At 40.5% G+C, this 70,779-nt stretch overlaps 4 protein-coding genes across 7 annotated transcripts in view; 3 read left to right on the forward strand and 1 right to left on the reverse strand.

Moving 5' to 3' along the window:
* Positions 1-275: 275 nt before the first annotated feature.
* Positions 276-7,569, forward strand: LOC311296039 (elongation factor 2b-like). The gene is made up of 13 exons (XM_084417692.1): positions 276-955; positions 3,118-3,332; positions 3,498-3,679; positions 3,842-4,053; positions 4,222-4,400; positions 4,482-4,587; positions 4,782-5,034; positions 5,121-5,316; positions 5,425-5,791; positions 5,872-6,225; positions 6,475-6,657; positions 6,756-6,888; positions 6,975-7,569. Exons 1-13 carry the CDS (start codon positions 953-955, stop codon positions 7,166-7,168), a joined length of 2,577 nt encoding a protein of 858 aa, XP_084273818.1. The 5' UTR covers positions 276-952; the 3' UTR covers positions 7,169-7,569.
* A 565-nt stretch (positions 7,570-8,134) lies between these two features.
* On the reverse strand, positions 8,135-15,445 carry btbd2a (BTB (POZ) domain containing 2a). 4 transcript variants are annotated; one of them, XM_084417693.1, is made up of 9 exons: positions 14,641-15,445; positions 14,337-14,456; positions 13,577-13,733; positions 13,243-13,348; positions 12,949-13,146; positions 10,139-10,331; positions 9,935-10,022; positions 9,581-9,727; positions 8,135-9,165 (listed from the first exon to the last, which is right to left on the reverse strand). In XM_084417693.1, exons 1-9 carry the CDS (start codon positions 15,228-15,230, stop codon positions 9,004-9,006), a joined length of 1,761 nt encoding a protein of 586 aa, XP_084273819.1. In that variant the 5' UTR covers positions 15,231-15,445; the 3' UTR covers positions 8,135-9,003. The 4 variants fall into 4 exon arrangements, with proteins under 4 accessions (XP_084273819.1, XP_084273821.1, XP_084273820.1 ...); XM_084417695.1 differs by having other exon boundaries at positions 14,731-15,401; XM_084417694.1 differs by lacking the exon at positions 14,337-14,456 and having other exon boundaries at positions 14,641-15,339.
* Positions 15,446-16,787: 1,342 nt separating this feature from the next.
* On the forward strand, positions 16,788-24,705 carry hmg20b (high mobility group 20B). The gene is made up of 9 exons (XM_084415919.1): positions 16,788-16,888; positions 17,713-17,810; positions 17,958-18,179; positions 18,278-18,398; positions 18,560-18,615; positions 20,025-20,091; positions 20,168-20,383; positions 20,462-20,594; positions 24,016-24,705. The coding sequence occupies exons 2-9, from the start codon at positions 17,733-17,735 to the stop codon at positions 24,026-24,028; spliced, it is 906 nt and encodes a 301-aa protein (XP_084272045.1). The 5' UTR covers positions 16,788-16,888; positions 17,713-17,732; the 3' UTR covers positions 24,029-24,705.
* An 8,386-nt stretch (positions 24,706-33,091) lies between these two features.
* The window catches only part of unc13a (unc-13 homolog A (C. elegans)), a gene marked incomplete at its 5' end in the record, with an annotated part of 46,682 nt that continues 8,994 nt past the window's right edge, over positions 33,092-70,779 (forward strand). The window contains 39 exons of the mRNA XM_084417004.1: positions 33,092-33,140; positions 33,227-33,326; positions 35,275-35,392; positions 35,847-35,970; positions 36,063-36,133; positions 36,334-36,388; positions 36,882-36,911; positions 37,104-37,299; positions 38,092-38,211; positions 39,740-40,483; positions 40,589-40,682; positions 41,476-41,522; positions 41,784-41,862; positions 43,361-43,435; positions 43,521-43,740; positions 45,268-45,495; positions 45,576-45,717; positions 45,802-45,971; positions 47,937-48,052; positions 48,187-48,350; positions 48,436-48,589; positions 48,689-48,757; positions 48,966-49,055; positions 49,946-50,080; positions 50,485-50,618; positions 50,711-50,796; positions 51,490-51,616; positions 51,724-51,820; positions 52,879-53,022; positions 54,129-54,206; positions 54,319-54,342; positions 54,473-54,550; positions 55,561-55,649; positions 55,735-55,887; positions 55,960-56,083; positions 59,777-59,806; positions 60,612-60,668; positions 61,236-61,316; positions 68,054-68,201. Coding sequence (XP_084273130.1) covers positions 33,092-33,140; positions 33,227-33,326; positions 35,275-35,392; positions 35,847-35,970; positions 36,063-36,133; positions 36,334-36,388; positions 36,882-36,911; positions 37,104-37,299; positions 38,092-38,211; positions 39,740-40,483; positions 40,589-40,682; positions 41,476-41,522; positions 41,784-41,862; positions 43,361-43,435; positions 43,521-43,740; positions 45,268-45,495; positions 45,576-45,717; positions 45,802-45,971; positions 47,937-48,052; positions 48,187-48,350; positions 48,436-48,589; positions 48,689-48,757; positions 48,966-49,055; positions 49,946-50,080; positions 50,485-50,618; positions 50,711-50,796; positions 51,490-51,616; positions 51,724-51,820; positions 52,879-53,022; positions 54,129-54,206; positions 54,319-54,342; positions 54,473-54,550; positions 55,561-55,649; positions 55,735-55,887; positions 55,960-56,083; positions 59,777-59,806; positions 60,612-60,668; positions 61,236-61,316; positions 68,054-68,201 — 4,840 coding nt within the window. The remainder of the gene's footprint in view (positions 33,141-33,226; positions 33,327-35,274; positions 35,393-35,846; positions 35,971-36,062; positions 36,134-36,333; positions 36,389-36,881; positions 36,912-37,103; positions 37,300-38,091; positions 38,212-39,739; positions 40,484-40,588; positions 40,683-41,475; positions 41,523-41,783; positions 41,863-43,360; positions 43,436-43,520; positions 43,741-45,267; positions 45,496-45,575; positions 45,718-45,801; positions 45,972-47,936; positions 48,053-48,186; positions 48,351-48,435; positions 48,590-48,688; positions 48,758-48,965; positions 49,056-49,945; positions 50,081-50,484; positions 50,619-50,710; positions 50,797-51,489; positions 51,617-51,723; positions 51,821-52,878; positions 53,023-54,128; positions 54,207-54,318; positions 54,343-54,472; positions 54,551-55,560; positions 55,650-55,734; positions 55,888-55,959; positions 56,084-59,776; positions 59,807-60,611; positions 60,669-61,235; positions 61,317-68,053; positions 68,202-70,779) is intronic.

Consider the following 70,779-nt stretch of genomic DNA (forward strand, 5'->3'; position numbering starts at 1 on the left):
TTATTTGGAAAATGAAAAAAAAAATGTATTAATGTTGAATATTTATTTAATAGGCTATGTTACGTGGAATTCAAATTAACATAGGCTAGATCAGGCGTGGGCAACTTCGGTCCTGGAGGGCCACTGTCCTACAGAGTTTAGCTTCAACCCTAATCAAACACACCTGAACAAGCTAATCAAGGTCCTCAGGATTACTAGAAAATTACAGGCAGGTGATTTTTTTCAGGGTTGGAGCTAAACTCTGTATAGGACAGTGGCCCTCCAGGACCGAAGTTGCCCACCCCTGGGCTAGATGCTATTTTTATAACGAGAAAAAGATATAGACAAGAGTCACATTTTAATGTTTTACATTTGTATTTTTCGATATGTTACGTGTGTTTTGTTGGGGGAAAAAAGAAGTGTAAAACAGAATGCAAGACTTTGGGGAAATTACAACAGTGAATGTAGTGATGAGGCGCCACCTTCTGTTCGAATGCCCATTTTATTCTGAATAGGCCTAAATATGAAGGAAACAGTTTAAGCAAAACATTTAAATTATCAATTTCCATATATACATATAGTGAATTCTGAGTGTGTAAAATAAGCAACCATTTTTGTAGCACTTTCATGAGAAGCTCCTTTGTTATTTAAGAAATAAATTATATTTCATCGGCATTGTATACCCTGCCGCCAGATTTAACTATCAGCACGGGCCATTAAAACTCCATCTCGATCGACCATTAAAAATAAAAATAACTTTTCTGTCATCTTTGTCAGGGAGCGATTAACAGATTCTACACCTTTAAATTTGAGAAATGCCCCGACGTCATTACGTACACTACGTACGGCGCGCGGTTGATATATATTTATGAACATTGACGTCATCTGTCTCTTCCTGTCTGTGTCTCAACGTGGTTGGCGGTGTAAAATAAACTGGGTTCGCCGTTAAACGAATCCAAAAACATCAGGCAAAATGGTAAGTCGATATATGATAATGTTTCATGTATGCATTTATAACCTTCTAAACTTTAACATTTTGTTACGATTTAAGTGCTTGGAGTCACTGAATTTTACTTAACATTAAGAATGCTGTGCACATGCTGATAAGTGTTTCAGAAGTGGCTCATTTCATTCAACTCCTGCTTAGTTAAGAAAATTATATGGACAGTTACTGATGAAAAGAATTGTTAGATGAATTGATTATTTCTAATTCATTGTTAGCTTGTAGAGAAATTGTGAACCTATATCACTTTTTACCCACTGTGCTGCTTAGCTTTGTTGCTCTGATTTTGTTAGCATTATTGATTCTTACAGGGCTCCAGACTGCGACCAAATGGTCGCATTTTGCGACCAAAATTTGAGAGTGTGCGACTAAATTTTACATCCAGTCGCACATGTGCGACCAGTAAATTTCATCTCGTTCATAGTGGGCGACAACCGACGTCGCGTCTGCGATGCTTTGTTTACGACATCACGACAAGAAGACTAGCATGTTTAATTTTTTAACGGTCCTCCATGAAGGGTTCCGAGTGAATGAGTGTATGTGTGCGCGCGAGTGAATGAGTGTGTGTGTGTGCGCCCGCGCGCGAGTGAGTGAGTGAGTGAGCGAGCGAGCGAGCGAGAGAGAGAGAGTGAGAGAGTGTGTGCGCGAGTGAGTGAGTGAGTGAGTGTGTGCGTGCGTGCGTGCGTTAGTCTATGTGCGTGTATGTGAGTGAGTGCGTGTGTACATGTGCGAGTGAATATGTGTGTGAGACGGCTCGAGATGACTGGTTGTAAAGCAATGTGTAGTCTGACAATGTTTCTTGTCCAGGACATGACAAGATTTTTAGGAGTCGAAATCGTGTAATCTGATACATTGACTATAGTAACAGACAAAAAAATTGCGTATTCTGAACCAGGCATAACTATAACTATGGTATACTGTGGTTATGAAAGTAGCCTACACATCTTTTTACAGCACTTCAAAACTATATCCTATTAAAATGTTTTTTTTTTTAATGTGTCGACCAAAACAGTTTTGTTCATCCTTTAAAGATTGTCTCTATTTATAAAACTGAAAGTTTCAAGAAGTAGGAAAACTCACACTTATTTTTTTTTTAAAAGAAGACTAAATTACCATTGTAAACAGCTGCTGAGGGTGCTTATTGGCTATTTTCACTCCCTAATATCTATTTTGTCACTCATTTTGCTTTTGAAATAATATTAAGACATTATGAAGGATAATAATTAAATTTAACTTTATCTATACACCTCAAATTTATCTCAGTGCTTTGTCATCCCACAGTGCTACCAAATACTTTCTGTAGAACTTAGAGCCGCGGCCCTCAGATGTTAGTCTGGAGCCCTGTGATCTTAAAATAAAATTGCACCATAATTTCTGTACGCTTAATCTATTTATTATCAAAGCATTTGTCTGTAATAGTTATTTAGGGGGAAAATGTGAAGGTGTGCCCCTAAATTTTCTGCTTGCGCTCCTAAAATTTTAAGTCAGGGGCTACAGCGCTCCTAATAAAAAAAGTTAGTCTGGAGCCCTGTTCTTAGGTCTGTTTAAATGGTGTCAGCAAAATAATGCTCATACAATGCAGACATTGTAGTTTTTGTAATACCTGCCCAAAGTGACACGTTGTTCTGCAGTAATACCTTGGAGATTAAGTATTTTTTGATTTTGCAAGTAAAAGTTTTGCACAAGATGATTAGATTTAAAAGAAATATTTAAATGTACTCTTAAGGTGAATAACTATGATATAATATCGGTCTTCTGGAATTTCATTCAAAATATCCCCTCAATGATGCAACACTTTTGAAATCACTTGGGCTATTTGCCAAGTGTTAAAGTCACTTTAAAAACATCATAATAAAGGTGCATCTAAATTCACAATAAACATTTTACTGATAAAACAGCCACTACTGAATAAATGTTTGTATTATTTCACATGCTGTGATGCAACTAAGGAATGAAATATCACATGGCTTTACTGTTACAGTTAATGCCTTCATTAATTTAGGCTGGTAGGTAGGTCAGTATATCGTCCAAAACCATTAATACTTTTGGGACCGAGTGCCCATTTAGGAAAACATCCTTATTTTAAACTAGAAATGTACCTTTATTTAGAATTTTACCCGTTTTCACATCCCTAGGTGAACTTCACAGTAGACCAGATCCGTGGCATCATGGACAAGAAGTCTAACATCCGTAACATGTCTGTGATTGCGCACGTTGATCACGGCAAGTCCACTTTGACTGACTCGCTGGTGTCAAAAGCTGGTATCATCGCCGGAGCCCGTGCTGGTGAAACCCGATTCACGGATACAAGGAAGGACGAGCAGGAGCGTTGCATCACCATCAAGTCCACGTGAGTATTAAACATTTTCATTCTAGTCCATGTGAGTTTTAACATTTCCGTTCGATATCGTTACACCTAAATGTCTAAATGCTGATGTACAAACATTGAGAATGAAATGCTTGTGTGCGTGAACACTGAGAGATTGATTGATTTCATCCCTGTTTTCCCCCACAGTGCCATCTCCTTGTACTATGAGCTCAGTCAAAATGATATGGCCTTCATTAAGCAATGCAAAGATGGCTTAGGCTTCCTTATTAATCTGATCGACTCCCCTGGGCATGTTGACTTCTCTTCAGAGGTTACAGCTGCACTGCGTGTCACAGATGGAGCATTGGTGGTGGTAGATTGCGTGTCTGGTAAGTGCATAAATTGTCATTGTGATGTTAAAATGGTGGTGTTTTGGTAATACTGGACTGTAGGGTTGATGCTATTAGAGGATTAATCATCACTGACATTCTGAAATGTTGCTTGAATCTGTGGAATATTTATTGAAATGTCAAAAATCGCTGTCCTTGCAGGTGTGTGCGTGCAGACAGAGACTGTGCTACGACAAGCTATTGGTGAGAGGATAAAGCCAGTATTGATGATGAACAAGATGGACCGTGCACTGCTGGAGCTGCAGCTGGGCCCTGAAGAGCTTTACCAGACCTTCCAGCGCATTGTTGAGAATGTCAATGTGATTATCTCCACCTATGGCGAGGATGAGCATGGACCCATGGGCAGCATTATGGTGAGTGCCTCATGGGGCCTTTAAAAATGTAAAATAACTTATTCTTGTAATCTCTCTCTCTCTCTCTTTCTCTCTCTCTCTCTCTCTCTCTCTCTCTCTCTCTCTGGGTTGAATTTAAGATTGACTAAATATTTCTAAGTCTTCTAATTTTTAACATCCTGCTCTTAGATTGATCCAGTCATTGGTACTGTTGGCTTTGGATCTGGACTGCATGGATGGGCCTTCACTTTGAAGCAGTTTGCTGAGATGTACGTGATGAAGTTTGCTGCCAAGGGTGAAGCCCAGCTGGGACCAGCTGAGCGTTGCAAGAAGGTGGAGGACATGATGAAGAAGCTTTGGGGAGACAGGTGTGAAAGGATGACCCAACAGAACACAACTGAATGTAATGTAGATTTTCTTTATGTAACACTTGTGGCCATTGCTTGCAGGTACTTTGACCCTGCTACTGGCAAGTTCAGCAAGTCTCCCAACTCACCGGATGGCAAGAAGCTTCCCAGGACTTTTGCTCAACTGATCCTGGACCCGATCTTCAAAGTGAGTAATCTGCACTGAGTAGCAATGTTATATTTGTTATTCAAGCCATTAATGATGATTTTTTTAATTCTTCACTTTGACCTGATTTTCTTGATGAAAAATCTCAGTCTGATATGGCTGTTGTTAACTCGACATTGATTTGTCTGCCATGTGCATATAGAAATTATATGGAGCTCTAAATTTTCCCACTGTAGGTATTTGATGCCGTCATGAACTTCAAGAAGGAGGAAATTGCTAAGCTAATTGAGAAGCTGGACATTAAGTTAGATGCTGAAGACAAGGAGAAGGAGGGCAAGCCCCTGCTAAAGGCTGTGATGCGTCGCTGGCTGCCGGCAGGAGAGGCTTTACTTCAGATGATCACAATCCACCTGCCCTCACCAGTTACTGCACAGAAATACCGCTGTGAGCTGCTATATGAAGGACCTGGAGATGATGAGGCTGCCATGGGTATGTTGTGCTAGGAACTGCTTGCATTTCTTCTAGAATGAACCATTTTCAAGGTTGGTTATAGTCCAAATCTTCGGTTTTCTCAGGCATCAAGAACTGCGATCCCAAAGCACCTCTCATGATGTACATCTCGAAGATGGTTCCGACCACTGACAAAGGTCGTTTCTATGCCTTTGGTCGTGTCTTTTCTGGCTCTGTGTCCAGTGGCCAGAAGGTTCGCATAATGGGGCCAAACTTCACTCCTGGAAAAAAGGAGGATCTTTACATCAAACCCATTCAACGGTTGGTGGTTTTTTTTCTTTTTCTTTTTTTTTAAACGAGCAACTGTTCTGTCACCGAAAAGAACTACTAGTTAAGATTGTAAATGACTTTGCTGTTTTTGTCTTTCAGGACCATTCTGATGATGGGCCGCTATGTCGAGCCTATTGAGGATGTGCCCTGTGGTAACATTGTGGGTCTGGTAGGTGTGGATCAGTTTTTGGTAAAGACCGGAACAATCACAACTTTCGAGCAAGCCCACAACATGCGTGTGATGAAGTTCAGTGTCAGTCCTGTGGTGAGAGTGGCAGTAGAGGCCAAGAACCCTGCTGATCTCCCTAAACTGGTGGAAGGGTTGAAGCGTCTGGCCAAGTCAGATCCCATGGTGCAGTGCATCATTGAGGAGTCTGGTGAGCATATCATTGCAGGAGCTGGTGAGCTTCATTTGGAGATTTGTCTGAAGGACCTTGAAGAGGACCATGCCTGCATTCCCCTCAAGGTACAATTGACTTATTCTGAGCACAATTGGAGCAATATAATATTCATAACAGTCTTTAATAAGCTGCTTTTGCTTTGCAGAAATCAGATCCAGTTGTCTCCTACAGAGAGACTGTCAGTGATGAGTCCAAACAAATGTGCCTTTCTAAGTCCCCAAATAAGCACAATCGTCTCTTCATGAAAGCCCGTCCTCTGTCTGAGGGTCTTCCTGAAGATATTGATAAGGGTGAGGTCACTGCTAGGCAGGAGATGAAGGCCCGTGCCCGTTACCTTGCTGATAAGTACGAGTGGGAAGTCACAGAAGCTCGTAAGATCTGGTGCTTTGGCCCTGATGGAACTGGGCCCAACCTCTTGGTGGACGTGACCAAGGGAGTCCAGTACTTGAATGAGATCAAGGATAGTGTGGTGGCTGGATTTCAATGGGCCACTAAAGAGGTAAGAAAGCTAATTTAAATGCCACACGTTTTTAATCAAGAGTGTCCTCTCCTGTTTCTTGAAGGCCCAAGGCCACCTTCTTGAAGAGTTTTGCTCCTGTACACCTTCCTAGTACTCTGAGTCCTGAAGACCTTGATTAGCTGGTGTTTATTGGGGTTAAATTCTGCAAGAAGATGGCCCTCCTGGAGCAAGACATTCTTGGTTTAGTTGTTTGAGTCATGCAGTTTATAAAAGTGTTCTGCTTTTTAGGGAGTCTTGTGCGAGGAGAACTTGCGTGGGGTTCGTTTTGATGTTCATGATGTGACCCTGCACACTGACGCAATCCACCGTGGTGGTGGCCAGATCATTCCCACAGCTCGCAGAGTGCTTTATGCCTGTCAGCTCACAGCTGAGCCCAGACTTCTTGAGCCTGTGTACCTGGTGGAGATTCAGGTATGCAAGGGGTTCACACGTGAAAGCCTAGTTTTCCTTTTGGTGTTTAACATACTTGTCAAAATTGTACAACCTTACTTCCTTCCATCCATCTACAGTGCCCAGAGTCAGTTGTTGGTGGAATCTATGGTGTACTGAACAGGAAACGTGGGCTTGTATTTGAGGAGTCACAGGTTATGGGAACACCTATGTTTGTGGTCAAAGCCTACCTGCCCGTCAACGAGTCATTTGGTGAGTGAAGCATAAAGACCTCTTTGTTGTCTTCTCTCTTCAACGCATTTAAAGTTACAAAGCCTTAAACGGTCATCTTTACACAGGTTTCACAGCTGACCTTCGCTCCAACACATCCGGCCAGGCTTTCCCACAGTGTGTGTTTGACCATTGGCAGATCCTGCCTGGAGACCCTATGGAAGCTAACACTAAACCTGCCCAGGTTGTGGCTGACACACGAAAACGCAAGGGGCTCAAAGAAGGCATTCCAGCTTTAGACAACTACTTAGACAAATTGTAGATTTGCATTCCTCTTTCTCCCTCATATAGAGGGACCAGACAAGAACACTAGGAGATTGTTTAAATGACCTAAAACATTAAAAATGACCATTGTTTGTAAGATTGCACTATGCATGCATCTTAATTATGGACCAGCAGGCTAACGGTGGCTTTTCTCAGTTCCTAGTGGACTTTCAAGTTGATGTTTTGTGCTAAAACTCAAATGTAATGAATTGGAAAATGTATATTTAAACTATATATTTTACAATTTATGTACTGTGTACATAACATGTATACTAACATGGATATTCTGTACTTGTTATATTGAAAAATATTAGCAATCTACCTCCAAGTTGGTGTATTTCTGGAAATTTGGAAGCCTTTCACTGCATAACTGAAATATAAAGCATATTTGATCAGCAATTCAGTGTCTCTTTAAGTCGTTGTTTTTATATGCTGAAGTGAGAAATCATGCAGGTATAATGTGTAGTCACCTTGTTGTGTGCATTTATAAATTCAGGGTTATTATAAGCTGTCTTTGATTTACATTTAAAAAATAATGCATGCCTTTTAGGATTTCAGTTCTATCCCTTCCAGTGTTTTTTTTTTTGTTTTTTTTTTTTGCCATGTAAAACATGCTGTCTATTTTAAGGTCCATTAGTCAAAGTTGACCGATTGCATGTCAACTTTAACTCCATGGCCTGCCAAGGCAATCACTTTATTAGTACATATTTAATGTCATTGGAACAAGAATAGGCAAATATGACAGGTGCTCTAGTTTCAAAGCAGTCTGACTTGGTGGGCAAAAAGACCTACAGACTTTCAAGAAGAAACCCAAGATTCGACTTTTTACTTTTGCTCAGTAAAGACCAAGTCGTCAAAAGAGCATTCTACCAAGTTTTGCATAAGTAACTGCCACTTAAAATTATTAAATTGTTAGTATTAGCTATTGTGCATTCTGCATAAATTGATCCATTGTGACCCAAACTAGGGGTGCAGACTTTAATTAAACATACAGAAACAAGACAAGGACATTATATTTACAGCGCTTACAAGGTAAGCATTGGTACATTCAAGAAGCTGTTTCCTGTTCATCTTCCTTATATCAACATCTCAAGAAAATATGCAAATTCTGTAACAGAAATGTGTTCAGTATTTCACTGCAGTCAATACTTTAAAGATTTTATACATAGTGGCATTGTGAATGCAAGTGCTCTTGTGGTTTATCGCTATTAACAAGATGGGCAACTATGGTAAAACATAAACATCTACTGTTCACACTGCCATTGAAGAAATCAAGTTTCACCTCTATCAAGGGGTGCAGGCCACTCAAAACGGGTACATAACAGTCAATTTTACACTGATTTAAAGTCTTAATCAAGATGTAGTGTACTTTCCCCAAACTTGCTGTTGCTCCTGGAACTGAAGTGCATCAGTGCGTTTTGAAGGACTGATAATCATTGAACAATCAAGGGTCAAACATGGGATCAAAAGAAACACGTTGTCAACATTCAAATAAACGGACAAATGGAAGAAAGTTGCCTTCTATAGAGTTACTGAACTGTACCTGTAGTAGATCATTGCAATGACTGAGTTCAGCTATTTGTTCATTAATTAGCAATGACATTGGCTGGTCATAACATCGAAGTGGTACTATGAGGTGCTACTTGGGATGAAACAGAAACTGTACCCTAAGTACACTTTGAAGGACTGAATTCTCATGCTTCAAATCTTAAAAACAAAAAGCCTTTAGAAATGAGAGATCAGTATTTGGTCGCCGGTCTACACAGAGACCAGTGAATTGGCCACAAAATGCAATGCAAGAGTCCTCAATCGTGAGATGATTCCGCTTGGTCATTATGTGTAGAAGATGACCTCTGGGATTTGTCCATCCTCTACGGAAGTGCCGTTGTTGTTGCCTGCAGCGTAGCAGAATGTAAAGCAGGTCTTGGTACCAGTAGCGGGGGCTTCGTGTGTGACTTTACGCATCCCTTTGGTCCCATAATGAGAGTCTGGTCCCTGCAAAAGCATGAACCCATCAAAAGTTCATTTCAAATTCATGAAATATGAATGATTAAATTAAGTATATTGTAAATTATTCTTTGTAATTCAGCTTATTCTTTAGTAACAGAGGGGTTTAAGGGATCTAAGGGTGCAGAACTTAAGCAATATATAAAGCACAACTCAGACAGAAATCAAACCAAACACAGCAAATTCGCTTGACAAACTTGAACCCAATGCAAAATATGCTTCGGGACATCATTCATCCACATGCGAACACCCCTTCATGCAGATTCCTCTTGAAATTACTGGATTTCGACATAATGAACCATGATTTGATGTCAGATACATGTAGCATTTACAATAGCATAATTGCACATAAAATACCTAGAAGCTAATAGACAAGCAAACTCTAATTCTGAGACTGTTTCACCTTGAGGGTGGCGCAGGCAATGTAGTTGACGCTAGGCAGAATTTCCACAGGCTCCTTGAACATGACTCGGAAGGTACTGGCTGTTCCATCGCAGCTGAAGCCCGTGTCGTTCTGACCGAGAACTGTGTTGCTGTCTGTATGTATGATCTACATTAGAGGAAAACATGCACCGTTACCACTTGCCTACCGCCACATTTTCACACTTCTGAGTACAAAGCTTTAAGCACAAAACAAAAAAATCATTGCACAGCAAGTTTTGCAGCATAAAATCTGCTTTTTTATTGCAGCCTATTCTAGCCAAGAACCAAGATTCATGGACTTGGAATTAAAATGATTGAAATTGTTGCTTCTCACCTGGATGTTGACCTGATAGTCAGTTGGACCATGTATGGACCCATAGAGCCCAAATCCCACCACGAATATTCTGCGGTTCACCGAAAACCTGCGCACAACAGTTATTAGCATTTCCCCTATATCAGATAAATAAAATGGGTAGAATCAACTTCACATGTTCCCTTTCAACATCACTTTTTCAGTCCGTTTTAAAAACACGCTTACCGGATGCGGTCACTGGTTCCGCTGTAGCCCCAGCGGCTCTCCACCTGACTGAAACGTGTAATGCTGCACTCTTTCCCACGGAGGCAACAGCGAGGCCGGTCAATAAACTCCACATGTGGTTTCGGATTGACCGTAAAATGCAGGAACAAACTCACCACCTCCCGGTCTGTGAGTATACCAGACTGAGCCGGACCTATCGCAAACATTCACGAGGTTTAGTGCTATGGCTATTGCAACTCAGGAATTCTGTTAGCTTAGACCGGTGGTCGGCAACCTTTAGCAAGTGGAGGGGTAATCGCTGGCACGTGAGCAAAAGAGAAAGAGGTATACGCATTTAATTCATACCTAGCACCTGCATACAGATCTACAGGGTGGGCCATTTATATGGATACACCGTAATAACATGGGAATGGTTGGTGATATTAAAGACCTGTTTGTGGCACATTAGTATATGTGAGGGGGCAAACTCCTCAAGATGGGTGGTGACCATGGTGGCCATTTAGAAGTCGGCCATCTTGGATACAACTTTTGTTTTTTCAATAGAAAGAGGGCCATGTGACACATCAAACTTATTGGTAATGTCACAAGAAAAACAATGGTGTGCTTGGTTTCAACGTAACTTTATTCGTTCATGAGTTATTTACAAGTTTCTGACCACTTATAAAATGTGTTCAATGTGCTGCCCATTGTGTTGGATTGTCAATGCAACCCTGTTCTCCCACTCTTCACACACTGATAGCAACACCGCAGGAGAAATGCCAGCACAGGCATCCAGTATCCGTAGTTTCAGGTGCTGCACATCTCGTATCTTCACACCATAGACAATTGCCTTCAGATGACCCCAAAGATAAAAGTCTAAGGGGGTCAGATCGGGAGACCTTGGGGGCCATTCAACTGGCCCACGACGACCAATCCACTTTCCAGGAAACTGTTCATCTAGGAATGCTCGGACCTGGCACCCATAATGTGAAGGCAATTGTCTATGGTGTGAAGATACGAGATGTGCAGCACCTGAAACTACGGATACTGGATGCTTGTGCTGGCATTTCTCCTGCGGTGTTGCTATCAGTGTGTGAAGAGTGGGAGAACAGGGTTGCATTGACAATCCAACACAATGGGCAGCACATTGAACACATTTTATAAGTGGTCAGAAACTTGTAAATAACTCATGAACGAATAGAGTTACGTTGAAACCAAGCACACCATTGTTTTTCTTGTGACATTACCAATAAGTTTGATGTGTCACATGGCCCTCTTCCTATTGAAAAAACAAAAGTTGTATCCAAGATGGCCAACTTCCTAAATGGCCACCATGGTCACCACCCATCTTGAGGAGTTTGCCCCCTCACATATACTAATGTGCCACAAACAGGACTTTAATATCACCAACCATTCCCATGTTATTACGGTGTATCCATATAAATGGCCCACCCTGTACATTTTGAGGTAATCATTCCTCATAGTAACACAGCTTGTTTTATTAAGTTAGGAGTTATAAATAATATTTAAGTGTTCGAATTAAACTGCGCAAGTCAAGCTCTGATAGAACTATTAGCGCGACCACTGCACATCACGAGCACACAAGTTACTGACTACATCAAATTGACTGATGCATGTGGACTGACTCCGTTCATGTGTACCTGGTCACTTCATGTGTTTTCTTTGATCGTATAGCTATCCAATCGTGAAAAGACAGAAAGAGAGGGCATTTTTTCATATTACAGATGAAACTGGACAAAATGCATCTGATTGTTGAAGGCACAAATATAAATTGTACTCCTCCTAACATGGTAAAAACTAAACACGCGAGAGCTTGTTATAACGGCTACCGGTACCCAGATATGACAACGCTACTGCAGCACGCGGCGCAGACTGCCGCAAATCCGATCCAATCCCTTTGTTACACATGCGTTTTTTTCTCAACTTTACATTCACTTAAAACATAACTGACTGTGTTTACGTGAATGCTCGCCAAGACAGGCATTTTAACATTATTTTGTGTGTACTGTTGAAGTGCAATAAGGCAGCGAAAACAAACTCAAGATGGCTTTATGCGGGACACAAAATCTGCGGGAATGAGTAAAACTATGCGCAATCCCACGGCAAATTCAAGCCCTGCAACACCAACAATATTCATCCAGAGCAAATGAAATGAGTGAGAGAGGGAAGGCGGGTTTGTGTGTCAACTCGCTTTGACGGAGAGATGAGAGAGCGAGAAAGCGCAGCTGGTATCGTGTATCTATCCTGTTGAAAATTACCCATTGGAAGCGTTTCAGATACAGAGGATTTCAGTATCAATATATCAAATTTGTTTCTTTTCGACAACACTACATTGAACTTAATTTATTGTTTAAGATGCCTTTTTAAAATATTACAATTGAAAAATGTATATATTCTAAAGTTTAACCCGCCAAAGTGGCTAGTAAGAGTGACTGCGTTACACGGGTTGGCGGATGTTAATGTCAAGCCCTGGGGTAGTGACACTAAATTATCTTACCAGTGCTGATGATGCTCTCTCTCTCTCCAGTTGGGGTCTTTGATCTTGAAATTAGCTAATGATCAATACAATGAAGCTCATATCTTGCTTTCTTTGACGTTAAATTTGCGGGGTGGGGGTGATTTACTAAGAAACTTAAAATTGGCACTTCGTGACAAAAAGGTTGCCGACTTCGACCTGGCAAGTGAAATACTGCAGATCCACTTTTCAGAAAAGCGTTCAGGAAATTTGTTTCATAATGTAATAATTGGCACAATACAAATACTTTTATTAGAGGGTAAACCGACATCAAGGTAAAACCAATGGAAATTACCTGCCGCAAACTCTTCAATAGTCATGAGCGGGAAGCGAATAAGGGAAAGCGCTTTTCCCAACACTCTACGCTTGTTCTCCGGCGTGGGCTGTAACTGTTGCCTTTGGGCCTCAGCGTCCGCCCAACGAACCGCAGCCACGAAGAGACGCACTTCCCGCACACCCAGCGTGTCTCTCTCCAGGACTGCCATGAGCGTGTCTGCACAGGAGGGAACATAAAACGCTCTATTTCGAACTCACTTTTGTGATTGTATTTTGTTGTGATATTTGAGCAGTTGATACTTAAAAGCAATACCAAGGTCAATATCTGTGAAGCCCTCGGCGGCTAGTGCATCAGCCGTGTTCTTGTCGATATTTTCTAAGCAGAGACTAGCCAGCTGGGGCTCGTCAAAAAGCCGTGCCTGAAAGCAAAAGGAACCACGTTTTCATGTAATCTATAATAGATTGTGCACAAAAAGCAGACAACAAACACACTCAGAAAGCTCCAGGCTCTGTTTGCTAGAATTTGAAAGGGAGCTGTCAAACATGGGAACTCAAGACGGCCGGGAGAACAAACTTGAAACAAAGGTGGCGTTCGATATGTCAGTTCCAGTGTGAACATGAAATCGGACACAAGCCCCTGTGATTACCTGGGTAAGCAACATAAATGCATTGTCAGCACGTAGATTTTTCTTCAAGAATTCGACGCAGTGGGCCTCGAGTGCAGGTACTGCGTACTTTTTGGCTGTGTACAGTGTGGTCATAACGGTCTCTGGTCCAATTTGCACTTCATCCGAGTATAAAAATCTGTATTTGCAAAAGGGAAAAGAACAATTATAGACTGACAGATTTACAGAAAGACATATAACCAAGCTATCAGACAGACAGACGGAAAGACAGACAGATAGATAGACAGACAGACAGATAGATAGAGTCAAAACGATAGACTATATCGATCAGAACATTGGGCAGACAGATATAAATAGACTGATAGTGATACATATATTGATCCCTGTTTAATAGTAGTATGAGACTACTTCTGGCCACAGTGTCTATTTTTAAATTCTGGTTCATTTTCCCTTGACAAACATTTACCATGGTAATGATTTCCACCAAAATATCATAGTTATAGCTAACACAATCGTTTAAAACTAAAAACTAACAAAGAATCCAAAAGCTTCTCGCACTGTTGTAGTAGGAGATTAGTAGCAACAGTAACTAACTGTGTATGATATATCGGTGGAAACCACTGGTGTATTATTATCCCATGATAAATGTTTGTAAGGGTCTGCCGACTGCAGTTCAATGACAGAGGGCACCTGAAGGACGTTACGACAACAGGGGTCAACACACAGAAGAGCAGGACAGAGCATTAAGCGTGCAGCGAAGCATTACGCGGCCCATTCTTACTTGAGAAGGGCTAGAAATGCAGCCGGTTCCACATCTGGCAGTTCAATTTCGGTCGACGTTGTTGCCATGCCACCGTTGAACATGGCATCAAAGACGGCACTTCCCACAGCGAGAGCAAATCTGCGAAGAGCAACGGGATCGGGCTGTAAACACGGCCAGTTGAGGATTAAATATGGATGTATCCTCGCCGTATTAAATGCTTTATTTTATTAATCGAGCGGGAGAGTTTGGCATAAGCTTTTTATAGCAATATACAAAATAAGATTCTAATAAAACATATAAACATACCGCTATTCATCCCTACCTGTGCGCTGGAATGCGCTGCACTCCCATTCCCTTCCCAACCAAAAAATGGACGTCACTTAGCACTTCGTTGTTAAACAAAAATGCAAACCTTTCTTTCACTGTACTTTTTGTAGCTTGCCAGTTGTAGACCGGCTCTCGATAAACCAAAACCGAAGCCGGACTGCTGGGAAGCGAGGGCACGGCGGCGGACGCGTCCGCGGATGCGGTAGACGCGGATGAGGATGATGATGATGATGTCGCCGTCATGTTTGACGCAGCGCCTGTAGTCGCTCCGCTTTGACCGACCGGCTGCCGGGGAGGGTTCTGTGCGCTCGGCGTGCTTCTCACCGCAGACTCGGCGCCTCCGCCGTTTTCAGGCCCTGACTGGGGATTCGAGTTCCCCGCGCTCCGGTTGATCCCCCCGGCTGCACCCATGGATCCCCCGTTGCTCGCGGGTGAAGAATGGGCGCTGTTGCTCGGCGGTGCATTACCAAGAGGCCCCGAATTAGACAAGTTTAGACACGAGGATCGGCTATTGCTTTCACCCGCAGCCATCTTGGATGGTGAACACTGCAGGCTTTGCTGGAATAAACATACACAACAGCGCATAACCAGAAATACTGGCCAAATGACTGCCTTCCCACGAGAGACTTGAACATCATCGAGCCCCTTTTAATTAGCTTGGCCTTCCTGACTATAATTAAATTTAGTCTCTCTTCATGCTTAGGATGTGACAGTTTTATTCTCTAGCTGACGCTTTATTGGAGAGGAGAGGAGAGGAAAGGAGAGGAGAGGAGGCAGGTGTTCGTGGAAATGTTACATTCTAGGAAGAGCATAAATGTGGAAAGTGGCATGAGAGCAACTTTTCCCACACGTCAAAAATTAAGTGTTTTAATTCAATTGAACCATATAAAAAGAGTATCTGATTACAGTAACTAAAACAATATGAATCGTTTTTGCCTTATTTTTTTTTATTTTTTTTATATTCAATAAATATGTTTTTTTAATATATATATATAGCCTATATATTAAGTATATTTCATGTTTCTTCCAAACTATTTTTCTTAAATATTAAGACAGACACATTAAAGGTCAATGAACAACATTTATGAATTGTGTGTGGCACAAACTCTTCATTTTATAAAAGGTTTTGTTTTGAGGATGGTCCCATATAGACATTGGAGGGTTTTTTTTTTTTTAAACATGTTGCTACCTAAACATGTAGTTGTATTCTGATATAAGAATTCTGAGAAATAATTTCAACTGCTGATTCAAATTTATTTTGGAAGAAGAATTTAATGAGTTGATCTCCCCCTTCTTATCACATGAGGTTATGATGTTTTTCTCAATGAGCTGCACAATTCTGAAAATTAAGAATAGCTTTTTTTTAAACCAGAGATCACAATTCTCCCTCGTATCTGAATAGACTACTAAACTAAATAACAGGTTCTGATACAATATTATTTGCTGCAGTCTATTTAAAATATTTAATTAATTCAAATTATTATTTTTTCCCATAAGTTTGAATGAATGATTCAATGACTCACTCATAAAGACTTCACTTGTTTAATTACTGGATGAATCAGTAATTTTGAACAAACCTCTTAAATGAACCTGCAGATATTATGGCCAATGATGGAAGTTGATAGCACAACCAACTGTAGACTACTCCACTGCGTTTTTTTTATTTTATTATTATATTATTTTTATTGTGCTGTGTTTTTGTGCTGAATTCGTATCGCTTTCGTAGACTATTGAGTGAATAAAATATAGAAATCCTTTTCATTCCCTTAAAAAATCGAACCCATTAAATTCCAAGGATTGAAAACTACCTTATAATAAAGTAGAGGAAATATGCTAGTCAAGTAAAATAATTGATGTGAGACATCTAAGTTGAAGTTGACTTAAAGAGAAGTTTGGTTGGTGATATAATAAAGGGTGCCTGTGCGAAAATACGACTTAATGTATTGATTCATAACAGTATTATAAGCTTACTTAATAATTAGTAGGCTAGTCAAACACTACAATTGAATACAATTTTGTAGTCATAGCAGAAAATGCTCTTATCAGGGCTGGAATGCGGTTTTGCTCTTGTAGTCCATAATAACAACTTTATTTCCAGTCATGCGCAATGCAAACGAAGCACGTTGCCGTTGACCCCGCCTACCAAAACCCACAAACCAATCAAAACGACCAAGGAACTGTCAATCAAACCAACGTTTGTGGCGGAGCTAGCGTTTGAGTTAAGAAAACGGGCACTAATTTAGGTAAGTGGGAATTTTGTGTATTAACCGCACGAACGTTACTGATAAATACAAACAGATAGATATAAATATATATAAATAAACTTTCGAAATGAAGACACGATTTATTTAATTCAGCTGAGCTTCAGCAGAGGCTAGTTAGCCAACTATGCTACATTAGCTAATAATAATAATAACCGGTGATGCAGAGAGAAGTAATTTTTAAACATTAATGCAGCAAAAAAGCTCCAACTCACACGCGCGTTAACATATTTTATGTAAACAAAACACGTATCAAATAACCCAACAATCGATTTATATAACGTTAATGGCTGTGTTTCCAAATATAAATTAATGATGCCTATCTAGACAACATTTTGCGGATGTGCTGCCCTACAGTGTTATTTTAGTATCATTGAGATACTATAATAGTTTTCCTTAATATATATATATATTTTTAATTATGTTTATGTTTAGCATTTTAGTTAAAGTTGTAATAATTTTATCATTTTTATTAGTTTTTGTTTTTTATGTTTCTATAGTTTTTATTCATTTTTATAGATTGTGTTAGTCCATCAAGTTAAACTAAATTAAAAGCTAGTTGAGATAAAAGAAAAAGAAAAAAAATCCATTTAATGTTTATTTTATTTCAAGTAATGAGAAATGCTTTTAAACCAGTTTTTAGTTATCTATAACAACCATGCTACCCAAATATGTAGGCTAGTTGATTGATAGTGATCTTAAAGTGTGCAAACTTCACTGTTGCTTAGACGCAACCAATGCATATTAATTAGGTAAGAAAGTATTTAATCCAATCTAAACAGATGCTCTTTAATTCTGTGTCCCAGAATTCCTTGACTTTCATATTATGGGTGGTGTAAAGCAAGAGCAAACTGATGCTCCTGCTTCTAAAGACTCTCACCACAATGACTCGGCACAGGAGGAGGTAAGATCATCACATATCACAGAAAACAAGTACTTCAAATATGTAATTGAGTCATCGTAAAAGGTTTTGTGGTCAAGCACGCTCATATTTGTCGTAATACATTCTTCCCAAATTTGATTCATATTTATTTGAATTGATTTATTACAGAACCAATCGACTTCACAGCCGGTAAAGAAGCGAGGTTGGCCGAAAGGGAAAAAGAGAAAGAAGGTTTTACCAAATGGCCCCAAGGCTCCGGTTACCGGTTACGTACGTTTCCTGAATGAGAGACGCGAACACATCCGAGCCGTTCACCCGGATCTTCCCTTCCCGGAAATCACCAAGAGACTCGGAGCAGAATGGAGCCGCCTGGCTCCTCATGATAAGCAGGTATTATTATTATATATTTTTGTGAATTGACTGACAAATTGTTTCCATTTAAGCTGAAATATCATCCTTCTGATGAAACGGAACTATTTTGTTTACAGCGCTACCTTGATGAAGCCGAAAGGGACAAAATGCAGTATGCACGAGAACTCAGGGAGTACCAGAAAAGTGAAGCTTATCAGATCACATGTGCAAAAGTTCAGGACAAGAGAATAAAGAGAGGTAAAAATGCTTCTTTTCTGTTTTGTTATTTGAGTACTTTTCTGTTTTTCCCCCCCATGTCTGTTTTGTATTTACCTTTTTTGTGAAGTATGCTATAATTGGCTATTAAAAATCAAATATTAGTTTTAGAGCAATGCATTTTCCTATTGTTCTTTTTACAGAAGAGGTGACTTCTGTCATTATCAATGCCAACAGTTCAGGATCAACTGGTTTTAAGGTAAGTGTACAAACAAAGCCTGAATGTTTCCACTAGGGCTGGGTATTGACACAAATTTCACAATTCGATTCGATTTCGATTCACAAGCTTGCAATTCGATTCGATTTCGATTTCGATTCGATTCAATATTGATTATTTTGGATATCAGCTACAATACATGGCAAATTTTCTCAAGGAAAACAAATCTCTTAACTAATGCTGTAAACTATGGGAGTCAGTGGTAGCCTACTAGGCTTCATTAGCCTACTATAATATTGAAGGTAAAAATTAACTGATTTGTATACAAACACTTAAATTACACTTATTTATTTTTTATAATAATACAGTTATATGAAATATAAACATTTAAATGGTGTCTGTCATAAAAACCTGCCAGATTTATTCAAACATGCATTAAAGGGATACTCCACTTTTTTTGGAAATAGGCTCATTTTACAACTGCCCCAGAGTTAAACAGTTGAGTTTTACCGTTTTCGAATCCATTCAGCCGAGTTTCTGATATTCAGAAGAATATCAGTAACCAGACAGTTTCTGGTCTCATTGACTTCCATAGTATATTTTTTTTCCTACTATGGAAGTCAATGAGACCAGAAACTGTCTGGTTACTGATATTCTTCTGAATATCAGAAACTCGGCTGAATGGATTCGAAAACGGTAAAACTCAACTGTTTAACTCTGGGGGAGTTGTAAAATGAGCCTATTTCCAAAAAAAGTGGAGTATCCCTTTAAAAATTGAAGAATATTAAAAATTATAATGAATATGTAATATGGTGCATATATTTAGCAAAATGCTCCACTCTACAGTTCATTTTTCTAGCTGACTAACAAGTTTATGGTCATTGGATATGTTTTTTCTGAGGTAAATGTGACGTTACATGACATTGTTTACAAGCTGATTTACTGACGTCTTTCCACGGTTGAAACACTGATTGAGCGATTCCATGTCACATGATATGGATTTCGATAAGTTGTACTCTACCTTTTAACACACTTTCAGATGCTCATTCATGTTTGTTTCGCGCGGTAACTGGTATTAAGGCGGAAGAGAAGATCACGTGCGCTCCGCGCTGCTGCTGCTCTTGAGCTGCGCCAGAGCGATCTCACGCCACAGCGCCAAAACGGTATTTAAGGTTTTGAATTTCGTAAGAAAATGGACGTAATTTCCAATCTGAGACTTATTGCGAATTATTGGATGCGATGCGCGCTACAATGTTACATTCATTCATCAACTGAAAACAGATGACTAATCGATTCTTGGGATTTAAGAATCGATATCGGTTCGTAAAAATGAGAATCGGTTAAAATCGAGAAATCGATATTTTTTACCCAGCCCTAGTGTCCACCACATTCCTGAAGTACATACTTGGAAGACGTGGACATTGTTGAAATAATGAAACGATTTCCTTCAGAACTCGGACCTTACAACCAGATTTGACGTCCCTATTTTCACAGAAGAATTTCTAGACCAAAACAAAGGTGAGTTAGGGTTTTTATGTTCAAACCGTAAACGTCCACGTGGAAAGCTGTTTTCTTAAAATTACGCAATTCCCAGCGCGAGAAGCGGAGCTGCGACGACTGCGCAAGGCTAACGTGGAGTACGAAGAGCAGAATGCGGTTCTCCAGAAGCACATTGCCGACATGTTCAGCGCTAAAGAGCGACTGGAAGCTGAGCTGGGCCAGGATGAGCTTCGCACACAGGCTCTACAGCGCCACCTACAGGCGATCAAACAGACACTGGTCAGCAGCCTGGCCACTGTGCCCTTGCCAGGTTAGTACAATATAGTGCTCATAAAACTATTACCATGATAGATGATTGCAATGGGAAACAAGTTTGTTTTTCGTTTAGGCACGGGTGAGACGCCATCGATTGGAACGCTGGACTCGTACCTGAGCCGCTTGAGTAGTGCATTAGAGAGCAGGCCTCATGAACATCGCGGCTTAGTCCTCAAGCTACAAGAGCTCTTAGCTCACCTAGACAGGTAACTGTTGTGCAATATTATGTACTATAAGATAGGGGTGTAACGGTTCACAAAATTCACGGTTTGGTTCAATACGATACACTTGTGTCACGGTTCGGTACGTTTTCGATACAGCAAAAAGATTTTTATTAAAACTAACATAATAAAAAGTATGATTTTTTTTTTTACTTTGAGCAATGATGGAGCTATAATAGACTCTTCTTAGAAGCATAATTACTCATAATGACAAAATAAAACCAACGTAATGTTACTTGAAAGCATAATAGCCTACTATTCCTGCCAAACTTCCATGGTTGCAGTTAGTGTTACTACAGTAAATCCATGGTAAATGTTGCAGATCTGTGGACACTGGATAGTTCATTCATGGAACAATGTTTCTTCCTGGTTTCCACGCGCTGTTTGATCCGTTAATAACAGAAAAATGTGAATGTTTCTCACTAGATCTCGCAGCAATGTTATTACTTAAGTGACGAATTCAAATGATTTCTTTACTGGATCTCTTATTAGCGCTGTGTAGTAACAGTGTCGTTTGATCAAGATCAGCTCGTTCTTCTTTGGTCCAAACTGATAAACGGTCCGTCAACCACACAATAACTCAGAAGCTCAGTTTCGTTCCGCTTGCATTACGTTTGCCATTAGATGTTGGATAATGTTGTGGTCGCGCCAGCGTCTCTTACTTTATGAGCGCGCTTGCCACACGCAACGCGCCTATATTTGAAATAACGAAATTTTGGTCGGCAGGAAAAATGGTCCAACGAACCGTTCGGTTTGAAAATGCGTACTGAAAACCGAACCGAAAGCCTCGTACCGTACGGTTCAATACGAATACGCTTACCGTTACACCCCTACTATAAGACCATTGTTGGACAAAGTACATAAATTAAGTACTTGAGTAAAAGTACAGATACCCTAATAAAATATTACTTCATTAAAATTAGTGCATATATTTAATATTTATTGATCTGCAAATAAGTAAACGTTTTATTGAATTACCAAAACTTGTCAAAAACTATCACAAAATGTAACTTCAGTAGGCCTATCCAACTTTTTCCTATGCCTTCTTTATGATGCTTTGCACGGATTATGGGAGTAGCTTCCGTTAAACTGTAAACAACCAGTGAAAGGTTTGCTCCATGAACGCTATAATAAGCATTTTTCTTAAAAATTGGGTACAATGAGATGATATTATTCTACTCGCCCTTCAACCATCCAACATTGAAAGGAAATTAAAAAGTGTATAAGCATTAACAAATTACAAAAAAAACAGGCAATGAGTAACGCCAAAACCTCTACATATTTCAGCAGCAACATTACGGACTTGTTAAATATCACTTATGTAACATAAGTTGCCTTAATCAAAAAGGTTCATTAACTGGGTGATAATGATTCAAAGTGATTTACGTCATTGTCCCAGACAATAAATATCATATTTACGTGCTTTTAGAAACATTCCAAACACTGCTTATAGGGATTAGAATTGTTGGGTAACTTCCCAAAACTTGGGAAATGGATGTTGCAAAAATTGGGTGCCAATAGTTGTGGCCAACAAACATTTATTTCATAATGAGATTTGCCCCCCACTTTCAGTTGTTTTACTTCAATGGAAGGTTAGAATTTTGTGATTTTTATTATTTATTTATTTTATGAAAGATCAAAAGGATAAACAATGCAAGTTTTATTTTCACAGCCGCCTTTCCTCATATTTACCACGGCTGCCAATATTAGTCGAGGGCACTATATTATAATACCAAGCGTTACGTTATTCTCTTGAAGTCTGAACATGAGAAAATGAAGGAAATTGTACAGCTCATTCAGTCAAACTGACGGATAAGGATTATTTGTTGCGCAACCTTATGATTTGAAATGATTTGTTCAGTCTTTTTGAGTGGAACTTCCCTAAACCAGAAGTGCCACTCGTCATCTAAGACGCAGTAGACCCGTTAGGAAAAAGGTGGATACTAAAAAATAGTAAAGTTATTGATAATTCAAGTGTAAAAATAAGCAAAAACTAAATGTTTGTAAATGTGTGGTGACACATAGCATAAACATAATAAAGAAGTGTGAAGTCCGCACACTGAAAATTACTGCTCCAAAAGGGTTTATTTTAGCAACGTTTCGACCCTCAGGTCTTCATCAGGCTCAATGTGAATGTAGTAATGAAGACAACTTTAAATAGACACAGGTGATCACCTTAATCAGGCACACCCAAGAAATCATGTGACAAATACAAGTCATGTGACAAATACAAGTCATGTATGTCATGTGACAAATACAGCTCAAGTGACCAAAAAAAAAAAAAAAAAAAAAAAAAGTATATATATATACACACACACATACATACACATATATATATATATATATACATATATACACACACATACATACATATATATATATATATATATATATATATATATATATATATAATATATACACATACATATATACATACATACACATATACATATATACACACATACATACACACATACATATACACATATACACACATATACATACTTTAAATAAGATAAATAATAATTATATAAAAAAAGGAACTATAAAAATGGCTTAATATCAACCATTTTTATAGTTCCTTTTTTTTTTTTTTTTTTTATAATGATTATTTATCTTATTTAAAGTATGTATGTGTGTATATATGTATATGTGTATGTATGTGTATATGTATGTATATATGTATGTGTATATATTATATATATATATATATATATATGTATATATATATATATATATATATGTATATGTATGTATGTGTGTATATATATATATATATATATATATATATATATAATTTTTTTTTTTATTTTTTTTTTGATTTGTCACTTGAGCTGTATTTGTCACATGACATACATGACTTGTATTTGTCACATGACTTGTATTTGTCACATGACTTCTTGGGTGTGCCTGATTAAGGTGATCACCTGTGTCTATTTAAAGTTGTCTTCATTACTACATTCACATTGAGCCTGATGAAGACCTGAGGGTCGAAACGTTGCTAAAATAAACCCTTTTGGAGCAGTAATTTTCAGTGTGCGGACTTCACACTTCTTTATTTTGTCTATATTATTTAGTTGTCCTGCACCTGCGCCCAATCTGGGTGTTTGGGATGTGCACACCATTTTTGTATTTTTTTATTACATAGCATAAACATACAATATACATAACGATATATACAATAGTTAATATTAAAATTGAACATTAGGAAATTACTTTTCCTAATGTTCAAGTATATTATGTAAATTATGCTTTGGAATGTTCAAGTTTCCAAAAATAAAAATACTCTTGATTATAGTGCAGATTCTTGAAAAATGTACTTGTAAAAAATACTTTGTTACTGTCCACCACTGCATAAGATCATAATATCTGTTAGTCATCTTTTTTCTTCTTCATTTTCTTCCAGTGAGAAGCTTTGAATGGTGGGATTTAGAGGTTCTACGTCAGGCTGACAAAAGGATTCGGAAGGCCTGGAACCCCCACGATCTGCCTCGAACGTCTCTGCCTCACGGCCATACGGTTTACGGTTTAATTGGATATTTTGACAAGGCTAGCTTGACCGATAAGCTAATTTGTAACACTGGTGCCAGTGGATTCTAAACTTATTGACATCAATCACCTAATACATCATATTATTGCTGACAATTACAGCAGCTCATGGGAAGACTAAGTCCAGAAACCATGGATTAAAGGCATGCTACTATTGTCTTTACTAAGATATTGTAATGAAATGTGTAGCGTTTTTTTACATTGGTTGACCTGAAGCCTTACTGCACAGTGCTGTGGATTGCAAGAAACTCTTTGAGAATTTCTGCGCCATTTACTCTAAACATTGAGTAACATGCTTAGTCTTAATTAAAATTCTTAAATAATGTTGATTTTTGGTTGTATTCCCTTTTGAACAGAACATGAATCAGTGGGCATTGCAAAGGGTGATGAATTCTAGCATTAAAATATTTCATGTGTCAGAGTTTACACTGCTTTAGTGATGTACTTGAATTGAAATTTTTTGACTGTATGAATTATTTTAATATTGGGTGGGGAAACTTATGGTGAAAAAAAGATAATAAAATCTGATAAGAATGGTTTTACTTTATTTTAAATTATTCCATTTATTCTTTCTGTGGTTGAACCTATATCCAGTAGAGGGTGACATTGACCATGACAAAGAAACCTATAGTCTAAAGAAAAAAGGTGTGTGTGTTCCCTTAAGCAAAAGAAAAACATCTCATATCCTTTGGAAGTACATTTTCGGTATATCACATTCAACCATTTTTTCTCCATGCCTAAGAATTGAATGTGACTCTTACTAAATGCAGCTAAAATATATGCAAGTCAAAAAAAATTACTTTAAACAAAAAAGGTCAAAGAATGTTTTAATTTTATAATCACTAGTAGTTTTCTGGAAGATAATTGCAAAATTCTTTATATAAAAAAATATATAATGAAATTAGGAAAAGTCAACGGAGATAATGCTATGGACAGAAACCGATGCTATTCGCCTCAGTCACCATTCACTTTCGCATAATCTTTTTCAATAATAAAAGTTAATGGAGACTGGGACCATCATTCACCGTTCATTTGTGTTTCACAGAATAAAGTCAGTCATACGAGTTTGGAACAACATGGCGGTGAGTAAACGATGAAAAAAAAAAAGAAAAAGATTTTATTTTTGGATGAACTATCACTTTAAGGTAGTTTTTCGACCTATTAAAAACGGGCATTGGAGTCTCTTGGACCCATAAGCCTTTTTATCTGACTTATTTCCATTAAAACAGTATTTCATGAATCTGCCAATTAAAACGGCACTTTTTAATGTGCAGTTTTAAGCACTGCTCCATCCACGCTTCGGCTGTCTACAAAGGAGAGGCGTCCGCGTGCTGTCACTGCTCTCGTGCACTGCTCGGGCCGTGACGTCACGGTAGTAGCTATCCTCGCGGCGGCGGTGCTGAACTGAACAAGATGGCTGTGCGGCGCGTTACGAGCGGCTGAAAAAACAGCGCTGAACATTCACTCACAGCCCGGATAACAGCGGTCTACATCGAGAGGGTGGTTGAAAAACGCCCTCGGATTGAATTATCTGAAGGATTCGGAGTAGTTATTTTTATATATTGTGGGGTAGAGTTTGGTAACAAGAAGGGGAGGTTTCTCAACATATATAAAAAAATCGAATAAATCGTTTTTAAAAACAGTTTTATTATCCAAGCTAACTCAAAAGGGCGCGGATAATAATAAATAAAGAGATGTCACTGCTGTGTGTTGGAGGTAAGAGCATTCTTTCATATATGGATGCATTAAATACCAGCTGTTGGTTATGCGTTATATACATTGATTGTATATATATATAGACATCATTAAGGGTTAAAAAAAAGGATATTGCATTTGAAAAAGACTGTCTTTAACAAATCACCTAATACTGCATTTAATTAAATGCATAGTTTTTAGGCGCCTTACGTGCTTTCAAGAATGGATATTCTGATCAAGGATCAATAATCGGATAAATATTCTTATTCGGTGGAGTTTAATATTATTATTGGTTTGTATTCATGCAACAGAAGCTGAACTGTAGGGTTACAGACAGTGTGAAATGTCAGGTGGAAGGAGTGTATCATCTGTGCAATGCCTCTTTTTAGTATTTTAGCTTAATAACTTACTATCGCTTTATTTAGACTACAAGTATTTATTTATTGTATAAAATGTGCAGTGTGTTTATAGAAATGCACAGGGATATCAGTATATTGAATCCGCCCGTGTTTAAAATGCAGCTAGTATTCAGGGGTGTGTTCCCTTGATATTCCAAAAGCTTTTTCTCCCCTGCTCAGATGGGATCTACTTTGATGTATGATACATCTATTTTTAACTGTGTTTACTGTACGGGGGTAAAATGGCTTTATAGTTCAAAGCGTTCATGGCAGATGACAACATTACAGGTGTTATTTTCTTTGTTGTAATTGCTACATTTATTCTACTTAAGTATGCTTACAAGTAGCAAAAAAAATAAAAAAAAATAATACAAAACATTTAAAATCATTATATGGTCTAAATTGATAAATCGACAAATATATAAATCAGAGACCTGTTTGTAGATAGAGGGACAGACCAGGGACCCCTCTATTGTGTAAAATTAAGTGATGCATTTTTGGCCTGGCCTATAACAATATAATAAAATGTTATAATATTTTTTTATTCGCAAAAGCATTAAAATAATCACTATTGGTGTACAGAATTATTTTTAAATATTTAATTTAATTTAATTTTAAATGTCATTAATATTGTATTAGTGCTGTCGATTAATCGTCAAATCGATTAATCGCGATTAATCACATCTAACATAAAAGTTTTTGTTTATATAATATATGTATATAATACACACACACACACACACACACACACACATATATATATACACATATCATATAAACAAAAAACTTTATGTTATGTGCAATTAATCGTGATTAATCGATTTGACATTTAAGTAGGCCTAATATTGTTTTCTTTTTTAATATATATATTTTTTTAAATATTCATATTTAAAAAAATATTTTAATATTAAAAATAAGGGACAATGAGACTGCTGTCATGTTTCTTAATATTAGCGTTTGTTGCCGTTGTAATGTTTTGTATGATTGTTTTATTATAAAAAAATTTATGCACAATGACACATTTAGCTGAACTTTCATTTAATAATTTTAGCTTTGGTGGCTATTTTTTATGTTAATGTTTTTTTAACGGATATTTGCGTATTCTCATGTTATATGTTTAATACATATTTCATGTGTATACGTGGAAAATAACAATAACCAAGATCAAAAATGCTGCGAAATTCTAGTTTATTCTTAGCTCATGTTAATATTGTGCTGACCAGTGTTATGCGTCCTAGATTTGAGATTTTTTTTATATTAGGGGTCCCTGGGTTTTGTCTGAGAGTATGAATAGAGAGGGACGGTGTAGATCTTTTGTCCGAATGTCTTCCAATCCACATGCACTTACTGTTAGCCTTTTTGGTCTGCCATGTGCAATGGGCCACTTGCCCATGTTCGCGTGCCTTACTCAGTTCTTGATTGCCATTTAACGCAAGATGACATGCAAATCAGATTGGTCTGTTGTAGAAGATCTGTTGTAGGAGACTCAGAATTCTGAACGATCCTGTAAGCCATGTTTCTTTGAACACATCCCACACAGACATTCTGATCCATGGCACGTCTGCCACCACTCTGTAATTAAACAGGCAGCAGATTCACAACCAGCGTCCGAAAGTGACAGTGGGTGTGTGGGTGTGTGTCACACAGACTGGCATCATGCTTGGCGCCTGCCGCAGTAACCTGAGCAGATGTACTGTAAGGCTTGCCTAATTCCCCCTGGATGTGTTTTGAAGTTAAAGTCTTGAATTCCTCTTGCATAACCAATCGCCAGTTTTCAGGGAATTTAAATGTACCATTTCTAAGCTGGGTTTAAAATGTCTGGTTTGTATAAAATAAAAATATTCTAGGCTGTTATTTAAAATCTGGAAATCGTGACACAGTGTGGAATGAGTAGATTAAAGGAATCACCAAAAAAGAAAAAAATTTCACCATTTAGTCCATTGACTTTTCCATACAATCAAACCATTGCCTTTCATTGTATGGAAAAGAGCAGCCTGGGTGTTCTACTAAATATCTTCATATGTGTTCCTCAAGGAAAAAGATTTTTGTATAGGTGTGTAAAAGAGTGAGTAAATGATGAGATTTTCATTTCTGAGTGAACTCTGCCTTTAAAGGGCGGGTGCCACAGATCGTTTCATATGAATAATTTAATAGAACTGCCTATTTAACTTCCTATGACTGAATTGTAGTTAACACTAACAACAGTTACCATGTATAATTTAGCACTGTTTCTCTGTAGTTATAGCCTATTAGAAAATATTCATATGCAACTGCAAAATCACAGAAAATTTCTTTGATATTTACATTCATAAGAAAAATAACACTGAATCTAGTGGTCTTAGGGTACGTTTACGCTACAACGATGTACTAAAAACAGAAAAGTGTTTTCTTTGTGTCTTTTTTTCGCGTACAGACGACAACGTTATCAAAATGATCCCGTTCACACAGATCCCCAAAAAACGACTGAAAACGCTGTATTATTCACGCCAGGCCAGTAGTTGGCGATGTTTTCCGTTATTGAAATAGGGCTGCAATAAAATAAAAATATAAATATCATTCAACTTAAAATACATAAATTACAGATATGTTGCCTTGTCAATTACCTAAAATAAAAAAAAAGAATTAAGTACCAAAATGACTAAAACTGAAAATCAAACTAAATATAGGCCTATAGAAATATATATAAAAAGAAAACACTAATAAAAATGACAAAAACACATAATAAAATGAATATTAAAATATATAATAAAAAGTATATAAATTATACTACAATAACATATATTGCATATGCTTCTCTCCACAGAGAAAAACAGCTTTATTCCATCAAATTCCTGCATGTAGATAATTAGTTTTCAGATTGCAGTTCATCACTGATGGATTGCTTTAAACGCCTACATGGTAAATCCAAGCTTTCTTTGATGCATGTTTTAATATCATCCCTTTATGCCAAGCTTTTAGCCCCCCCACCCCAAAAAACCCTTCTCTCAAATTCACCCTTAAGTGGTTATTTTTAGTGTCAGGATATGGCTCGCTCTGCCCATGCTCGGCTACACAGAGAGATTAATGGAGCGCGAGAGGAAGAGGGGAAGAGATAAAGAGGCAGCACACGTGCATGCCAACCACATGGCAGGAAATGGTGCGTGGGAGCATGAGAGAGGAAACCCTGGCAGAGATGGGGCGGAGGCAGCGGTGAATCGTGAGCGGGAACTTCGAGCGGAGGTGCAGCGGTTGATCGTTTCGAGCCTGTCATACCCTGCGTTCCATTCTGAAGGGCTCATCCCTATGCCTTAATCCCTTCGAAGGGTTTCCCGATTCTAGGCTTCTCGCAACCAACTTGTCCAAATCCTCAATTGTGTGGTGTCATTACGATTATTTTGCTGCTCCCAATCGCATCGGAGCAAGCACGATCCCAAATTGTTTGATATTTACGACTCTTGATCTGGCTGCCTCTGGCCCTGTCCCAAATGGCACCCTAAGCACTCGCGGTCTTCCTCTGAGTCCGCACTTTCGTGACGTAACGTCGCTTTGACTGTCGGGAAGAAGTCTGCTGCGGCCCAACACCAACCGGATGTTGCGTGCTTCTATAGCTAAAAACTTGGCAGCCACACACATGCCATAAAAGTGGAGTATTAAGAAAGAAGTTCACACATTTTCCTTTTTTCTCCTTCGTTTTTCTTCCCGTAAAACAAAACTCACGCCAGGAGAACGCGCTGACCATAGATATCATATAATAAAGGCTAGATGTCTCGTCCGCGCTGCTGGCCAATGGAGGTCGGTGTCCGCACACGGCGGCCATCTTACCACAGGGAGCTCGCTCACTCGTAACATGGTGCATGTACTTTTAAATAACCACAACTTGCTCAATTTTCAACCGATTTTCAAACGGTTTGGTTTGTTATAAACGTCAGAGATGTAGTTATGACACTACATACATATGAATAATTATAACAATGGACTTCCATATAAAAGAATTATAGCCACGTTAATAACGTTTGTAAGAAACCAAACCGTTTGTAAATCCGTCAAGATTTCAGCGAGATGAGAGGATTTGTGTGCGTGCTGATCACTCACCTTAATAGGGTATATGTCGAACGCCGCATTACGAAACCGGAAAACAGAACGCATCGCTTCCGGTTCAGGTCTTTTGTATGTGCTTCATGCATTTTTTTACTGTTTTACTCAAGATAACTTAAAAGGAGCGAGCAAAGATGATCATAACCAATGTCCCTCGCATGTGAAGATCGATATTTAAAAGTAAAAAAAAAAAAAATCTTCACACTAACGTTTAGATATTTAAATAGAATAAAAAGCCAATAACAAAGTGAGATAGGTAGGTTAGCTGATTACCTTAAAATTCCATAGATATCGGCATCAGTTCATACGGCTGTTAACACTTTCTATGACAAGCGGATGCGATGAGACCAGGTTTCCGGTTTCGTCATGCGACGTTCGACATATACCCTACTCACAGAGCTTCCCTGTGGTAAGATGGCCGCCGGTGATGCCGGAAGTGACTCCGGCGTAAGACACCTAGACTTTATTATATGATATCTATGGCGCTGACGACGTCGATCCCATTTGTTTTTCTTCTTGAGTCACGTTTGTTCTAGCTAGTCTCCGTGAGATCACATCTCACTGTGAAAATGTTACAGTCGACGGGTGTGTTGACTCGCGTTCTCGGCGAATCTTCTAATGTGTGCATTCGGAGGATTATAATGCTAAAAATTAGTTGAAACTGCCCTTATGTCTGTGGTTTCCCACAGTTTTAAAATCGGTTAAGGTCCTTAACTCAATTTGTTTGCAATCACATCGTTATCTATAGGGCACCGCTGTGTTCCTGCTGTATCAGTAGCCAATGAGCTCGCTGCTCAACCTTCAAATACTTGGTCAGCATTTTCTGTAGCAGTTGCAGTGCGAAACCCTCCTCCTTCCCCAGCTCCACCTTTATAGATCTGCTATGGGTAATACATGTACACTATATTACACAGCAACAGCATGTCTTACTTGCTCACAGCAGCATGTCTGTGTGTGTATTAGTAGTAGCAAGTCCCGTACTTGCTCTACAGCAGCGTAGCAGATCTACTCCGCTAAGACCAAACATATCAACATTGTCATGTCGATTACCATGCGAAACACTCTGTCATGACAGAAATACCATTAAGCCCAAAGTATACTTCGCTTAGCATATACTGTACATAGAACCTAACGCATTGTTATGAATAACGTCTAGAGTCTCAGGTGTTTCTTAACGGTCTCACACAAACGCTCGTCAATGCAGGCATCAACTGTTACTGTCTAAAATAGTTGTTTGTTATTGTTTCGTCTTGTTGCCCCCTTGTGGATGAACTAATAAGGGCAAAATACAAGGTGCATGTGCGAGCTGAGTATACAGAGTGTGTGTGGTTAGAAAAATCGGGCTGCATACTTACAGCACGCACATACTATGCTGATTATGGGTTTTACATGACGTCGACTGTACACCAACTACTTTGGGCGAACTCCGCTTCCCGTGCTTATTCCATGCTGTTCTGCTCACATAAGGCCTCTCTTTTCTGGAACTGTCTCATCTGGAGCTATTAGCACTCTTGGAACATCATTCAACCCATCAAATTTCAGTGTTTTGAATGCTAGTGTCCCCACTAGGCTTCCTAACTACTGTAGCTTAATCAGCAAGACCTCCTTGATCAATCCGGTTTATCGGAAAGATCATGCTTGTTAACTATCTTTAACCAATTTTGACTAATCTGATCTGCCAGTTTAACTAACACCAAACTCACACTAACATATCTTCTTCTCTGTAGGGAACTGATGCTCAATGTTCAATGTTCAAGTGATAATTTGCAGTGTGTTGGCAAACACATAAATGCAACATAACGATTTCCATTTGGTTTGCTTGTGATATCATCATTTTTTTAAAGCCCCTGACTCATGCTTCAGATTCGTTATAACTTAAAGCTACTCTCAGCGGTTAAAAGTGTCAACCGGTAGGTGTTTTTGAGGAAGGGAAAAATTCTGCACTGAATTTAGAGAGGAACGCTGACTGAAGGATTACAATGGAAGGCTCTGAATTATTTTAAGGTCCCCTTAACCCGAGGATGCTTCACACTGAGTAGGGGAATATGAATTATGAATGGGGCCGTTGACGTCACTCGGCTTTGAAAAGAAGCTCAGTTGGAGAACAGTTTTTTTTTTCAGATTTCCCTTAAGCATAATTGACAGTGACTGCCTCTCTAGCCATCTCTACAGTTTCATAACCACTCAAATTTTCTGTAAGAAATAATATAATCTGTAATAATCTGTAAGAAATTTGTGTATTGGAGAATTTGTTTCTTTGCTGAGCTCTATGATTTTTTTGTTGCTTGACATGCTGGTTTTAAAGCCTTCTGTGGTAGTACCATGGTACAGTGATAGTATTGGATGGTAATTCCATGGTCCTTTGATATCAGGTAAACATAAATTCACCCCATATTGTGAAAATTGAATTATTATCATATTTATTTACCATTTTTACCAATTTTTTTATTTTATTTTACCATGCAATAAATTGCAATACCACTATGCAACATATCCACAAATCTAGTATTGATGCCAGAAAACATTGCAGTTCCATTGGACAGTTTCCAAAAAAAAAACATGGTAGACCTTTTTTGTTTGTTCAAACTGTTGTGCAATTGCCACTCTCTCCCTGAAAGAAAATAAATTGCTGCAAACTGCAGTCTAGGGCCTTGAGGAATTCCACTTGCACAAATGCAAATGTGCTGACATTGGATCTCAAATGCGCTGCCTGATATGTAAAGTGTGATTATTTTTAATACCTATGTTTATCACTTATTTACATACATGTCTCTCTCTATTACAGTGAAGAAAGCCAAGCTCGATGGACCACAAGGTATGCCTGAAGTCTCACTGTAACTAGCTTTCCACACATGTAACCTATCTGTTGTGTTTTTGCTATAAAATGTTATTTTCATGCAGAAAAATTCAACACCTACGTGTCACTGAAGGTTCAGAACGTGAAAAGCACCACTATAGCTGTGCGAGGTAGTCAGCCATGTTGGGAACAGGACTTCATGTTGTGAGTTCCACTTCTCTTTCTCTTAGCAGTAAAAAAAAAAAAAAAAAATTTGGCAAGAAATTGAATGCAAGTTAACAAACATGCTGATGCAAATGTTTGGCCAATGCATTGAAAGCATAAGGTCCCATGTACATACATAGGGCCCTATTTTAACGATCTAAGCGCACGGTCTAAAGCGCACGGCGCAAGTGCACTTAGGGCGTGTCCGAATCCACTTTTGCTAGTTTAACGATGGGAAAAATGGTTGCCGCGCCCAGCGCATGGTCTAAAACGGTTGTCTCTGTTCTAATGGGTGTGTTTTGGGCGTAACGTGCAAAAAAACAATCAGAGTGTAATTTCCCATTACCTTTAAAAGCCAGTTGCACTCGCGCCTTGGCGGATTCACTAGATGGCACAATTTGCAAACGGAAAGACTGAACGCGTCTCCAGAGCGAAAATGGATCTGCTCGTGCATGAGGTTAAAGCGCGCAAGCAGACCATCTACGGGACAAGCCGGATTCCACCACATCTTTATGTACACAATATTAATCTTTTCATTGTAATCCTTTTATTTTTATTTGGCATGTCTGTGTGCTGCTGCGCGTCCCTGTGTGTGTAATAAGCAGAGTGTACACGCGTTGTGGACCTGCCTATAGGTGCACATTACTAACGCGCTCTTTAAATAACAAAATAAATATTGCGCCATTGACTTTAGACCAGGTTTCAGTTGGTCAATGGCGCAGTCTATTTCAGTTGCCTCAAAATAGCAACGCGCCAACAATGCACCTGAACACACCTCGTTTTCAGACTTGCGTTTTCAGGCCATGGGCGCACAAATCTGCGCCAATGCATTTGCTATTTAAACAACGTTGCGCAGGACGTGAAAATGATTACTGTGTCGGGCTGAAACTAGCAAAAACCACTTGCGTCGCGCTTGGCGCTGCATTGCGCCAGGTCTATGATAGGGCCCTTAATGTGCTTTCCCTAGTGCCAGCGCTGGGAAATGCAATACGAATGTAAACATTTGTGTTCACAAACTTGCGTAGAGTGTTTTGAGGCTTATAAGAACCTTGATGTAGGGGCTATTTCTGTTTTCTTATGTAACAGTTGGCATCCCCTAGGTAATGGCAGTCAAGTACCCCTAATGGTTTCACCCTCAAGGGCCCAGACGTTGCCTACCACTGAATGCAATAAATCTTGTCTTATTAACTTAAGATGAAATATGTCTTGTGATTGTCCTGGATGAGTAGATACAGTAAACTAGTAGACATAAAACATTTAAATAGTGGAGCTCACTAAGCAAAACAAAGCAATTGTTAGTGCTCCTGCTTAGCATTATGGGTTTGTTCTAAATTAATGATACCTGCAAATTTTTTGCCAACCTCATCTTGAGTCATCTATAAGCCAGATCTGCTTCAGTTACTCTTTATCTCGCTATGCAATGTCTAACGCGGTGCCTCCACTGTCTCCAAGATTAGCCCCCATGGTCTTTGAGAGGGATTGGTTTTAAAGGAAAATTTGAGGCTATTATTAGGATTTGATGCTGCTTTAGAGAGTGTAGTAGTCTTGTGGAGTGCGGCTGGAGAGGCCCAAGGCACAGATGGCGTTATTGTCTGCACCCTGTTGGGTTTTTCTTGCTATTTTCTGTTTCTTTTTCCATTAATATTGTGCCTCTGTTAAAATGTATCTTTTTTTGTCCTCTTCTATTCTCTGGGGTCTGTTTTTTCAGCATGTCTAATCTAAATGAAATTACTGAGTCATGCAGTTTCTCCACAGTATTTCAAAAATGTGCTTTTTGTGAATTTCATATAATGTAACTAAGCAAATTTTGCCTTAGGGCTCTTTATTTTATATGCGAGTTTGTTATTAACTGAAGATATATGGAACCTTCCTAACAGAGGAAAATATATATTCATTTCTCTGTCCATCTCTCTTTTTTCTCAAATTTACCCATCACTCCATCTTCTAGTGAGATTAACAGGCTGGATCTGGGCCTGACAGTGGAGGTATGGAACAAAGGACTGATCTGGGACACCATGGTTGGCACATTGTGGATCCCTTTGCACAGCATTCGACAGTCGAATGAGGTACAGCCCAGATGGCCGGCCTGGCCCCCAACAGCTTGCATCTTTTCTCACTCTCTGTAGAGCTATATGTAGAGATCTGTAGCTGATGCCTGGCATTGGCTCTCATTGCAATCATGTTGCAGAAACCATTCCCTGTATGACTCTGTGCTAATATTTGTTAAAATTTCTTACCAGTTAAAATGTATTAGATGAACCGGCACCAGTGGAATTTGTTTCTACAATGTTGGCATAAAATGTTCACTTTCAAGGACAGTGTCCCTGGAGCAATCTGGGATTAAGTGGCTTGTTTAAGGTGATAGCGGTGATAAAGTTGCAAGGCTTAAACTTGCAACTTTAGCTAAATTACCCCAAGCAGGTAGAGTTATGTATCTCTCTAGTTGATCCAACCAAATGTACAGACAGCTTTGTCTCTGATAGCAGATATACCACTGTTTCTTTTTCTATTGTGTTGTAGGAAGGTCCAGGACAATGGTTGACTTTAGACTCCCAGGTCATTATGGCTGAAAATGAGATCTGCGGCACCAAAGATCCCACCTTTCATCGAGTGCTTTTGGATACACGATTCGAACTCCCATTAGGTATCCTTGCTGTTTATTACTTTCTCCAATATTGTATTTGGTCACTGCTTGTGCTAAGTTTTGATGCTAACTTATGGTTTTCATACTTCCAGATATACCGGAGGAGGAAGCTCGATACTGGGCCAAGAAATTGGAGCAGCTCAATGCCATGAGGGACCAAGATGTGAGTCTTCTTATTCAACTCCAGTCTTGTTGTGTTTACTGTCCTCCCCTGAGCCCAAGGGCAGAACATGCATTAATTTGAGTCTGTCAGAGAAATGCCTGAGACCTGAACAGCATTTTTTGAACTACTGACCTAATTAAACAAAGACTTTTATCTGTTCAAACTGGCTTGCCAATAATTTCTGTTTGCTCATTTTGCAGTACACATACCAGGAGGAGCACGAGAGACCACTTCCAATGCCATCAACTCAGTGCTGTGAGCTTTCAAGCGTAACTCATACTCACACTATAAATTACATGGCCCCTTGGTAGGTTAATGTGTACAGAACCTCATTAGAAGACCAATCACCCCATCAGCAGGTCCAATGTGAGTTTACTTTATCTCTGAGCACTTGATGGATGGCTTATCATCGTGGTGCAGATTTCCTGGACCGTATTCAGCGATATCGGAAGCCTGGGTGGGATAAGGAGGAGTGGCTTGTTAGAGTGGCTTTGGCTTGTGAACAGGCCATTTTTTATTACTTCACATCAGAGCTATTAACCATTAGCACTTAGCGTGCACAGGCAAGGTCACTCTCATGCACTGTGCACTGCCATGTCACACCTAGTAATTTCACAACTCAAATGTATAGTTTATAATAAGCTGCTTGTTCATGGTCAAACAGAGGCATGTGTTCCACAAAGATATATTTTCATCACCGATTTTTTGGCCTACTTCTAATATTTGTCTTGACTTATTGTTTTCATAGGTAACTGGAGTCTATGGGGGGACCAACAAAGTAAGTAAGCTTTGTTTAAAAAAAAAAAACATGCATAAAACTTTTATTGATGCTTGCTGGTGGACTTTGTTTACTCAAGTATGATGGGTTTGTGGATCAACATCATTTTGGTCCTGGAACATTCCTATTAAACAATCAGATTTTAGGGTTAATCCACACAATTTACATTCAAAATCTGCACTTGCTCCTCAGATGATGATCCAGACAGTGCTGTGGATGATCGAGACAGTGATTACCGCAGCGAAACCAGCAACAGCATCCCACCTCCATTCTACACCACTTCTCAGCCCAACGCATCCATGCACCAATACCCCATCCGAAACATGCACCATGGTTCCCGTTACAACGACACTAACGACTACGATTATGATAACCAGAGACCTATTAGGTACATTTTCCCAATTCTTGGGTGCAGTATTATTGCTAATGCTAGTTGGTAATAGCATTCACTGTTTCTTTACAACTTTCCTCTGTTCTTATTCCTATGCATTGATGACTGTATACAAGGATTGAATGAGTCGTCATTGTATACACTTCATGGGTTTGGAGCCACACTGGTGCCACTGATATGAATGAATGCAACATTTCCCCTCAATTGCTCGTTTTTTGCCCAGTTCACTTCAAAACGAGCTTTTATTTCCTGAACATTTTGTCTTACAAAAGTGCTATTCCCAACATTCTTGCATTGCATGCTGGAGACTTTGTGCTCTGAGACTCTGGCCCTGTCCCAAATGGCACCTTAAGGTCTCGGGGTCCTTCTCCAAGTCAAGTTACCATTCAGACTGTTGGGTAATAGTTCCCTAAGAAGTCTTCACCTAAAGGGATGCACAATAGCCCCAGAAAACTTAGAGCAGCCTTTCGGAAAACTATAACAACAAATGGGCCACCCAGCTGTGGGAGAGAAGGCCTTGAGACTGTAAATCAACATCAAGTGCGCCTATTGGGACAGGGCCTCTTTCAAAGCCTCTTGAATCCTTTATAAAGTCTTATTAATAGACAGATCCTAATCCCAAAGTGATGCTTTTGATATGAGTCTCTTAGCAGCTTGGTTAAACATTGCCTTAAGTTGGGTCATTTTCCTTCCAATGTGGCCTGATGAGGTGAGATGAAAAATGAATAAAAAAGACATTTCTCATGCTCCTCCTCTTCCTGCCTCTCCCATCCCCTTCCCTCCCACCAGACGCTATGATAGTTTAGACTCCGCCACCAACGGCCGCAGCGATCTCGATTCGGCTTCTGGCTCGAGCAGGCGGACCAGCCGCCAGTACTCCTTAGACAGTAGGCACTCGCTCTCTGATAGGTGGGTCTCCGTAGCTCCTACACCTCCACCCTGTTCCACCTCCTCCTGCTCTTCTTCCTGCTCCAGCCTGTGATTCCGTCCCGCTGTGATGATGTCGTGGAATTGGACTTGTCTGGTCCTGTGGTCCTCGCTATGCTTGCCATGCATGCGCAACAATCCTTCTTTTACATACATGATCTATTGATATATTTTATCTATACCTCTTTGTATTCTTTGTCCTCTATCATGATTGCTGTGTACCTGTTAATGGCCTGTCACGTGTTATTAGGTAACCAACCCATACACTTCACAAGCTTTTTCTTGTGTCTTTTGTACCGTGTAATCGGAATTTGGTGCAATTTTGTGAAGTCTGTTATTTGGCTGCTTAATACTTGACAGAGTTAGAGAATAGCGCTGTAATTCCGAAAGTCTAGTGTGCGCTAATTACATATCCTTTAGACACACTATGCTGTGTGTGGGCAGCAGGCGGGACCATGTCGCTGATTTTGACAGAGTCCATGGAATGTACATCACTGATTTACCCTCTCCGTTTCTCATGAACCAAACCTTACTGAAAGGCAAAATGTGTTGTGTGAAAGATGTTGTGTGAAATGAAGCTGTGTCTTGGGAATTTATGGGTTTGTGTGCTAGGGAGTTAGAAAAGGTGACAAGGATATATGACTAATTGGCAGAAAAGCTTGACAGAAGCCTTGTGTGTGTAATTGTGTGTGTGTCCCATGGCTCTTGTATTTCCTCCAGTCTGAAGCCCAGATGCTTTTTGGCTCACAGCCTATTACACACCTCATCTCTTTCGCTTCTGATTCTTCATGCATTTCTAAACCTTACGTCCCATAATCGATAATGTGTGTGTGTGTGGCAGTGCGTCTTTTCTTACTCATTCCATTCTCTCATTCTCTATACATAATTGGCCTATTCATCAGTGAGAATAAAAAGCCTTTCTTAACAGGAAAATGCTGCACCCCCTTTTTTTGTGAGCTCAGTGTCTCTTTTTTATATGTGTTGTTCTTTCTTATGTCCACCTGGACGAATTTGTCCACTGACAACTCTTCCCACTGCCTACCTCAACTTTTTTTGTGTTTGGTCTGAGATTGTGAAATAGCTCCATTCTGAGTCCATATATTTATGTGAGCTTTTTCCTTCGACTCCCTCAAATGAGACTCAGGACTCCGTCTTGTTTTCTCTCACCACCTTACCTGCACTCATACATCCATCCAGCAGAAATTATTTTCCTGCTGAAGAAAACACCTTAAACCAACCTTAATTTGTTTGCTTGTCTTAGCTGGTTTGAACTGGTCTACCGACCTTACTTCTGGAAGACCAAGTAAGAGCAGAAAACCATCTTTGGCAGGTTTAAGCTGTTGTTTTCAGCAGGGAGAGACTTCTATTAGCTGACAAGTGTCCTTTTCCTCTGTTGTTGGTTGTTCCTGCCTCAAACTCTCTTTTTACTGCCCTCAAATCTGTATATAAGCAGTCGCCCACCTTCTTTCTTCCATGACTTAATATAACTGACAGTTCTTTACTCCCGCAGCCCCACCGGCAGTAGTCGCTATGCGTCCTCGGGTGAGCTGAGCCGCGGCAGCTCCCAACTCAGTGAAGAGTTCGGCCCAGAGGATGGTGAGAGCTTCCGTGGTTCCGTAGAGTTCTATGATGAGAACGACTCCTACCATTCCTGCCATTCCTCCGTTAGCTATGGTAAAGACTCACCCGTCTGGGACCCGGATGAGCCGCAGGGCGTCTACAGTGATGATGGGGAGTACGTCAAAGATGGCGGTGAAGAAGGTGCAATCTACGATGAAGAGGATGGCGAGATCTACCAGCAGGATGAAGGGGAGTACCCCTATGAGGAGGAAGAGGAAGGAATGGTGTATGAAGTGGATGAAGACCTTTATCCATTGGATGGTACTCTCAGTGAAGAGCAGGAGCCACCCTACACCCCTACCCCAACCAGCACTGCCCCAACGTTGGCTCATGAGGCGACCAGCCGTCCACCCCTGGAGAAACAGGCTTCCATACACCAGCAACAGCCCCCGCAATCCCAACCACCGTTTCAGACCATGGAGCCTAAGCTAGAGTCACCACCCCTACAACAGCCACTTGATGTCTTTGCCAAGGTACCTCGTACCTCACCCCCACCACGGGTCTCAGAGTTGGAGCCAGAGAAGGTCCCAATGCCTGTAGGCAAGCTGGCAGCTCATACAGAGGAGCCCTTGCCCACCTCTGCCGCTGAGATCCCACCTGAACCAGAACAAGAGAAGGAGGCTTCTCCTGAGAGGTAAGCTCCATGTGCTGATTCCTTGAAAGCTTGCATAAGCTGTAGCCTTTCATGACATTTTGCTGGATACAAGTTAAATCTAATAATTTCACCATCTTTTCCCAGCACACCAAAGCTGGAGCCACCTGTGGACCCTGCAGTAAGGGCCAAAGCCAACTGGCTACGACTCTTCAGTAGGGTTCGCCTTCAGCTGCAGGAGGTATGTGAAGTCTGAAGTTGTAAAGCCTGAAACTGATTTGTTTGATCAGCTTCTTCCAAGTACATAGAAATTCAGTAACCTTTTAAATCAAAGTTTGCCAGCTTATGCCTATTCAGTTGGTTCTGTTGGCCAACATTGGGTCGCTAGTCTTTAGTTAGTTCTGCCCTTTGTTGTTGTCCTTTTTCTTGCTGTCTTCTCCATTTCATGTTACTTTTTTGTCACTTACTTTTCAGTTTTACATTTTACTGTTACGTATGTTTATAAAACCTGTTTTCGTTTTGAGATGTTGTACCTTGCCCCTTTTTGTGTTCCACCCCATTTGTTTTTGTTTTTGTGTGTTTTTTCTTTCAGTTTTTTGTCATTGCAATAGCGATTGTCATACTCTTCCCTGCTTTGCCGAAGTTGGACAAGCAGTCTGAAAGGTGGGTGTGGCAATGTGCGGGTCCGAAGTAAACGCATTTTCTGACCGATGGCTATGGCGCACTTTCACTGAGATACACATGGAGTTATGATAGAATAATGATGATTGAGATAAAGATGTCCGGCAAATCCGGTCTAATCATGAGAGAGGCCTGCAGCTGACGTCAATGAGATCGGCTGACTGCAGGCTCTTTCTGGGTCCAATCAAAACAGACAATGGTCTTTTTTCTGTAATACAAATTATATCTTTGAAATTACATTGTGAGGTCTGCATGGATATTGAAAAGAAAATTTATATGGTTTACTGGATGAATTAATAGGAGATATATGGAGCTCTGTCACTGATCCCCCTGTCACTCTCTGTTGTCCGCAGGCTCGAGGTGAGACTCCAGGACTTGCATCACTCTTTTTGCAAGCAGGGTGAGTGTCACCAGAGGACTGCAGCTCTTTTTCAGAGCAGCTAAACGTCTGAGCTATTCAAACATCATGCTTTAGATGATATATAATGTATATAAACATTTAAATATTGGAAAGTACCTGAAGCATTAGGAATCTCTATGGAAAATACACATTTTTAAAAGATTATCACTATTTTTTAAAGACCCCTATTTTTCAAATAGTCATTCATTTTAATAATATACATATATATTAATAAAATACATTTACCCGTTTGATCCGCAGGCCTGGAGGTGCTCTCTACAGCATAGACAGCATGCCTGACCTACGCAAGAGGAAGGCCATGCCTCTCGTCCGAGACCTGGTGAGTCACAACCCCCCGCTTTAGTACGTCAAAGTTTCAACCAAAGCATTGCTGGACCCAACATCACCTTCCTAACTCTTCAAAAGCTCCATCTATGTATGTCAGCATGGTTATTTTGGGCAGCAGTCTGTCAAGGGTCTGTAGTTCACAGAAGTCTCTATGGCACATCTGTTTGAATCACGACTACAGGGTTAGACATTATTGGAGCATTACTCAGCACCATTCACCCTGTAGCCTGATGAATCTCCACCGGTCCAGTCAGCCTCACGACTGCCTCAATGTCTCCTTTACAGTCCCATTAATTTTGTTCTCTGTATTTCTTCCTAAGCTGACTTCATTCCCTGCTAACCTTGTTTCATGCCTGTAACCTACTTCAAGAGCTTGTTGAACTTTTCCACTTATACTTGAAAAAAGGTTGGGTGGCAATAACATTAAACATCATTGGTTCTTGCTTGGATAGAGGCAACATAAAATCTGAATTGAACATTACTTTATTAATACATCATGCTTCTGGTCTAATTTCTTCAGTGCATGTTATTCCAAAGAGATAGAAAACAAAACTTTTTCACCAAAAGACTCGGCTTAATAATTCAATCTGGTTACAGCCAACAAAATTATTAAGAAACTAAGTTTGAACAAAATGCTCAAGAGTTATGTTGTATTAGCGCATGTTAATTAACTACACTTTTGACTTTCACTTTCTGCAAAACTTCTCATTAGACTGACAGGAGAGTTAGTTATGTATTGATTAAACAACGTTAAACGTTCGGTAGCTGACAGCTGTCGTGTAGGTCTGGCCGTACTTATTCAGCCAAGAACACTCCTGGCAGCCTTCACTGGAGGGCTGTCAGAACATCGACGGCACCAGGCTCTCTTTGACGCCGCAAACTGGAAGATGAGGGAGAAATTACCATGCTGCACGAAACAGCTCCGCAGTTTGTCGGTTTTAATACAGCTTACCGTCACCGTCACCGACTCTAAAAGTCAGAAGCCAAAGTGCTGACTTGATAAGAATTAAATGCGTGTCAAAAACAATTCATCTAGAAGACAAAGTACCCACCTCTCTTTCTTGTTTCTCTCTGCTGTTCCTCATGCATAATTGTTGTACAAGCACTTTTCGAGACTTCTTTACAAAAATACTTTATTGTTGTGTTTGAGTCAGTAGTTTTATAAAAAGTATAGCTTGAATTTAGCACTTATTGTCATCTTTTTTATCTTAATCAACCGTGGTTGTGCAGTTTGTGATCCATGTAATCAAATGAGATCGAATCAAACTTCTAAAATATATATATTTTTTTTTATTTCTTTTCCAATGCCTCACCTCCTTCAGGCAATGGTGAGTACTACCCTTTTCAGCACTCCTGGGTGAAATACTTTTATAGTATTTATGACTGCATACTTTAGAAAGAATTTCAATCAAAAATATTCACTCAAAATCAAATACACACATTTGCTCCTGATTTTATTTTGAGGCCTACATGTTTGTTTTCTCTTGTAGTCCCTTGTCCAGAACTCTCGAAAAGCAGGCATCACTTCTGCTATGGCCTCCAGCACACTTAACAATGAAGAATTGGTATGTCAACCAGTTTTATTCCTGGATATTCACATTTTGCAGTTCATTTTCCATTTACCTGTTGATTTGTCCAATGATCTTGCAGAAGAGTCACGTCTATAAGAAGACCCTGCAGGCTTTGATCTACCCCATTTCTTGTACCACACCACATAACTTTGAGGTGTGGACGGCCACCACACCCACCTACTGCTACGAGTGCGAGGGGCTTCTGTGGGGCATCGCTCGACAGGGCATGCGCTGCACCGAGTGTGGGGTCAAGTGCCACGAGAAGTGTCAAGATTTACTCAATGCCGACTGTCTGCAGAGTAAGATTACTTATTGAGTTTCTTTCATTACTCTCAAATATTGTATTTATCTAAATGTTAATATACTTAAAATACACCCTTAATACGCCATCAAAAGTTTGGAATAATTACAGTTTAAAAAAAAATATATGCTCACCTGCAACATTTTTTTGTAAAATATGATTACATTTTAAAATAACTGTTTTCTATATAAATTTTTTTTTTTTATGTAATTTATTCCTGTGATGCAAAGCTGAATTTTCAGCACCATTACTCCAGTCTTCAGTAGCTGCGCTCTTCCATTACCCTTGTAAAAGCGTCAAATACGCTTAATGGAAACACATCAATTTCGCAAAACCGTTTTTACGCTCGCATGAGGTGGTTTTTCAGGCAATTCGAAAAATGGAATGGAAATGGATGGAAACAGTTTTTCTCATTTACAGCCCACCTGGCGTCATTCTTCACATGATCATTCTTTAACCATTGATTTTTGGAATGACTTTTCGCGAGAGGCAAAAAAATATGTTTTAGTCGCATAACATCGGTTAATGAAAACACCGTCATTTCGCAATAGTTTTTTCAAAAATTTTAGAAACATTTAGAAAATATCGCAAAAGTTTTGTGAAAATCTGTAATGGAAACCAGGCTATTGTTAAAGTGTCACTTATATTTGTAATATAATATTTGTAATATTTGGTTTTGTTAATATCAATTATTATTGCTCAATTATTAATAATGGTTCTTATCAATGTTGAAAGCTTTATATTTTAACATTGATGCTGATATGCTCATTTAGTTTTTTGGGAAATATTCTCTGATGAATGTACAGCATTTATTTGAAATAGAAATCTTTTGTGTTTTTACTGAATAAAAGTGTTTATTTTTTACTTTTTTGTTTTTTACTTACTCCAGACTTTGAAAGGTATTGTATCACGGTTTCAGCACAACTGTTTTGACCATTGATAATTGTAGCAATCTTCGATGTTATGGAAAGAAGCAGGTGGGAACCGGCGAACATTTAAATAACTTTAATAATAAAATAAATCAATTCAAAAATGAAAGTAAAGACCGCAGCCCCTCACAGACGACTGCTGTCGCACATAATAAAACAAAACATAAAATAGTCCAGGCCTGGTCTCTCTCGTCCTTCACTGCTCCTCCTTTTGTGCTTCCACTCCTCCGTGAGAGATACGAGACCGGTGCGTCGCGCAGGTATCGCTCATCAGCAATGACGCCACTAGTCCTGCTCGCCACAATAATAATAATAAATATCTCTTGAGCAGCAAATAAGTATAATAAAATGATTTCTGAAGGATCATGTGACACCGAAGACTGGAGTAATGATGATAAAATTCAGCTTTGTCATCACAAGAATTAAAATAGATTCAAACAGAAAACTATAAATTGTAATAATATTTCTCAATATTGTTTATTTCTGTATTTTTGATCAAGTAAGCGTAGCCTTGGTTAGCAAACGGGACCTCTTTCAAAAATCATAATTATTCCAAATGTATTGACTGGCAGTGTAAATATAAAATATATCTGCAGGGGCGGCGGAGAAAAGCTCAAAGCATGGAGCTGAGGATCGCACGCAGAACATCATCATGGTGTTGAAAGACCGCATGAAGATCCGTGAACGGAACAAGCCTGAGATATTCGAGCTGATTCAGGAAGTGTTTGCAGTCATCAAGGCCACGCATGTGGCGAATATGAAGCAGGTCAAGCAAAGTGTCCTGGACGGAACGTCCAAGTGGTCGGCCAAGATCAGCATCACCGGTAATGACCCACTTCAACCAGCACAAGTTTGTTATATGTCATATTGGTTATCTTTGTATTAACCCTGTTTCTCCGCTCAGTGTTATGCGCCCAGGGTCTGCAGGCAAAGGACAAGACCGGCTCCAGCGACCCTTATGTTACGGTGCAAGTTGGCAAGACCAAAAAACGAACCAAGACTATCTACGGTAACCTCAACCCTGTATGGGATGAGAGCTTCAATTTGTAAGTGAATTATTTTTGTATCTCGGTTAATACAGGCTATATCAAATACATTTTGCTCATGGTGATCCAAAACCATCTCAACAGTGAGTGTCACAACTCTTCCGATCGGATCAAAGTGCGCGTGTGGGACGAGGACGACGATATTAAGTCCAGAGTAAAGCAGAAGTTCAAACGTGAGTCTGACGACTTCCTCGGTCAGACCATCATCGAGGTACGAACTCTGAGCGGTGAAATGGACGTCTGGTACAACCTGGGTGAGTAACAAAAAGCAATATTTTTCCTAAAAAATATCAAAATACATTGATAAGATAAATGTAATGTTGTATTTGTGTTCTATTTATATTGCACTCAGGTCAAGCTGTAACACAATGCTTAAAGCTACACTGTGTAATTTTTTAAGTTGATTCTTAGCAATAAACACTTTGTTCTTTCAAAATGATATGTGCTCATTAATGTGTAATTACTTCTACCAACTAATCAAGTATTCTCGTAAGCGTAGAATCTGCCATTTAGGATACATACGAGTGGGTCACTCGAATGGCGGCAGCCATGTTGCGCCTCCATCTTGAAAATACATTAGCCAAAGAGGGACATACCTGGAAATTCAAGCTTTGCGTTTCGCGTTTTTACACTCAGTGGCACCGTGACGAATGCGAGGGGGAGATTACTCGCGACTGCCGGCAGATTTGAAATAATACGGCCACCGTAGGAGTTAAAACGCTCTCGGAATGGGAGGGGCTAGAAAGTAATATTCAGTTGGTAGTCATAAACAATTTCACCGCTAGATGGGAGAAAATCCTACAGTGTAGCTTTAAAGATCAAACAGTTTCATCTTTGACTCCCGTCTGACCTTTAGAAACGGGACCCATGTTATATATATTACATGGGCAGTTCATTACTTTTTACTTTCGTAACTAACATAGCAATGTCATAAAATTGCCCCTTCGTAACACTGTTATTGATAGAGACTTAAAGGGTTAGTTCACCCAAAAATGAAAATTCTGTCACCGTTTACTCACCCTCAAGTTGTTTCATACCTGTGTGAATTTCTTTCTTCTGTTGAACACAAAAGAAGCTAACAGTTGATGGGCCCCATTTACTTTTTTTCGGTAACACTTTTTACAGATTTTACAGTGTCCCTGTTACACATTTTACATGTAATATAGTAATAACAGTCAATTATGCATAGTTACATGCAACTGACCCTAAACCAAACCTTAACCCTTACCCTAATTATAAAGTAAGTACATGTAGTTAATTACTATTACTTAAAGGAGAACTCCGGTCAATTTTAACATTGAGCTCATTTTTTTGTAAATTTGGAGTGGTGTCAGTACAGAGAACAACGACAAAAATCTGTGTTGCCTACACCGTGTTATCCTCTTTTTAAAATTTGCACCCTGTTGACTTAAATGGGGCAAGTTTTAAACCTGCTTTTAGGCTCTTAACATCCTTGATGTGTCATTACAAGTGCCCAGCCATGTGAGTGCTTCCTTCCCGAGTGAACACGGTGAATCTGACTGTAGTAGATGTGAAAGATATGAGTAAAAGTGATGTTAATTGAGCCAGCGCACATACCTGTATTTACTTCCTGTTTTCGGTCGAAGTCCACAGTAGTCGATTGTCAAACTCATACTGTTGCTTAGTTACCTATAAACACGCGTGTGAACTCATCAATCGACAACTGTGGACTTCGACCGAAAACAGGAAGTAAATACAGGTATGTGCGCTGGCTGAAAAAAAATGAGCTCAATGTTAAAATTGACCGGAGTTCTCCTTTAATACTTAATTGTATAATTACACTGTAACAAGGACACCTTAAAATAAAGTGTAACCTTTTTTCCATACTATGTAAGTCAATGGGGCCCTTCAACTGTTTGGTTACAAACATTCTTCATAATATCTTTGTTTGTGTTCAGCAGAAGAAACATTCATACAGGTTTGGAACGACTTGAGGGCGAGTAAATGAAGATTGATGATGATGTTACACATACTACTTTAAATGTGGCTCTAGCTCATTTGGCTTAAAAATATTATTTTTCCGTATGATTTCGAATTTTTTTTATGATTTTCGTACGATTTTAGTTTTTTAACGATTTTTGACGTTTTCTTTTTTCATACGATATTTGAACGATTTACTTTTTTTGTATGTTTTCCTTGTGATTTTATTTCTTTTGCGTGATTTTAAAGTTTACCAACTTCATTGTGCTCCCTTTCAGACAAGCGTACAGACAAGTCTGCTGTGTCGGGAGCCATTCGTATGCACATCAGTGTGGAGATCAAAGGAGAGGAAACCGTAGCTCCGTACCACGTCCAGTACACTTGCTTGCATGAGGTCAGTCTGATTCTACCATGATCATGTCTATCTCATTTTCCACCTACGGCCATTCATTAACAAGCTACATAGTCCCTGCTAGAGTTGATCAAATTAGTCCTTAGCATGAACACCCTCTTTCCATCTTTCCATAGAACCTTTTCCACTATTTAACGGACATCCAGAACAACGGGGTGGTGAAGATACCAGATGCCAAGGGTGATGATGCATGGAAGGTTTACTTCGAAGAGACGCCCCAAGAAATCGTCGATGAGTTTGCCATGCGTTACGGAGTGGAGTCCATTTATCAAGCCATGACGTATGGTTGTCCCCGCAATTTCGGCATTGATGTTTTGCTTGTTTGATTAGGTACTTAGGTACTTTTTGTACCTTCTTGTTTCTAGACACTTTGCCTGCTTGTCATCAAAGTACATGTGTCCTGGAGTGCCTGCGGTCATGAGCACCCTACTGGCCAACATCAATGCTTACTACGCCCACACAACCCAGGCCACCAACAATGTATCTGCCTCGGACCGTTTCGCTGCCTCCAACTTTGGGGTGAGTGCTTGAGCCAACCATGTCACCACATAGCGAAAATTTCAGCATTAAAGTGTTTGCGCCAATGATTTGAGATGGTTTCTTGTGTGTTTTCTGTAGAAAGAGCGATTTGTCAAGCTTCTGGACCAGCTCCACAACTCTCTGAGGATTGACCTCTCTATGTACAGGGTAGTGTGACTTTTGGGGGTTTTGTATGTTTCCTTGCTTTTGTATGAAGGATAACTTTGTATGACGTTTCCAGCAAGTGAGATTGTCCAGTCGGACAAATGAGAATGATTAGTCTGAAGCGACTACATAAAGTAGTATTAAAAGCATAAAGTAGTATTTAAAATGTATAAAGTATAGTATTGATGACACCCCTTCATGTGTCTCTTAGAATAATTTCCCAGCCAGCAGTCCTGAGAGGCTACAGGACCTCAAGTCTACTGTGGACCTACTGACCAGTATCACATTTTTCAGGATGAAGGTTAGTTGTGAATCCGTGACGCTGTTGACAGTGTAAATATATTGTCATATATTGAAGCTCTATTTGGTGCTTTGTGTCAACATATCATCCTAAAATATTTGTAAAAAAATGTCTTTTGTCTATTTTTGCAGAATATTTGTGTATGATTTTCTTTTTTCAAATCATTTTAATGTTACCTTCGTATTTCCGTATGATTTTTTCATATCATTTTTTTGATTCAAGATTCAAGAGAGTTCACTGTCATATGTACAGGAAACACTCTGTTACACTATACAATACAATTCTTGAAAATCTTCTTTTTGTAAGGTGTTTTTTTAATGACTTTCATAACATTTTATTTTACTTTGCAGTGTTTTTTCTTTTATATGGTTTTCATATGATTTTATTTTTGTTAAAAAAATTTGTATGATTTTATTTTCTGTATGTTTCTGTTTTTTTACGGTATTTGGAAAAATTTCTTGTCTTGTACAATTTTCGTACAATGTTCATGTTCCGTAAAGTGTTCTTTTATGATTTTCATACAATTTAGTTTGTCTTTGCCGTATGTGTTTTTCTTTTTCTTTTCTTTTCATTTTAAGATTTTTTTTTTAATAACATTTTTAGATGATTTTCTTTTCTGTATGGTTTAGTGCTGTCAAATCGATTAATCGCGATTAATCAAATCGATTAATCACGATTAATCGATTTGACAGTACTTGTATGTTTCTCTTTTTTCTGGACAATTTTCAAGTACAATTTTGTAAGTTTTCTTTTCCATTTGCGAGTTCTTTTAAGATTTTCATACAATTTTCTTTTTGGATGATTTTAAAGTTTGCCTTGAATATTAAAAGTTTTGTTCATACAGTAGCTGAATTATCCATCTGAATGGACCATGAACCCTTCTTCTCTAGGTCCAAGAGCTTCAGAGTCCTCCTCGTGCCAGCCAGGTAGTGAAGGACTGTGTGAAGGCTTGCCTCAACTCTACCTATGAATACATTTTCAACAACTGCCATGAACTGTATAGTCGAGAATACCAAACAGACCCGGTGAGTCGACACTCCCTGGCCCAACAACCTTGATAAGCCACAAAGCTTTTTGCCCCGGGAGAATCCAAGTCATTTTATCAGTGCAATTCATCTTGCAGCTTTTGTTTATGCTGCTTTGAAGCTGTTACAGACTCCCTTCATAAATATCAAACACTCTTCCTGTTAAATTAAACATCTAACCCTGGGCTACTTACTATATTTTGCTGCAAAGCTTTGCAGGATTGTTTCATATCTTGTTCCCCTGGAGTAGTTGGCATATTTTTGCTTGTTTGCTTGCTGGCTGAAATAAGCCATTCATGTTGTGCGCTTAGTAGGGTAATTTCTTCCAGAGTTTGGCAGAAAATGAAAAGACATAATGTGCTTCGAGCTCCCATTAGATTTCAAAATGAATTATTTCTGTGCAGAGCAAAAAAGGAGAGGTTCCTCCAGAGGAACAAGGTCCAAGTATCAAGAATCTGGACTTCTGGTCCAAGCTAATCACTCTCATTGTCTCAATTATTGAAGAGGACAAGAACTCCTACACCCCCTGCCTTAACCAGTGAGTCCGGCACCATGTTATTTCACAAAATCTTCCAATGTACCTTCATAATCCTGTTTAGGATTTTAATATCGCTTGCTCGGTCCACACAGGTTTCCCCAGGAGCTCAATGTCGGAAAGATCAGTGCAGAGGTTATGTGGAACCTGTTTGCCCAGGATATGAAGTACGCAATGGAAGGTGAGTCAAAGAGTCTTTAATTTATTTATATGGCTCTTTTATACAATACAGATTGTTTCAATGCAGCTTTACAGTCATAAACAGGAAAATAATAATCAATGATGCAAACTTCTAACTTCTAATTCTAATTTACTTTGAGTCAGTTCAATGTTGATTCAGTGTAGTTCAATTACTGAAACTAATTCGATTCAGCCATAAAGCAGCTATACAGAAGACATTGGTGTTGTTATCCAGCTCAATTCAGTTCAGGTTTTGTTCTCATCTGATAGTGTCAGTGCAGTCAAATTGATAATATTACTAAATATTAAGTGTCTTTTAAACCCTTTCTTTTAAATCCACTTTTTCTGGATTATATCTTGTTTTTGTATGGATTGATCATTCATTTTGTAGAGCTATATATCTCTTTCGAGACTCCACATATTTAATAAAAAAGTTTCAGCTTAGGTCTTGAATGATCATAACTTGACTAACAGATGAGATGCAATAAAAAAGTTTTTTTAGTTAGAAACTCAAGCATTGCGGGGTTTCTCACTGATAGCCAATTAAATTTCACACTTGGTGAAAAGTTGACATGTGGTGGAGTTCTTCTCATCTGCTGATTCAGCAGGGGTCCTCCACTCTGCATAGATGTATTATGTGCCGCTAAATCTTCTGTTTCATGAAGAGCTTTTGTCTTCACCTCACGGTTTTCAGAGCATGAAAAGAACCGCCTGTGCAAGAGTGCCGATTACATGAACCTGCACTTCAAAGTAAAGTGGCTTTACAATGAATACTGCAAAGACCTGCCTTTCTTCAAGAGCCGAGTGCCTGAATATCCTGGGTGAGTGGCTTCTCACACACAAAAATTAAGTCGGGCATGCTCAAAAATGTCACTGTGACCATGATATGATGGGTAATAAAGCTTTAGGTGGTGATGTTACTCTGCAGGTGGTTTGAGCCATTTGTCATCCAGTGGTTGGATGAGAATGAAGAGGTGTCTCGCGACTTCTTGCACGGAGCCCTAGAGCGTGACAAAAAAGATGGGGTGAGATTTATTTCTCTTGCCTTTTGCTTCCTAGCTTCAAGGCCATTCGATGCAGGTTCAAGAAACATCATAGTTTATAAATCAATAAGAAAATATCTATGCTTAACACGAAAAAATAAAAATAACTTTAATCGTTTTTTTCATTATTGTTGTTGTTGTTGTTTTGAATAAAATTGATATCCCGTATTTTCAATGTGGTGTCTGACTATTGTACAGTTTAGAAATATGTAAAACATTTAATGTTGCATTAATATTCATTTTAAATATCGCTACTAAGATATAGTATATCACAATAACATATTATTGCAAATGTCTTTAAAATCTTTAACATACCAAATTTTACATTATTATTATCATCATCATCATAATTTAACCATTGTTGTTAGTATAAATAAAGTACTTATACTTAACATTTTTAACTCAAATACAGAAATAAATTTATATTTAATATATAGGTAAATATTATATATATATATATTGAATACATTAAATATATTTTATATATATATATACATACAGTATATATATACGTATATATAATATATATATATAAAGTGCTGTCAATTTGATTAATCACAATTAATCGCATCTAACACATTTATATATACACACACACACACACACACACACATATATATATATATACAAACTTTTATGTTGGATGCGATTAATTGATTTGGTAATGGAAAAAAGTAAGAATTTCTGAGAATTTTATTTATTTTATAATTTACTGTAAACTTTTCTTATTATTTAGCTTACCAGCTGTAATAAGTAACAGTAACAAAAGAACCCCTAGCCTGCAGCCAGACATGTCAAAATTTGATGAATGAGTGCCCTCGGAGCACCTCAGCCTGTTCCTGAACCAATAAGCACACTCTTTAGTTCATTAGTTCCACCGAGCCCCCTTTGGCAACCTGTCACAGTCTCACCTCAACCCAATTATTTCCAGACGAAAGAGCTCACACCTGATGTCTGGTCGCAAATTGCTTGTGCGGTCTCTTGCGTCTTCTATTCTAGAACTTTTTTTGACCGCTCATCCAACTCTTTCTTTCCTACAGTATCAGCAAACTTCAGAGCACGCTCTCTTCTCCTGTTCGGTAGTGGATGTCTTCTCGCAGCTTAACCAGAGCTTCGAGATCATTAAGAAGCTGGAGTGCCCAGACCCACAGATTGTTGGACACTACATGAAGAGATTTGCAAAGGTCCTAAGCAGACACTTCTCTTTTTATTTTAGTAAACTTTGGTAACCTACTGCAAACCAAAACCAGTTTTGCCCTTAAACTAAATACATTTTTATTACCTCAAACAGCAACATTATCGTAAAAAAAAAAAAAAAAAAAAAAAAACAGTTTGTACCTGGTTTAAGAAGAATGGATCATATGAAGCAAATTGTTACTTAAGTTAACTAAAGGCTTGAATACACTACACAACTTTTAAAATCGGAGCTTAGTTTTTGAACTAAGGCCTAATCCTGGCTTAATCTAAGCCTTGTCTGTGAAACCGGGCCTAGGCATCATACGCTTGCCGACTTTGTAAAGGGTTAAAGAGAAAACCTGGGCGTCATATACTTAACAACTGAGGATCACATACTACCAGACTTTTCAAGTCATTCTGAAATTGACAAACTCACACACGAACACGCGCCTTATTGCTCAGAGATGCATTACACATGAAAACAATGTGTTCTAAAATCAGATCAAAATATCAAACATGTTTGAAGCTAAAAACTTCAGACTCTGTGCCTATCATACCCTACGTGATTTTCTTTGGACCTCGACTGACCAAAACCTGCAGACAGGCTTTGACTTTCGCCAACTAGCGTCAATTCCTCCAGACTGCAAATTGGGGCAAAAAATCTGTGCAAAAGTCGTGTACTCTAGTGTATTCCAGTCTTTGGTGAACGTGATTTCACCAGGTACAACGTAGTCCGGGGTCAACATCTTTGTTGATCCTGGAACAACATTCCGATCAACCAATCAGATTTGAGGGTCAAGTTTACAGTTTATGTCAAGTTTAGGCTTGCAACCAGGATAAGGTGCTTCTACATTGTTGTAATTCACCCATCATTTCCCTCTGATTTTAGGGATAACTTATGGGTAGGGTTAGGTTTAGGGGTAGGGATAGGGATAGGATTAGGACTATGTTTAAAGACAGGAATGTTGTTCCAGGATCAACACAATATGTTGGTCCAGGAACATGTCTTACTTGGCAAAATCAAATGACCCCAGTCTTTAGCAACATTAATATCTGTTGAAATAGTTCTGCATTGTCATGAGATTTGTTTTAACGTGATCTCTTTATCACACAGACCATTAGCAACGTTCTGCTCTCCTATGCGGACATTATCTCCAGGGATTACCCCAACCACTGCACCAAGGAGAAAGTGGTAATAGTCTAAAAAGCCCTGTGGAATCAGGTTTATATTGTTGAAATAGTTGTTTCATTCACAATCCAGAATTTAACCCATTCGGTTTGTGTTTCTCTTTCTTTGATTCTAGAATGCAAAGGATGGTGCTGTCAAGGTCTGTAAATCTGACATGGGTAGAATATGCCATGCAGCTTACAATAAAGAGTCTCTGTACTCTTTTTGTAGTGGTTTGAGTTAGTCTTGTTGATTTCAGGCATTTTAATTCACGTTTTTGCTCCACACAGCCATGCATCCTCATCAACAACATCCAGCAGCTCAGGGTACAGCTTGAGAAGATGTTTGAGGCCATGGGAGGTAAAGATGTAAGTGAACCACAAATCTGCCGACATTAATTTAGCAAAGCATGGATTCGCAGAGACTTACAACCTTCTGAAAGCATGGTCAAGTTCTGGTGGTTTTGACCATTGCACCCAAAAATGAAAAATGATCCCATAATTTACTCACCCTCAAGCAATCCTAGGTGTATATGACTTTCTTCTTTAAGCCAAACACAATCAGAGTTATATTAAAAAAATATCCTGGCTCTTCCCAGCATTATTATGGGAATGGATAGTAACTGAGATTTTGAAGCCCAAAAAAGCACATCCATCCATCATAAAAGTAATCCATACGACTCCAGGGGGTTAATAAAGGCCTTCTGAAGCGAAGCGATGCGTTTTTGTAAGAAAAACTTTATAAACTATAATCACTGCCTTCCGGTAATGGCAGTACCCGAGTCTAGTTCCAGCGGAAGTGTGACCTCTGACCCTACGCATGACGTATTGACGAACGCGGAAGCGCAGAGGATTGAGCAAAACAAAACACCGGTCAAGAATTAAAAGTCTAAAACGAGAAGTTTTAAAGAGAAATGTTGGAGGAGCTTGAGTTTGTTGCCCAGCCCTATTTGTTTGAACCGCGAGAGGCGTCTACTCTCACCTGAGCTTACGCTACTCCTACGTCCTACGTCATGCGTCGGGTCAGAGGTCACTCTTCCGCGGGAGCTAGACTCGTGTACGGCCGTTACCGGAAGCCAGTTATTATAGTTTATAAAGTTATAAAAACAGATATTTTTCTTACAAAAACACATCGCTTCACTTCAGAAGGGCTTTATTAACCCCCTGGAGTCGTATGGTTTAATTTTATGATGGATGGATGTGCTTTTTTTGGGCTTATAAATCTCAGTTACCATTCACTCCCATTATAAAGCTAGGAAGAGCCAGGATATTTGTAATATAACTATGACTGTGTTTGGCTGAAGGAATAAAGTCATATACACCTAGGATGTCCTGAGGGTGATTTTTTTGGTGAACTAACCCTTTAATGTCCCTTTCAGTTGAATGTTGAAGCTAGCGACATTTTGAAAGAACTCCAGGTGAAGCTCAACAATGTTTTGGATGACCTTGCAAGAATCTTTGCCACCAGGTGAGGTACCTAGGGATCAGGAAGAAATAGCTTTTTTGCTCTATTTTTGGAGTAACATCTGTTCCCCACCTTGTTCTCCCACTAGTTTCCAACCAAACATCGAAGAAAATGTCAAGCAGATGGGTGACATACTTAGCCAGGTGAAGGGGACAGGGAACGTGCCAGCAAGTGCTTGCAGCAGCGTTGCACAGGACGCAGACAACGTCCTCCAGCCCATCATGGACTTCCTTGACAGCAAGTAAGATGCTAATTTAGATTTAGACGTCTTCTTGGACTTCCACTTCCAATCTTACCTTTTTTTTCCTGTTAGCCTCACGCTGTTTGCCAAGATCTGCGAGAAGACAGTCTTGAAGCGAGTACTGAAGGAGCTTTGGAAGCTGGTCATGAACACAATGGAGAAGACGATTGTTCTGCCGCCTTTGACTGACCAAACGGTAATGAGCTGTTTAGAACTTCATTAAAAGCAGATTTCTGAGACATACTACATGTAGAAGTCATTTTATATAAATATGAAGATTGTTTACAGCATTGTATTTTCTGGTATGGATCATGAAGACTCAGAAGGACTGGAAATGTATCTCCTCTTGCCCAACAAAACATGTCCCTTTCCCAAATCAAATCACCTTGGACGAAAGACACATCTTTCCACTCTAAAAACGTTGGGAGTGCACCATATCATTCAAGCACCTCTTGAGACTGCTCTCTGGTCCTGTAGTCATACAGTTGTACATTTCATGTCTATTAATCTTGACTAAAAAGTTTTATTAACTCTATTTCTACAGTTTTGAATCCTAGTTAATATTTGAGAGCATTTCTACAGGAACAGAGACAACTTACTGCTTTTAATTTGTCTTGATATAACTGTTATTCTTTTTGTATTTTTGTTTGTATTTGTTTATTTACACAAAAGAGACCCATATCAGTTCTTTCAAAGATTGAACATTTGACCGGGAAACATCTCCCTATTGGCCTAGTTAACCAGTTGCCAATTGCTGTTATGCTAATTGTGAAAGGCCAAAAATTGAAGTAATAATTCACTCAAAAATGTCAGTTCTGTCAACATTTACTCATTCCAAACTGGTATGACTTTTTTTCGTCTATGGAAACAAAAGGAGATGTTTTGAAGTATGTTCACGCTGTTCTTTTTTCTACAACGAAGGTGCTTTCCTGTTTCAAAAAGTACATTATAAAAGTGGCCCATATGACTTAAGCACTTTATTCCAAGTCATACAATGGTTTTGTGTAAAGAAAATTTTGGTAAAGCCCAACTTTGAATTTGCAGAAATTTTAATGAGGTTTGAGAGCTACTGCAAATGACAAGTTAGGCTGTTTTCAGTAAATAACTCGCACAAACTTATCTATTTGCTTCAGAAGACTTGAAATATAGCACATAAGTCGTATGGGCTTGCATTTATTTATGTGGATTTTATGTCCATTTTGTAGCTTACCTTGGTCCTCATCCGCTTTCATTGAATGGAAAAGAACAGCTTGAACATTCGTCAAAATTTCTCCTTTTGTGTTTCATGGATGAAGAACATACCGGTTTGGAACATGCTGAGAGTGAGATTTTTTCATTTTCAGCCCAATTATTCCTCCAGACTAAGCCGGATTTAGTCCCTCGGGCAAGTACAGACCTTGGGACTTACCGTAATATTGTATCAGGCCCGAAGCCGGTCCTGTAGACTGAATGTTAATGCTTCTTTTGATTTGATGTGGGGCTCTTTGTAGCTTCACTGACCCTTCTCTCTGGTTATTACATTCTCGCTCTCCCCCCGCTCCACCTCCACAGATGATAGTAAGTACCAGAGCACTTTTGTCTGTGCGTCTGTATGTCCCGCAGTCCGTCCACGCTGGGTGACCCCTTCCCACCACCTCCTTCTGCTCTGTGTGGCTGCCATGTCCTCCCTTCCTCTTGTCCAATGCATCCTCATTCACCTGTCACGTCTTTCTCTCTTTCTCTCGCTGTCTCTCTCTTCTCTTCTTTGTCCATCTTCTCTCCTTTCCCTGGCCACCTCAGTGGTCTGTTTGCCCGAGGTGGCTGCAGCATGGTGCATTTCCTAATTGACTTGGACAAGGCCCTTTTCCGATTCCCACCCCAACGAAACTTCCAATCTGATGTCCGCCCCACATATGACTGCCAACCCCTTCCTCTACTCATTCTCCTGGAAGCGACACTCTTTTGCTCCCAGTCCGGTGTCCGTGGGTCTGGGTGACGTTAACCGGTTTCAGGTGGTCCACCCTCCCCGTCTCTGTCACCTGTTTGAAACCTCTCCTCTGTGGGTTGTTGCTTGCGTCTGATCTTCACCTCCCGAGCCTCTCTTTTTAGTCTCTGCAAGACATTATTCTGTCAATCTGTCCTGGTATTTGGTTTTTTCGTGTTGTTGTACCAAAATTGGCCTGATCGAATGCTGAGGTCTCATACTGATGTCTGTTCTGGCTTATTGTCAGGCTTGAGAATTTTTAAATAAGTCCATAAAATGTATTTTAACAATATAGTCTAGTTGTCAGTTGTTTGTAAAAAAAATAATATATATATATATATTGTCATTTTACAGTGCAAATATTGTTTGTTTGTTTTTTCCTCTGCCTTTTTCAATCCATTAGCTTTCATATGAAGATGTTTTCCTCATTTTCTTTTCAGAATTGCTTTGAAAGGATTTCATAGTGTTTACCTTTGCTCAGTTTAGTTGTTCTTTTAGATTATAAAGAATACTGTACAGAAATCTAATTTAAATATTAAATAAATGAGTGTTAACTACTTTGCTTTAAAGGGACAGTTCACCCAAAAATGAAAAGTATGTCATAATTTACTCACCCTCACGTCGATACAGAAATTCTTCTCGTCTGCCATAGCAATCAAACGTCATTCACATTTGCGTATATTTATATATGGCACGTCAAAATTGTCACGTCAGTTTTAAAGGGTTAGTTCACCCAAAAATGAAAATTCTGTCAGTAATTACTCACCCTCATGTTGTTCCAACCCCGTAAGACAAATTAAGAGTGCTGAAAAAAAGGTTGTTCATCTTCGGAACACAAATTAAGATATTTTTGATGACGTGCAACACAGACGCGCTACGCTATTACACTACGTGAAAAGACTCGAGGCCCAGAGAGAAGGAAATGAAAAGTGGAATAAAGTCGTTATTTTTGTTTGTTTTTGCGCACAAAAAGTATTCTCGTCGCTTTATAAACTTAAGATTGAGCCACTGTAGTCACTTGGACTATATTAACAATGTCTTTAATACATTTTCTGGGCCAGCAAGTTATAGTGTCCATAAGCCTGTGGAGGAGTGAGACAGCTCTCAGATTTAATCAAAAATATCTTAATTTGTGTTCCGAAGATGAACGAAAGTCTTACGGGGTTGGAACAACATGAGGGTGAGTAATTACTGACAGAATTTTCATTTTTGCGTGAACTAACCCTTTAACGTCAATCAAGTCAGGAGTTTTCAGGTATCACGGTCCCCAAAATACGATCATCCAGGTATACCCCCATCCTAAAATTTAAAACTCAGCTATATATTTTTGTGAATAAAGACACAATTTATAATGTGAACATTTAATTTTAAAATATTATTTTGGAAAATATTTAGTTTATATTATCTGACATCATTACATTTGTTTTTACTCACTATAGTACTTTAATTTTGAGGTTTGGAACTGAATTTAAAAAAAAGAATCTATTTTATTTTATTAATTTTATAAAATGTGCTTAGTTTAAATAAATAAATACAATTATTGACTGATTTATTTGCAATTTTTTTCTAAACTGTTCAAACTTTTGACTTTTTTTTTGACTTGGCAGCTCCAGTCCCCATTCACTTTCATTGTATGGAAAATTGTGGCATGAACATTCTGTAAAACATCTCCTTTTGCGTTTCACAGAAGGAAAAAAAAACGAGTTTGAAATTACACGAGGGTGCACAAATAATGACAATTTAAATTTCTGTCTTCTGTATTGAACAGCATGTTTTCCTTTTTTTTTTTCTCATTTCTCATAATTTGTTTCTTCCTGAAGTTATGTGATTGGCCTGTTAGTCAGTTACTGGATATTGGACACTGTCAGCCTATTAAAGAGCGCCAGGACCAATTCTCAAGTTAATTACACTATCCTCTCTTCACAGGGCAGGGTGAAGCTTGCTTGTCACAGTGATGTAAGAACTGAATCCCCTTTAGCTCAATGTTTCCTGTCTCTCTCTCTCTCTCTCTCTCTCTCTCTTTCATTCTCAGTGTCTTCTTTGTGTGACTTGGGTCCCCCTGTTGAAACAAACCGGTGGAAGCAGTGTTTTTTTACCCCTTGTTTTCAATGCAGTTGTGGGTTTCCCTATAGACACCATTTATAGTTAACTATGTGCCCTTTCGAATCCTCACATAGTTCATCACAGGTGCTCGGACACTCCGGGTTAAATAATGCATGACAGTCGCTTTAGACACTGGTCTAAGCGACTATTTCTGTTTTTGATTTCAGAAATACAGACTATTTCTGTATACTAACTATTTCATTTTCCTAGAAGGACTACATTGTACATATTTGTATAATGGTATAATAAGGTGCACAAGCCTCATTCACTTAGTGATATATCCAAAGATTAAGGTATCGGCCAGTCGTAGATACTAGATATATCACCAGAGTGTTGTTGTCCGGGCTGTGGACCTATTGGTTTTGTAAACCTTTCAACTCTTGTCTCTGTCTTATGTATGTAGCTAGTGTACCGTTTAATGTTGCACAAACCAGTTGTGTGTCGATGCGTGGCTGTGTGCGAGCGTGTTTGGGGGTGGGGCACGCTGGGATTGTGCGAGTGCGTGTCTGACGTTTAAGACTGTTTCTGACCTCTGTGATGTGGCATTTCTGTCTACAACCTTGTCGATCTCTCTGACCTGACTAATGTCCCCTCTTCTCTTCTATACCTTCTTTCTTTCTCTTTCTCGCTTCCTCCTTTTTTTCTCTTCTTCCTCCAGGGCACTCAACTCATATTCAACGCAGCCAAGGAACTCGGTCAACTCTCCAAACTTAAGGTATGTTAGTTTGCTACATAAAAAAGGTATAAGCTAATTTTCAGAAATTTTCTGAAATGCGTACTTGTAGTGGCCAAAAAGTAACATTTTGAAACATTTATAAATATTTATAAATTCATATTTATGTAAAATATAATATTAATATTAAGTAAATATTTATAATCGATTATTTGAAAGAATTTATATTTTAAAATGTATTTATTTATAAATAAATAAATATAGTTTTATAAATAGTACTATATAAATAAATAGTGTTTTTTGATCAGTTTATCATTAAATATGTTTGAATGAAAATGTTTTAATTAACATGTTATTTGTCTCTTCATTGTCACTGGTAAAATAAAATAAAAAAACATTATTATTTTTTGTATTAATTTTGTATATGCAGTATAACACCTAAATTCATTATTAATAAACAAATTATTTGTTTATTCAAAATGTCTCTTAATTGTGACATAAAATAACCCAGGATTGCATTTACTCGGGTTTAAATGAACCTGGAATAACTATTTTAATTATGAAAAGATCATTGTATTTTGTTGTTATAAAATTTTGTTCTTTTTGTAGGAGCACATGGTTCGTGAGGAGGCCAAGGCACTGTCCCCTAAACAGTGTGCAGTGATTGAGTTAGCACTGGATACTATAAAGGTGTGTGTAAAGAGCTGAATGTCAGTGTAAAAATGGTCTTCCACTGGTTTGTGATGACGACACCATCAGCAATATTGTGCTTCAAATAGGGGGTCGTTGACTCGTTGAATATAATGGAAATATATAACGTCTCGGTTACGGATGTAACCCTCGTTCCCTGAGTGGGAACGGAGACGTTACGTCGGATGACGACGATTGGGGTTTCGCTTAGAAGCCTATCACCTTCGAGTATATAAAACGAGCCAATGGCAATGAAATGCCATGGGTCTGCGGAATTTGCATAGCGTAACTCCGCCCGCCGCAGGGGGTATATAAGGAAGTACGCTGCACAATGCAGACATGCCTTCGCTGAGGAGCCGAGACTGGCCCCAGGCGTTTTTCAGCGGTACAGCGGAAGTGGCAGGAAGACGTAACGTCTCCGTTCCCACTCAGGGAACGAGGGTTACATCCGTAACCGAGACGTTCCCTTTCGTGGTCACTCCGAGTTACGTCGGATGACGACGATTGGGGTTCCAGTCTAATCACGCCACCTCGGCTGTCTTCCAGTGCCCTGCGTAAGTCTGAGCTCCCTGTTGTGAGACTAGCACGAACGAAGGAGTCCTACTTAACACAGGGATACCAAGGTACACTGGGAAGCATATCTCCAGAGAGAAATATGCAATCATGCCCAGCCATTGATGGGGGGCACTTAGAATACACATATGACCCAGAGGGATGCATATGGAGAATCACTGGGGTGTCCAGCCGCAGGTGGAATTTTAAACCCCAGGGGTGGCAAGGTGGCTTGCCAAGGGAAAGACACACGCTCACAAGGAGACTTACAGTGGAATACACATGTGGGGGTCGCCCAGAGGGGGGACCATGCACATGGAGGCACCTAGTCAAGCGCAAAAGCTGCGTTATGGCAGATTGGCATAACTCAGGCGTTGACGTCACCAGTGCTGGAGGAAACTCAGAGCTTATCAGACTCACCTGAGAAGAAAATCGCACGTATCCCGTCCGTGGAGAGGAATGGCGAGCAAGCGAAGACACCTGAGCAGAATCTAGCACCGGCTGGTTGAAGCGAGTACATGAGAAGAAACTGGCTCTACGCGGAGATTATAGAATCTCGCGAATGTGTTGGGTGTCGCCCAGCCTGCAGCTCTACAAATGTCTGTTAGCGAGGCGCCATGCGCTAGAGCCCAAGAGGAAGCGACACTACGTGTGGAGTGGGCTTTCACACCAAGGGGGCACGGACGACCTTGCTGCTGGTATGCCAAAGCAATGGTATCCACTATCCAGTGAGATAACCTTTGCTTTGAGAGAGCCTTTCCCTTCAGCTTCCCACCATGACAGACAAAGAGCTGGTCTGAGGTCCTGAAACACCGCGTTCTGTCTACGTAAGCACGGAGGGCGCGTACTGGACAGAGCAGTGCCAAGGCTGGGTCTGCCTCCTCCAAGGGCAGCGCTTGCAGGTTCACTACCTGGTCTCGAAAGGGTGTGGTAGGAACCTTGGGCACATATCCAAGCCGGGGTCTCAGGATCACGTGAGAGTCAGCCGGCCCGAATTCCAGGCACGCTTCGTCAACCGAAAATGCCTGCAGGTCCCCTACCCTCTTGATGGAGGCCAATGCAACCAGGAGCGCTGTCTTCATTGACAGGAACTTAAGCTCCACTGATTGCAAAGGCTCAAAGGGAGCACTCTGCAGGGCAGTTAGAACCACTGAGAGGTCCCAAGAGGGAACGAGGGGAGGACGAGGAGGATTTAGTCTCCTCGCTCCCCTCAGGAACCTGACGATCAGGTCGTGCTTTCCCAGAGACTTACCTTCAACTGCTTCGTGGTGTGCGGCAATGGCGGCAACATACACTTTCAGGGTGGAGGGAGACAGCCTTCGCTCCAACCCTTCTTGCAGGAAGGAAAGCACGACACTGATCGGGCATTTCGTGGGTTCTTGATGTTTAGAAGAACACCAGTTGACGAAGAGGTTCCACTTCAACGCATAGGCATGTCTCGTGGACGATGCTCTAGCGGAAGTGATGGTAGCCACCACCGCAGGTGGTAGGGTACTCAAACCTGCCTCGTCCCGTCCAGGAGCCACACGTGGAGGTTCCAAAGATCGGGACGAGGGTGCCATAAGGTGCCCCGTCCCTGAGAAAGGAGGTCCTTCCTCAGAGGAATTGGCCAGGGAGGTGCTGTCGCGAGGAGTACTAGTTCGGAGAACCAGGTCCGGTTGGGCCAATACGGGGCAACCAAAATGACCTGCTCCTCGTCCTCCCTGATCTTGCGCAAGGTTTGCGCAAGAAGGCTCACTGGGGGAAACGCATACTTGCGTAGGCCCCGCGGCCAGCTGTGCGCCAGTGCATCCGTGCCGAGCGTGCCCTCGGTCAGGGAATAAAACAGGTCGCAATGGGACGAGTCGTGGGAGGCAAACAGGTCTACCTGTGCGTCGCCGAACTGATCCCAAATCAGCTGAACCGTCCGGGGATGGAGTCGCCATTCTCCAGCGAGAGGCCGAACTCGAGACAGCTCGTCGGCCGCCTGGTTCAGGTGTCCCGGGATATAAATGGCTCGAAGCGACCTCAGATGCTTCTGACTCCATATGAGGAGGTGGCGAGCGAGTTGCGACATACGGCGGGAGCGTAGACCACCTTGATGGTTGATGTACGCTACTGTTGCGGTATTGTCTGATCGGACTAGTACGTGCTGACCCCTGAGCAGCGCATGGAAGCGGTGCAGGGCGAGACGTACAGCCAGCAACTCGAGGCAATTGACATGCCAAAGGCGCTGGGGTCCTGTCCAGGAGCCCGCGGCAGCATGACCATTGCACATGGCGCCCCAGCCCGTGTTGGAGGCATCTGTTGATACAACAACATGCCGGGAAACTCGTTCTAAGGGCACTCCGGCCCGTAGAAAACTGAGGTTCGCCCACGGGGTGAAGGTCTGACGGCAGGCTGGAGTCACTGGGACTTGGAGCGTGCCGTGTTGCCATGCCCACCTCGGGACTCGATCGCGAAGCCAAAGCTGAAGCGGTCTCATATGAAGCAATCCCAGCGGCGTTACTGCGGCTGCGGATGCCATATGCCCCAGGAGCCTCTGAAAAAGTTTCAGTGGAACCGCACTCTTGCCCTCGAACTGACGAAGACAAGTCAGCAGTGACTGCGCGCGCTCGCTCGTAAGCTGCGTGCACATGGCGACCGAGTCGATCTCCATACCGAGAAAAGAGATCCTCTGCACGGGGCAGAGTTTGCTCTTCTCCCAGTTGACCCGAAGGCCCAGACGGACTAGGTGCCGGAGCACTAGGTCCCTGTGTTCGCAAACCTGGTCTCGAGAGTGAGCTAGGATCAGCCAGTCGTCGAGATAGTTCAGGATGCGAACCCCGTGTTCCCGGAGGGGAACAAGGGCTGCCTCGACGACCTTCGTAAAGACGCGAGGGGACAGGGCTAGCCCGAAAGGGAGAACCGCGTACTGGTATGCCTGCCCCTCGAAAGCAAACCGTAGAAACGGTCTGTGTCGAGGTAAAATGGAGACATGGAAGTAGGCGTCCTTCAGGTCGATCGCTGCAAACCAATCCTGCGGCCGCACACACTGGAGGATGTGTTTGGCCGTGAGCATCTTGAATGGCAGCCTGTGAAGGGAGCGGTTCAAGACGCGCAGGTCGAGGATTGGCCGTAACCCACCGGACTTCTTGGGTACAATGAAGTAAGGGCTGTAGAAGCCGGACTTCATTTCGGCTGGAGGGACAATCTCGATCGCACCCTTCGCCAGCAGGGTGGCGACCTCCGCTCTCATGACAGGGGCATTGCCACCGACCATAGTGAAGCGGACTCCCCTGAAGCGGGGAGGAGATCTCGCGAACTGAATCGCGTAGCCGAGCCTGATGGTTCTCGCGACCCAGCGGGACAGTCTGGGAAGGTCTAGCCAGGCCTCCAGAAAGTGCACCAGCGGGGTCATACGAACCACAGACGTACCGTCGGTGGGGCAGCGAGGCGGAATGACCGGCACCGGCGAGGGTGGCATAGCGGCCCTGTGCGGGGGCACGGTCATTAACCGCGTCCTGCCAGAGGAGGCCAGGGGAAGGCGCGCGTCCCACGGGGGCGTGCTCTGGCAGGGGTCTGGCGACAGAGGGGGATGAGAGGAGCGTGGCCCGTGGGCGGCGCGTGCTGTCATCCCACACCTCTGGGACAGAGGAGGGCGGCAGTGGCGGGACCCGAGGGTGGCGCGCACTGCGGCCCTCGGACTCTGTCGGCTCAGGATTGGGGAATTCAATTCTGTCTTCAACCACATCAAGGTACTGCTCGTCGTTGGACGAGCAGCGGGGAGTGGAGAACAAAAGATTCTCCCCCGGCCCTCCACCGGGGGAAGGAGTGGCCCTGCTACCAGCTCCTGGGACAGAATTGAAGCCAACCCTGAGCAGCCCGTCTCAGGAGCGCCGCTCGGCCTGGCGTTTAGCGGGCGGCGGGGCTGGAGAGGGCTGTGGCGCCTGCCTGCGGCTCCCTCCACAACGCGGCCCGGGTGAAGGTTGCTGCTGGGGCCGTGTGGGAGGGGCGGCCGCGGGAGGGCGCCCTCGGCGGCGAGCAGGCTGAGGATTCTGTGCCGACGGCTGAGCAGCAGAGCGTCGGGGCAGAATGTGCTTGATAGCCTCAGTCTGCTTCTGGGCGGTCGAGAACTGTTGGGCAAAATCCTCGACCGCACCGCCGAAAAGGCCGGCCTGGGATATGGGAGCATCCAGCAGACGAGTCCGCTCGGGCTCACACATATCAGCCAGGTTCAGCCAGAGATGTCTCTCCTGGACCACAGCTGTGGACATCACCAAACCCAGGGAGCGCGCGGTCACCTTCGTCGCTCGGAGAGCGAGGTCGGTGGCGGCGCGCAGCTCATCAACGAGCCCTGGGTCTGTCCTGCCCTCGTGCATGTCACGAAGCATCTGGGCCTGGTAGACCTGCAGAATGGCCATGGCATGCAAAGAGGCAGCTGCCTGTCCCGCCGCACTGTAAGACTTCGCCACGAGAGTGGACGAGAATCCACAGGCTTTGGACGGGTGCTTAGGATCACCACGTGATGAAGCGCCTGCCGGACACAGCTGCATCGCGACAGAACGTTCAACCGTGGGAATCCCAGTGTACCCACAAGCATCAGCTCTATCGAGGGGAGGAAAGGCGGAGAAAGCCGACGAACGATCGCGGGAAGACATGGGAGCCTTCCAGGACCGCGTGACTTCCTCATGCACTTCCGGGAAGAATGGTATTGGGGTTGGGCGGCGACGAATGTCAGCGGCCGCTCCCAAAAACCAATCATCCAGCCGCGAGCGCACTGGATCGGGCGGCGGGGACCACTCGAGCCCAATGGCCGCGGCTGCCCGGGAAAGCATGGCAGTCAGCTCGGGATCAGACTCGGGCAATGCTGGCACGCCCGAGGGCGGCAACACAGCCGAATCCTCACTTCCCGAGGACTCATGCCCACCCTGTGATGCAGTGATCGACATTGCATCCTCCTGTGGAACGCCAAACGAAACGCGCGGGGCCTCCGTAGAGGGACCGGCGGTTTCGGTTTGCACGCTCGCGGGTACCAATGCTGAAGAGGGGTGTGTGGACCGTGGACGTATCGGCGGTTTGTCCCACACAGATACCCTCAGGTCACCCTGGCCACCAGCCGAAGTACAGCCTCTCGGGGAGACCGTAGATCGGGGTGTGGATGAGGGGACTCTCGCTCTGATGAGCTCATTGAGTCTCGACCGCAGCATGGAGATGGTCATGTTCCCGCAATGAGAACATGAATCATCCACAAACGCTGCTTCAGCGTGATCAACGCCCAAACACGCTAAGCAGAGATTGTGCCCATCAGGAGAAAATACATCGCGACCACAACCAGAAGTGCACGGGCGAGACATCTTTAAAAAGACGTGCCACATGCAATGCTCTTTTTGTGAGAGGAAAACTCCGCGGATGTTGAAGCGAACAGGGAGAAATCACACTAACTGTCAGATCACTGACAAGATCAGCAGGGAAGTGTGCACTCGCTGAAATCGCCGTCACACCAACACCGGAGAGCTCGCTCGTCTCGAAGGTAAGAGAAGACTAACTCAGAATCTTTGGCTTGCAGGAGTGGAGAAGTTCTCGGCTCCGAAGCGAAAGCATGTCTGCATTGTGCAGCGTACTTCCTTATATACCCCCTGCGGCGGGCGGAGTTACGCTATGCAAATTCCGCAGACCCATGGCATTTCATTGCCATTGGCTCGTTTTATATACTCGAAGGTGATAGGCTTCTAAGCGAAACCCCAATCGTCGTCATCCGACGTAACTCGGAGTGACCACGAAAGGGAACTATAGTTACCGTCTTAATTCTACACTGCATATATGTAGAATTTAAATTCTTAAAAAATTTTTTAAAAAAACCTTAAGTCTGATACACAAGGATATATGTTTTATTTGCACTTTGTACATCACTATCCTTCATTGTATTATTCACTTTACACTCTCAGTCAAGCTTTTGCCCTTTGCCACATTCTGTGGATTGTTTTTTGCACCTTGTGATGTAGAGCAGATTATAATATAGATTTTTTAAATGTTAAAAACCAGTTTAATAAGCAGAGAAGCCCAATTATTTTGCTGGGAATCAACATTATTTCAGGGAATATACACAATTAATCAACTGTGTCTTTGTAGCTATCAAAATATTTCTCTTGTTTGTTTGAGCATCCCGATGTGCCGGACACAGCAGCATTGTCTCAAGCATTCTCTGTTGTTTTGGGGTTTCTTAGCAATATTTCCATGCTGGAGGTGTGGGACTGAAGAAGACGTTCCTTGAGAAGAGTCCAGACCTGCTGTCTCTGCACTACGCCCTGTCCCTCTACACTCAGGCCACCGACAAACTCATCAAGACTTTCGTTCAGTCCCAGAATACACAAGGTAAGGCTCCTCCAGACATCTCGCTGTGCCTTTAAATATTATTTACCTTTTCTCTACCTCTACACAACATCAGTCTTTATATCCATAAAATTAGGATATATATCAAATTGTAGTATTATATATATTATTGTTAATGCTAAACTTTTATGTCAGATGCAGTTATTATCCTAACTAATTATTATATATATTTTTTAAACATTACTTTGTATGGAAGCTTGTTTCCGCCACAGAATAAAACATTTTAAAAGACAATTGCGACTTTTTATCTCACAATTGCGAGTTTACATCTCACAATTCTGACTTTATAACACGCAATTGCGAGTTTATATCACGCAATTCTGACTTAATATCTCGCAATTGCGACTTTATATCACGCAATTGTGAGATAAAGTCAGAATTGCGAGTTGTAAACTCGCAATTGTGAGAAAAAAAGTCAGAATTGTGAGATAAAAATAACTTTTTTCATTTTGTATTCTGTGGCGGAAACAAGCTTCCATAACTTTGGTTTATATATACATATATATATATATATATATATATATATATATATATATATACAGTGCCCTCCACAATTAATGGCACCCCTGGTAAATATGATCAAAACTGGCTGTAAAAAATAAATCTGCATTGTTTATCCTTTTGATCTTTCATTCAAAAAATGTGCAAAATTCTAACCTTTCATGGAAGTAAAAGAATTGAAAGTGGGGGGGAAATCACATTATGAAATAAATGTTTTTCTCCAAAACACGTTGGCCACAATTATTGGCACCCCTAGAATTTTTTACGAGTAAAATATCTCTGAAGTATATTCCCATTAATATTTACCTTTTTTAGTACACCAGGGTAACTAAGAACATGAAATTGTCCAGCTATGACTTCGTGTTTAACAGGAGTTTAAATATGAGGAAACACAAAGGCCAAATCCCCTTAATCATCCATCACAATGAGTAAAACCACAGAATATAGTTCTGATGCGTAGCAAAAGATTGTTGAACTTCACAAAATAGAAAGTGGCTGTAAGACAATAGCTAAAGAATTGAAAATCCCCATTTTGACCATCAGGGCAATAATTAAGAAGTTCCAATCAACTAAAGATGTTACAAATCTGCCAGGAAGAGGACGTGTGTCTTCTATACTGTCTTAATGCACGGCGAGGATGAAAGTTTGAGTGGCCAAAGACTCTTCAAGGATCACAGATGGAGAATTGCAGAGATTAGTTGAGTCTTGGGGTCAGAAAGCCAAAAAAAAAAAAAAAAAAAAAACCCTACATCCCCACATGTTGTTTGGGAGGGTTTCAAGAAAAATCCTCCTCGCTCCTCCAGAAACAAACTCCAGCAAATTTAATTGTCAGACATGACTGGAACTTCAAACGGCACAGGGTTCTGTGGTCAGATGAGACTAAAAAAATAGCTTTTTGGCAGCAAACACACTAGATGGGTTTGGTGAACACAAGGATAAAAAGTACCCCATGTGTACAATTTAATATACTGTTGGATCTTTAATGTTGTGGGCATATTTTTCTGCTGGAGGTCCTGGACTTCTTGTTCAGATACATGGCATCGTGGATTCTATCAAATATCAACACATAAAAAATCAAAACCTGACGCCTTCTGCTAGAAATCTTATAATGGGCCGTGGTTGGATCTTCCATCAGGACAACGATCCAAAACAAACATCAAAATCAACACAAAAATTTGTTGCGGAGCACAAAATGAAGCTTCTGCCATGACCGTCCCAGTCCCCTGACCTGATGAGTGGGCTGAACTGAAGAGGAGAAGCACAAACATGGATCTGGGAATCTGAAGGATCTGGAGAGATTCTGTATGGAGGAATGGTCTCTGATCTCTTGTCAGGTGTTCTCCAAACTCATCAGGCATTATAGGAGAAGACTCAGAGCTGGTATCTTGTCAAAAGGAGATTGCAAAAAGTATTTAATAAAAGGGTGCCAATAATTGTGGCCAACGTGTTTTGGAGAAAAACATTTATTTCATAATGTGATTTCCCCCCACATTCAATTATTTTACTTAAATGAAAGGTTAGAATTTTGCTAATTTTTTTGAATGAAAGATCAAAAGGATAAACGATGCAGATTTATTTTTTACAGCCAGTTTTGATCATATTTACCAGGGGTGCCATTAATTGTGGAGGGCACTGTATATACACTGAGCAAAATTATAAACGCAACACTTTTGTTTTTGCCCCCATTTTTCATGAGCTGAACTCAAAGATCTAAGACTTTTTCTATGTACACAAAAGGCCTATTTCTCTCAAATATTGTTCACAAATCTTTCTAAATCTGTGTTAGTGAGCACTTCTCCTTTGCAGAGATAATCCATCCACCTCACAGGTGTGGCATATCAAGATGCTGATTAAACAGCATGATTATTGCACAGGTGTGCCTTAGGCTGGCCACAATAAAAGGCCACTCTAAAATGTGCAGTTTTACTGTATTGGGGGTGGTCCGGGGGGTCCGGGGGTGTGACCACCATTTGCCTCACCCAGTGCAACATATCCTTCGCTTAGAGTTGATCAGGTTGTTGATTGTGGCCTGTGGAATGTTGGTCCACTCCTCTTCAAT

This window comes from Rutilus rutilus (genome assembly GCF_951802725.1).
Source record: "Rutilus rutilus genome assembly, chromosome: 8".
Classification (NCBI taxonomy): Eukaryota; Metazoa; Chordata; class Actinopteri; order Cypriniformes; family Leuciscidae; genus Rutilus; species Rutilus rutilus.

Bases quoted from the DNA above. Each gene is read 5' to 3' on its own strand.
- btbd2a (XM_084417693.1), bottom strand. From the start codon at position 15,230: ATGCGCTGTTGTGTATGTTTATTCCAGCAAAGCCTGCAGTGTTCACCA. The intron at 10,023-10,138 runs GTAAGCGTGTTT...TGTTGTGCGCAG, and splicing joins GGAACCAGTGACCGCATCCG to GTTTTCGGTGAACCGCAGAA. The intron at 9,728-9,934 runs GTGAGAAGCAAC...CCTCTAATGTAG, and splicing joins ACTATCAGGTCAACATCCAG to ATCATACATACAGACAGCAA.
- hmg20b (XM_084415919.1), top strand. From the start codon at position 17,733: ATGGGTGGTGTAAAGCAAGAGCAAACTGATGCTCCTGCTTCTAAAGAC. The intron at 17,811-17,957 runs GTAAGATCATCA...GATTTATTACAG, and splicing joins ATGACTCGGCACAGGAGGAG to AACCAATCGACTTCACAGCC. The intron at 20,092-20,167 runs GTGAGTTAGGGT...CGCAATTCCCAG, and splicing joins ATTTCTAGACCAAAACAAAG to CGCGAGAAGCGGAGCTGCGA.
- LOC311296039 (XM_084417692.1), top strand. The intron at 4,401-4,481 runs GTGTGAAAGGAT...CATTGCTTGCAG, and splicing joins AAGAAGCTTTGGGGAGACAG to GTACTTTGACCCTGCTACTG. The intron at 6,226-6,474 runs GTAAGAAAGCTA...TCTGCTTTTTAG, and splicing joins TTCAATGGGCCACTAAAGAG to GGAGTCTTGTGCGAGGAGAA.